The sequence below is a fragment of the Protopterus annectens genome, chromosome 4.part1, assembly GCF_019279795.1.
Source record: "Protopterus annectens isolate FY-2018-M chromosome 4.part1, PAN1.0, whole genome shotgun sequence".
NCBI lineage: Eukaryota > Metazoa > Chordata > Ceratodontiformes > Protopteridae > Protopterus > Protopterus annectens.
In genome coordinates, this window is record NC_056734.1 from 78694326 (window position 1) to 78766414 (window position 72089).

Here is a 72089-nt window from a genome sequence, read left to right on the forward strand (position 1 = left end):
CAAGCTGCACATCAGTTGAAAATAAAGCTTTGGGTATGAATCACATGTGACAGTGAAAGTGATAACAGTCATACTGCTCTACCCATTTCACAGCATTACATCAGTTGTAGATCATATGCCTATATGTTTGTCAGTGGAAATGTGTGGGTGAGGGTCCTGACAGCATATATAGACACATCTCTACTGAGGTGGATGTGGTTCATGCAGAACAGTTAATGACCCCAATTCTGATAGTCACACAATGATCTGGGAAACATCTATATAATCCATGTGAATAGCAACACAGTAGTGCATACAATGAATTTACCAAGGTTGCAAGTGAATCTGAAAATGTCATATGCTTGTGTATATAACAGCAATACAGCCTGTTGATGAAACCAGACATATGTGCCCATGTAATCACTATGACGTAATATTACTGCAAGTAAGATAACATTTCCAGATATTATGTATACACATGCACACCTGTGTGATACTGCAGCTGTCACTGTGATGGTTGAATGAGAACTGTGTAGAATGTGGATATACTCCACTATCAGAAGACATGCCTTAGTAAGGTAACAATATACATAGCATCATCCCATGTCCCCAGTCCTCAGGAGTCATATTACTGCAGCAGTTATAAAAGGAATGGTAGCAGCAGCCATAAATACAGTAGCGCAACTCCCAGGTTGGAATACATTGTTGTAGGTCTACTGCACACCTCAAAATATCACTTGTGGGTGACAACATTATTGACATGTACAATTTTCATAGGGTCATAGGACATTAATAGGCTAACACCAAAGAGCCCATACAATCCTAGCCGTTATTATCCCATTTAAACCCAAATCACAATCTCTAGGTATGGGATGATAGTAGTGGTGTGCATGTATGTGTTTAATTTTATTACAGACTGCCTCTATCAATATGGGACATAGGTACCATCCGATGAGTGAATGACCGATTTGTGGAGTAACATAGTACAAAATCACCTTCAGGCTATCTGAAGGAAGACACAACCACCCAAGCTGACTGCTGTGAGAATAGAACCTCTATCTATCTAGTTACACAAGCTAAAAGCACAATACTTAATGCTAGCACACCACAGAAGTCTGATTGCAGTATTCAGTATATACCGAGAAGAGGATGTTAGGAGGGCTGCATGAAATCACTGTGGAGTCATGTAACAGTGCAAAAGTATGTTCTGAATGCTACCTGAGCGAGGAATGCAAGAACTGGAATTCTTCTCATTTGAATACACACAGACCCACTCAGACACACACACACACACACACACACACACACACACACACATACACACACACACACACGCACACACACACACACACACACACACACACACACACACACACACACACACACGATGACTGTTGTAAGATTATATACCATACGTGTCTAATAATGCAAGTTAGAGAACACATTACTTAATGCTTACACCAAAATAGAAATCTGACTTTAATAGTATCACAGTACACTTAATAGATGATGGCATCGTCATAGTATTGCAGATAGTATAATTTGTTAGGAAACTTGGGTGCAAAGACTGGATGTATTATATGATTGTGTGAGTGCAATTTGCAAAAGCACTTATAAATAATCCTGGAAACATAGGTGAAATCATCTCCCATTAATGCATTTTGCAGAAGTGAGAGACATGTACCTGTTTTTCAGGATGTTGTGTAGATAAAACACAAACACACACACACACACACACACACACACACACACACACACACACACACACACACACACACACCCCTGGAAAATGTCAGTAGTGCAATGATAGTTATGTTTCTTCATATTTGGATGAAGGTATGTCCACATTAATACAACTTTCTGACAGTATGAATGGGATATGATCATACGTTCAGTAAAGCACACGTCACTGCCCTTCTCTTGTGTTTATGAATGTATTTCCATGTATTGAAGGATTACAGCCCAGTACCTAGATGGGGCAGTAATTGACCTGACTGGGGTTAACTGGAAAATGCACCTGTTTGTTATTAATGTTTCAGGTGTCAAGTTTGCAAAATATGTTATAGGAGAAATTGTTGGCAGCTAGTATGATGTGCATGCTGTAGTCTGTCATTGAAATCTTGGGGCCAAAGTCTTATTACATAAATAACTGTTGTCCTTGAATTCCCCATTTAAGCACTGAGCAAATGTGGTACTCTGCTTAAGGAAAACAGTTGTTTTGCCCTCCTCTAAACAAATGTGCTCATTGGTGATGCATATCCATCAGCACTCTGAACAGTACTGATTATGGAAAACACACTTGCTGCCTAGCTTTCTCTGTGGCATTACGTATACGAGCCGTGAGCTCCAGATTAGAGCACAGATGAGCCAGGGTTCAAATTCAAATGATTCACATTTTTTCACAAATGGTGTCAGGATGTCATTATCAAAGGAAATGTAATCAGGAATGCCAATGTGACTATTAGTGGCTACACTAAAATTTGTGTCTACCCCAAATTTTATCAGTAATGCCTATCTTAATATACTTCTGCAATTATGGCAGAGCATCAATTATCCAATCTAAATGGGTCCAAGGGTAGTTCAGATAATCAAACATATATATATATATATCTGAAATGGATAAAAAACTTCTAAAATGTTGTTTTTTCTGCATGCAGGGAATACACATTTCAACCATTCAGTGATTCAAGTGGAAAATAAATAATATTTATTACACGAGTGGGCTGCAAGATCAAAAAATACACACACGCGAATATGTATAACATTTACATATTCAGACTTTATGATATTTCCTACAGAAAAACTTTGGAAGGCTGTGTTCAGATAATTGACGTTTCGAATAATTGACTCTCTACTGTAGTAGCTGTTTTGCAGGCCTCATTGCGAATCACAAGTTAATTGTTTATTCAGTTTGCTGCCAATGACAAGGGTTGGTACAGCTTTTGAAATGGTAAGTATGACTCAGCAGATATGCTACCTATTTGTGTAGGGCCAGATATCCTGAAAGGTGTGTGCAGTATGCTTATTCATAGTAAGGACAGTTTCTACATCATATTAGATGAATATTTCATCCCTCATCCATCTAAAGTTGATACAGTATATTCTGATGAGACAGAGGAGGTGATGACAGACACAGGGCTATAGAGAACGTAAGATGTACTTTACTGGCACATTCATGAACATTCTAATAGTGTGTTGGTATGACATGTCTTCTCAATCAGAATATGTCCTGCTTTGTAGCATGAATTGCATGAGATAAGGACAGAGAAGACATAAGGTAACAATAATTAATGCATTCATATATATCTGTTTGAAGAAGATGTGGGACATCTGAAATATAATGGTGCCATATGTGAATTGTTTGTGATAGTTATATCAATTATGGCCCAACATACAATTTAGTTGACAGGCAGAAGTATCATACTTATGTAGGACAAGGGGTAAGCAGATGGATAGGCAACAGATACACTCAAAAGAGAACTCTGAAAACAGAACTTAAGAGCATCCCCAGTACTGGGGTATAAGCATTGACAAGATGCAAACATACGTTTATACATCTGATCATCACCTGAACTTATTGAATCAAGGTAACATGTAGGTATTATCCATCAGAAGACTAATGACAGCATGCACAAACCATGAGATGATCTTTACATCCATCAGCCTCATAGATACCCACAAATAGGAATGAGAGTGAATGGGTAAATATGAGGAGAGATGGACATACCCATTGAAATGTTTTGTGTAAGGGAACATTCCTGGACATTTTTTGGTATGTTCTCATTATTAACATGCCATGCTCAGCATCAAGAAGATACTGAAATAGGGGTAAAGAAGGCTTAAAAGAGGGCAGCAGGTTTATGACAAGCAGAATAAGGTTGGATAAATATTTCATAGTTGTGTGGATGGATGTGAGTCATAGCCGTGGCTAGTGTTAAGATATGGGTGATTAAACATATCATACACACATAACATTACACTAAGAAATAATGTGAGATGCACTTGCCTTGATGCTATGGGTAAACACAAGTATCCAGTCAAGTGATTTATGTCAACATTCCACACAGGAAGTTGCACTTTTTTACATCCAGCAGTTTAAGAAATGTCAAAGTAACTGTTTCAATTACTCTGCTTTAACTCTGTGTTCCTCTAGAACAGCAAGATTAACTCATTCTCTCTAATAGAGCTTTGTAAGTTTGAACTGTGACTTTCAATGACTGAGCCAAAGCATTTTGATAGAATCAAATTAGGTCCTAACATTTCAAACAAATGTTCATATCTCTCGAACACTAGAGTTTAATAAAGCAGCAACAATGGCAAACCCTTCAGCGCAAACAGTTTTTTATATTGGTAGAATTCTCTTGGTTCTAGATCTTAAACTGAGTTTTATAAGACACAGTAAACACAATGGTGGAGATTAGAATAAAGACTACACGGTGCACTAAAACCATGTGCACATCGCAGTGTGATGCAAACTTGATAGCACACTGATTTGTTTTCAGTAAGTGGCTCTACATAGTGTGTGGAGCTCCAAATAAATGGTAAATATTGTGGCATGGTAATTACAACATAAGCAGCTGAATTGTATGCTAATCAACCAATCCAAGATGGAGGAGCTATTCAACAAGCTATAAAGCAACAGTGTAGACTCAGTGCTGGTTTTCCCTGTGAATTCTAAAACCTATTGGAATACAACCACAGAAACTAGGCTACACGGAGAGGATGTTAGGGGCTGCTGTTGTTCTCAGTAATGTGTATGTGCAGCAGGCCCAAGTCTATGCTGCTGCTAATAGACCATGGGCAGGAAGGAGAAGGGTGTTTAGACCATGTTTAACTTTTCACAATCTGCATGAGTTGGAAATTGTAGAGCACTTCAGGGTGGATAGAAACACTACAGGAATTGTGCAACCTCTGTTTTCCTCATCTGACAGCAAGGGCAAAACAAGGTGAACCAATGCCAGTGGAGGCTAAGGTATGTGCAGTACATAGAATACTAGCCACAGGAACCTTCTAGAGACCAACAGGGGACATGCTGGGGGTGTCAAAGGCATCAGTATCCAGGATCCTACATAAATTCCTGAATGTTATGCTACAAAATGTCAGTGACTACATATATTTTCCCCCATACACCTGAGGACAGAGCCACAGCTATGCAGGAGTTTTACGCTGTAGCACACTACCTTGAAGTCCTGGGTGACATAGATTGTACAAATGCAGAAATCAAAGCACAACCTGGAGAACAGGGAAGGGTGTACATAAATAGAAAGGACTTCCACTCCATTAACTGCCAGGTTGTGTGTAATACTAAGGGAAACATCATAAATGTGTGTGCTGGCAAAGCAGGCAATTACCATGGTTCACATATCTTGCACAACTCTCAACTGTATGAGATGTTTTTTAGTGGGGATATCTCACAGGGTCATTTATTGGGGATGCAGGTTATGCACTGGAACAGTGGCTGATGGTACCCTTCAGAAATGCACACACACCAAACAAGGAATGCTATAATGAGGCACATGCTCAAGCAAGAAATAATGTAGAGTTTGTGTTTGGGTTGCTGAAGTTGTGGTTCCAGTGCCAATAAACATCTGGGGGAGCCCTGAAGTACAGTCTCCATACACATGCTGAAATCTTCACTGTCTGTGACATACTTCACAACATTATCCTGAGAAAACAGCTTCAGTGGGAACACCAAGGGGAAGGGCCTCACATGCCACTACCACTGGCAAGGTCACCAGAGCCACATGCAGGTGAGGAGTCAGAGGGGGAACTGGCAGCTGCTGTGGTTGTAGGCAGACATAGGCGTGCACAATATGCCTTTGCACTGGCCAAGAGACAAATGATAACACACACACTGGCCACCTAAGGGGCTAAAACCTTCATCCTATGCACATACTTACAGTAATATTGATGTCAGGCAATGCTCATAACCTTTACTTACCCGTGTAATGGCTGTGTACTGCTAGCATCACACAGAGTCAACCCTGAGCTAAAAGTCCTGCAGCTGCCAGATTTCCAAGGTAAGTGCTGAACCTGGAATAGAAAAATAAATGTCTAACAATACACATAAATGGCATAGCCTTAAATACTGTTACTTGGTAATGCAAGTAAGTAAAAGGTGGTTAATTTTAAAGCAACGACTTCAAGATGTGACTGCAGTGAGTTATATGAATACTTGTGTCCTTTATCAAGTAAAAGGCCTCAGGCATCAAAGATTCACACATTCATACCTCTCAAAAGTACAGAATTTTACAGAATGTTCCCAGTTTGACCTAATACTTTTGTACTGGCAGATCATTAAAGAGTGCGGTTAGAAAATAAAGACACACATTTCAGTTTCAGACTTCATATCTTTCAGCAAAATCATGAAACTAGTAATACAAAATTGTTATTTCTATCAACTGTCTAAGTTTGTAAAACTAAAATATTGAAAATGTTTCCCTGTTGCTTGGCCTTTGTCACATTGTATTTATGACTTGGTCCAGCTTTGTTGATGTAAGAAGTTGGGAGGGATGTACACATTACAGAAACCTGTAAAAAAGCAGTATAATTTGCAGGACAGCATCACAAACACATACATGCTAAGCCCTAAGTCAGCTGTGCATCTTAAGAATTAGACAAAACACTTCTGAATCCCTGAATCCAAAAGACAGAAAACAAGGATATGACACAGTTATCATCATTTGTAAAGGGAGTTGTTGGGGGTGGGGGGGCAGGAAGCCTAAGCTGGCACAAAAAGGTAGTAAGTGCATCTGATTAAAAACAGAAACAGGAAGACATTTGGATAAAGTATCAAATGACCACTGAGACAGAGTGAACTGTAAGCTTCACTACTGCCACCTGTAACTGTTATGTGCCGGTGTGTGTATGTGCACTCTAGGTGAAATTGGTGTGTGAGTGTCTGCAAGAACTCAACCAAGCTTTGTGATAGTTCCACAATCTAGTATGTTGGACAGGTATGAGCCATGCATGGTAGAAGTGACAGTTCATCAGCGTCATCCCGACTGCAAGAACTAGCTCTGCCAGGAGTTGCACTGGCACATGCATGCCCATGGTCAGATGCACTGTTGCTACCTGAATGTGACTACTGTCTGCTGGATGAGTTCTCATCACGAGTACACCCAGGACTATGACCCTATGGCCTACCATGTCTGGGTGTGGACACCTCAACTACTGATGGAGCAGAAGTAGTGCCACTACAGGAGCATGAACTGGCATAGCCACATCGGTTAACATCAGATGATGTGGCTGACCTACATCCATGTGGATGCCATCCCCCTCCCAGAAAAAGTTCCATCACGGACACTGCCTGTTCCAATGTGTTATTCATCTGATCCATTGAATCCGCAACATGATGGAGGCAATCATGCATGTCAACCTGTGGCACATCTACAACCCTATTGGAACATGTCTTTGCCTCCATGATGGCCCTAAACATATGCTGAGTGGCACAGAAAGACAAACCAGGATCAGGTGGAGGAAGGATAGCAAGCCTTCTCCAAGCACCCCTAATAACCCTGCTGTGTGGCACCTCACCCACACTTTGGCTACAGCCAGAGTTAACAGACACTGAAGCCACAATAACCAAACTACCCTGATTAAGTGTCTCACCCTCCACTTGTCCAGCTTTGGAGGGCTCACTGGAATATGTTTGTGTAGGCCTACTGGCTGTGTCCAATAGAAATACAGGGGATGGCTGAATGTCAACATCCATGTCAGCTTCAATCTCTGCACCTGCCAACTATACCTGTGTTTGGCCACCATCATTATCAGAAAATGCCAATGTTCTAACATTAGGTGGTTAAGAGTCCTACACTTCCATATTCAGGATCACCTGTGATAATAAGCAACAAACCCAGGAAAGAAATTATTACCTATGCTGTGACAGTTTAATATATGCTAACAAACTAACACTGATGCTACTATCATAGATGGTACGGCAATACACACACAGTTCTGACGCCCACCTCACACATATGGATAAATGCATAGTTCTGTCAAATGCTCATCATTATTGAAATAGTAATGTTTGGCTTACCATGTGCAGATGACTCAGCACTCACTAGGGAGGGTGATCCTGGAAGAAGTTAAGCAGAATATAAGAATACAATCATCACAATAACAATAACACAGGGGGAACAATTTATTGCCTTTATAGGTCCATTAACAATACTTTTAACTGTAACTTGACTGACACGTCCACCCCAAGTTCATGTGTAATGAACCAGAATGTCTTGTTAACTGTATTAATGTATAAATAGCCCCCCCAAAAATATGAAACTTAAATAATTGGTTTCAATATTTTACTATACAAAAAGTTGTTAAGAAAATGATATACGTAAGCTTACCTGGAAGCTCCTCCTGGGGCATACTTTTCCTATCTGAAAGAGCAGCACCAACATCAATCACATGCTCCCGTGCACTTTCCACTGAGCTCCCTGGATCCATGACAGTGGACAGGAACTCTTCATTTGGTCTCAGTGGTGGATATGTAGCAGGTCACCCCAGTACCTACTGTCCATGAGCCACTGCAGCTGTTCTCCTCAGGGCAGAAGAAATCATATCAGTGGTACTATGACTCATCGGATCATATGTTCTGCTGTGCCCTCCAATGGCACTGCCATTGTTCACTATCTGGTTCCAAACCTGTATTCTGGCACATACTCTCTCAAGCAGAAAGGCACCATTTCGCCAAAAGGCTCAGATAATAACATCATTCTCAGAGTCACTGAAGAGGGGTTTGCAGGGATTGGGATACTTGGGTGCCATAGCTTAGCTGACATGAAGCACAAAAGAAGGACAGTACACATAAATATCACATAAATAAAAGTCCTTTTTAGATATAACACATATTCGTTTTTCAATATTACCCACTGGAGAAACACAAAACTTCAGTAATTAAAATATAGGTGATGTGGTTATAACATATTACAATCACACACACATACCAAGGATTGATGCAAAACAAGAGCTAACAAGAGCAAATTTCTGTAAAAAAAATGTGGTTGTGGCAATACACAAATGGAACTAGCTCCCAATTTCCAAAAACAACAGGTAAATGACAGTTCATACCAAACAAAGAATAACATATCAGTCAATTGTTATAAGCACTTTCAAACAAACTCTCACAAAATGTGTACACATTTACCACAGCAAATTCATTTTTATGCAATTGTCAGTCACCTGTACCTGTGCCCAGCACTCCCCTAGAGGTGTCTATGGGCCATCCTTAAAGGCCAACATCCCTATGTCATTGACAATATAGGACATTTACATTTCATTTAAATAACATAGAAGAATGTAAGAGAAACAGTTGTAATAGTAACACTTGTAATGAAAGTTAAAAACTCTGTGTATCTGAGAAAGTAAAATGCCCTGGCAAAAATTTTTATCCTACCAGTAAACTTCTAAGAAGTGCATACAGATAAAAGTGCATTTGCTAATATATTTACACACACACATACTGATATATATATATATATATATATATATATATATATATATATATATATATATATATATAATTTTCCTAGTAACATGTGAGCAAATCTAGTAATTGAAAAATTCAATTATACCTTATCAAGATCTGTACTCTTGTGCACAGATAAATTCAAAGTAATAGCAATCTTCTTCTGTGTTATCCACATACGCAACTCTCCGCACATTCAGGTTCCCTTACTACACGGTTACCTTTTTATAGTGTAGATTCAGGCCTGTGAGCATGATGAAGATGCAAAAGAGGTATGAACTGATTAGAATTGCTGAATCCCAAAATCTTGGCTCTGTGTAATAGGTGTAAATATAGTGCAGGCACTCACTCAGTGATTACTGGTACGGAGAAGGAAAACACAACTGCAGTTCAGACACCCTTACCTGCAGTGGGTGTTTCACCCTGGTTTTACTTAGAAAGTGTAGATGTAATTGTATCAAGGTTTTAAATTTAAGAAAGCAGCATGCTTTTCTCAGTTTCTGTACACTAATATCCAAACTTCCCTGTTGAAAACTGTATATTATTGCCATTTAATATTCTCATAAATTTTAAGGACAATAATACAAAATGTTTTACAGACTGGATGTCTCAGATTACTGCTCAGATAAGAGAAAAATGAACACCATTCAAAGAGAAGACAACATTGCTGCAAACAATAGTCATAAATGGTTTTGTGATCAGTTATTGCACTAAATATGTAATTAACACATTTACAAACAACTGAGAGCATACAAGGGTCATACGTCTTGTTAATACTTTGGATGAACTTGGACTTGCTTGTATGCACAATGATTTGCATTCCTGCTGTAAAGCTGTTTCTGTGGCAAAGAGGAATAAGACACCTTTACTGCGTTTTGTAGGTTCATTGGTGTGACAATTCAAATCCAGACTTTTGTAAACATTTTTAATCTGTACTAACATTTCCTTTGTTATGTTTTTTTTAACATGGTGAAATGGATATATCAAATACATTTCATGTAATGTACTTCTATGACAAAGACTACCTAAACTACATCTGTGAAATATGTGTGGGTATAGCACACCTACCTAACATGATGAATCAGATAGTATATACTATCTGTAGATCATGGTTCAAATCCCAGATTTGTCTTTTAAGGATGAAGCCTAATGACCACTATTCACAAGGATAAAACAAGGTGAGATTCACCTATCATGTTTGCATGTCACTTAACGTCATGAAATAATGGCCTAATGGCTCACACAAGAAGCAGACAGAACATCTGCAGACAGGAAGTAGACAGCAGTCAATTTCAGAAAGGATACACTGTTGCATTTTTTCTTGCCATCCAACAAACTGACTAAACAGCAATGCGCTGTGGTCAACAACCTTCCCCAACACCTGCAGGTCCAGAGTACCTGTAGACAAGAAGCAGATGGTAGACCATTTCAAAATGGAAACATTGTATCCTGCATGTTTTTTCACTATGCAGACACACTAAGCAGTATTGCAAAGCAGTAAGCATGCATAATTAAAAATGAATATGAAAACATAGAGCTGTTCCTTATTTGCTCCTGTGGCAGCAGGTGTAAGTGTAGGGCTGCAATATAGGTAAGCCTGGGTTCTAATCTAGCACACTCCCAAATGTATTAATATTTGTCCACTTAGTTTTAAAAAACAAAGAAAAAACATGTAAACACAATTATAAATAGCAACAGCTATGTGTAAAGTTGGAGCTCATATGAATTATATGTGTGACAGAGGGCATACTGAATATTATGATTTTGTAATTGTAATTGTCTTCTCTGGCCTTGGATGGCCTTCAGACCACAGGGGTACTCCATTGTGTCATGTCATATAATTATACCCCCAATACATATATGAAAAGTTAAATCAACCAGCGTGCATACCTCTCAACTATCCAAAGTTTTGTAGAATGTCCAGCTTTTTTTCCTCCTATTTTTATTCATTTTCTGGATTTTGTGGTAAATCAATGAGGACTGAATAGACTAAGGAATGACAGACATTTGAGTTTCAGATCTCATATATTTCAGTAAATGCATGGCAACACAAGGCCTTTTATTCTAGCAAATGTCTAAGTTAATAAGAGTAATATTTAAAATGTAAAGACAGCTTGGAAACACCAAAGCAAATTCTCTCTCATTTTAATTTTCTCTCAGTTTAATTAAACTGAGAGAGAATTAAACTGAGAGAGAATTTTGTGTTTCAAGCTATCTTTTTTTGCTAGCTTGTCTTACTTTGGTTCCTGTCTGTTAATATTTAAAATGTGTCCCTATTTGTGGGGCTTTGTCCCCCATTATTTTTGGCTTTGTCCAGATTTTTTGTGCTTAAAGGTTGAGAGCCCACAGAGCTATGCCAGCATCCAAACCAAAACCTAATGCCAATTGTCACGTTACCCTTCTTAGTTCATAAACTGCTTTCATCTCTGTTTGGCACTGCTGCTCTCCACTTAACATTGTGCAAACTTGGTTGGCATGGCTGTTTGGGTTTGCTCACAACTAGTGAATGAATTGGTGGGAAGGTAATATTAACTATTGCTGTTTTGCCTAATCTGACATTTTTGGAGGTAGAAGTGAAGGTACCCAATTTAACACTCAAAGGTGGGGTGTTGAGGAGTCCAGAATTTTTACTGGACTCCTTATAAAGACTCTTGCAGGAGGACTCTATCAGCTCCCAGTACAAGTCTGAGGCATGGAATAGTCTGGCCAAGGCTGTCTCCAGTGTGACTGGCTTTCAATGCACTGGAAAATAGTGCAAGCACCATTTTAATGACCTCAAAAAGCAAAATCAGGATACACTGCACCAGTGGCTGACTGAGTTTAAGACTGCTGATATCCCATAGTTGTGTAAGTATACAGATAAAAAGAATTTAAAATAGATAGACAGCTACATATAGGAAAGATGGGTATGCATAATGCTCTTCTTTTTTTTATTCCACAGCAAACCAGGAGATAATGGTGAATAGGAAGGCCCATGCTGAGCATTTAAAAAGACTGAAGGAAGCAAGGTGCATGTATGCAGCACAACATAACCTCTATTTTTACTCTCTATTCTCACTGCAGTCAACTGTGTGTCCAGTCAGCAATCACTATGGTGACAATTTTAGAGCGGTATATCAGTCCACAGCTATGTCAGACCCTACTCCAAACATCTCATTGTAGCAAACCATAATGATGTTATCCTGTACAACATGCACTTTGACAGTATTCAAGACAAATCTGTGCTGCAGCAGTGACATTAACTTTAATTACTGTGTTTGGAAGCAACTACCTACACATATAGACATTCAAATTTGTCAGCAGGAAACTTGCGTGTCTATACATGCACTTATAACTTTTGAGACAATATTACACTAGGATGTGACTCCATATCCATGTCCTACACTACTTCCAACATGTTCTACTCAGCATACAATGATGCTATCATACTCAGTAAAGTGCATCGTCACAGTGTTACACACAGACATATGTGGCATTGCTAGTGTGACATTACATGGCATTCATCTTCTATACATACACATGTGTAAGATTGAAATTAGGCCCAGTCTACTGCTGTGTGTGTGCATTCAGTGGTACATTATGGTCATTGTATGATCTTTGGAATAACTCTTCATTTTACTACCACTGGGGGAACTTTTCACATAGCACCATGCATCCACAATCCTCCTTTTCCCTCTGGCTACATGGCATTCTTCCTGCAAAAGAGTGGAGGATGTCCTCATGTCAAATATGCATACACCCATCTCATGAAGCAGAGTTCTTACATGTGCCTCTGCAAGCCATCTCCATATCACTGCATGTGTGATTGCTAATTCTGTCATAGTGTAATGCACATGTCCCATATGGACAGTAGCAGGATATAATGAAATCCAACAAATATTCACATATGCACAATAGTGCTATCTTCTACCATGTAAATATAGAATTTTTTTTCATGGTATAATAATGGCTAGGATTTCATGTGATGTTGGCCATTAGCCTTATAATGTTGTCTGAACCTATGAATAGTTGAAATACCAATGTTGCTGTCATTGACATGCTCTATTGAGGTGTGGATGGACAGTATGGCTACAAGAGGGTCTTACAATCTGTGATGCAAGTTAATGTATTGATGGCCATTGCTGCCATTGCAGTACATGCTCCCTATATAACAGATGTAGTAATATGCCTCCCAAGAACTGTTGACGTGGTTTGATACACTTTTATGTATATTTTGGCATGTTAGGACATGTGTTGTTATAATGGAGCAAATCAACCATCTACACAGTTAACATTCCACCATCACAGTGATACCTGCAGTATGGCACAGATGTGCATGTGTCTACATATGTCTACGTACCATCATTACATGATCTGTGACACACATCAATATATATTCATATTGATTACATAGTCACACAAGATTTGTCTTATACACATGTTGTTATGCTGTGATATACACAACCAATGTATGACAAGTTTTGTTGCAATCGCAACCTTGTGGAATTCATTGTATGTGCAGTTGTATTGCTATATCCAAGGGTTATTGAGGTCGTCAGCAGTACCATTATGTAACTCTTAGCATTTGTGGCAGGAAATGTTCTGCAAGAGCCACAAACAACTGATCTGTAATGTGTCCTGATACAACACTGGGCTGCTCAAACAGCTATTGCCCATGAAACACATATAAGAATATGTTGTGCAAGAGATGTAAATTCATGGCATTGGTACAATTGTACGACTGTGTGCATAGCAACAGTGTGTGGAATATGATGAATGACAAAGGTTGCATTTGAAGGTCTTTTCACAAATCATTTATTCCAATACATATGAAATTTTAAGTGGAATATGCAACTAAGCACAGATCTCTTTGTGGATGCCACCAGACATTCCCAACCAGAGGTAATAGACAATCTGCTAGTAACAGATTGTCAAACATCACCCCCTCTCATCACTGGCCAACAGATATAGTATACATGCAAACATTACTCAGTTTTTATTCACAGGAGGGCATCTCTTCTGTGCATTCTCTATGGCTAATAACTCAGAATCAATGGGCCCTGACAACATCACAGGCTGCCTATAGCATAACTTAAAACCTGACCTTCCAGACACAGTTTGATCCATATTTCAACACAGCCTCTGGACAGCCTGTGTTCCCATAGAAGGATGTACAGCAACATACATCCTGCTGACGGGGGGGGGGGGACCATTAGGCATGGAGTTATAGACTCATCCTGACTCTCTTCATCTGTGAGGTAAGTCAAGAAATCATCATGAGCCTTCTCTAAAAGGGCAAAGGTAATATCTCAACTGTGTACTAAATCCATGTTTGATTTGTTAGGCTACATCGTGTCTGTTACATCTGTTTATTGTCTTCAAGAATATTACCAAGGGCATGCATGATGACAACACTGTCATCCTGTGTTTCTTGACCAGGCCAAGGAATTTGACACAAGTCCACAGTCAGGTATTACAGAGAAATTGTCTCAAGTGGCCATAAGCATCCACATCACTAAGTGGATAGTCAACTAAATCACATATCTGACAGATAAATATATTGCATTGTGTGAAGTCACCTCTATTTAGAGTACAGTGACAAGATCCTTACCTCAGTGCTCTGTGCTAGGCACTTTCTTGTCCATTATTTAAGTCTCAGATATCAAAACTAACTTACACATCCTTTCTCCAACCAGCTTCATGGAGGTCTGCATACTGTGGGCAATCATTGAATCCATTTGTGCTATTGGTATAATGTATACAGTATCAACACACACAAAGAATTGCTGCCACAGCCATGGGGACATAGCAGATGAAGAATAATCATGGGGGCATTAGTTCCACTATGGAAGCAAATACACAAGATAATTACAATGCAGGCAGCACACCCCTATAAGAAGACGAAGTTGTATCTGACCTGTATACTCGGGTAGATGGTATGAAGAATGTCCACCAGCATGTGCCTACAGTGATGATTACTCCCTTGTATGTAGCACAACTCCTGAGTATGTGTGGGGCATCCAAATCAAAGGGCATTATAGTTCCAGTGTTCTCAGTCCTCATCACACCAATAATTGTGTATAATGCACCCTGTTGCATATACCTCCCAACACATATTCCAGAGATGAGTTACTCAAGTATACCACTTTTGCTACAGTGTGCTTCCACACATCATATTGGCCATGCCTATATATTCTGTTTGGTGCAGAAACTCCTTCAAGTGTTATAAAGGATCCATATGTGATATTTGTTTCTGTGTATAAATACATAGCTGACAGACAATATTGATGGCATGGGTTACTTTTTTTTTTAAAGTGTGGATTGTGTGATATATGGCATGCACACCTGTCAACTAGCCAGGATTGCTCATAATTTCAAATACAGGTGTAACAGTGTCCCTCCTAACACTTTTGGCAGATGTTACATTTTATGGAAGATGTGCTTGAGTCCCCTCAGGGATTGCTGACAAATCATAATAGTTCTACAAGTGTGTTCTTGCAGAGACATCTATGATCACTCACAATCACATATGTTGTGTCAAAGGCATAATACTGGTGGTATTATTCTGATATTGTCCATTATTGTGCATGCTTCTGTCTGCTGTTGTCTATGTGCTGGTTACTATGTGTCCCACTTGGTTAAGACCTATGTTGACATTACATTCATATTCAGGCAACTCATTTTGCACAGCTTCACGATATGCACCTAACCCTTATTGTATATACCATCCCTGATATATGTCCTCTCCATTGTTTTGTCAGGATGCTTATAACACAAAGAATCTTCTCCATTGATATGTCACCTTGCGTCACAGTCACATAATATACAATAAGTGTGTAGTCCATACTGTATCATGGCGATATGTGATTAGAGTTCATGATATAACTGTTTTCACTGACACACCCTCATCTGATGCACATTGCCATGTTTACCTGTCTTCTTCCCCTGTGTTCATTCCTACAATTCATCTGTGTGTTCCCTTTCAATGCACACACTTCCCCTGACTATATTTAATGCAGTCTATGTACCATTATTGATAATTTACACAACTTTTTTTCATAACTGCTGGAAAAGGTTTCCAGAATACTCTACACTGTATACACATTCATGTAATGTGTTAGAACTATATACATTGCTTCATTAATAACCCTGGTAATCATTGTGGCTTTCTGCGCAGTCCCGCAGACTTATTTTGCCCGTAGGTAAATACAATTAGCACTGCTGCTCAGAGTGAAAAAAATGGAAACTATTTGTAGACCTCATGCTAAGCCTACATGGAGGCTATTGAATCCCCAGGAACAGATATTGCATTTAAATGTTTTGTAAATAACTTAAAATATCACAGCAACTACTCAAGTTACACACATACTGACATCATCATTTTATTCATCCAGCTGAGAGCTTTCAAATGAGGCTAAGCAGTACTATCTGTTTTATTTGCTGTTGAGATTTTTGCAAAAACATAAAATTAATATATATATCTATATCTATATCTATATATATCTATCTATCTATCTATATATATATATATATATATATATATATATATATATATATATATAAATATTATTTGAACAACAATTAATATTTCTTTACCTGCACTCAACAAAGGTCAGCTATCAATACAGCTGAGTCTGATGTTGTGTAAGCTTTAAGATGAAATCATTTAATACCTTGCATGGTTTGGGAATTATTGATGCAAATAAACGAACAGTCAGTATTTGATGTCTACAGGCATCACTAGGATGTAACTGCAGAAACACCTGCAGACATCACTCTGCAGTAATGAGTTAAGTAGTATTGCATAGAGATAACTGCACTAGTGCATCCAATGACAAAAACTCACAAAGTTCTCCATAGGAAGTGAACAGCCATTCTCTGCCACTCAGCATTGTTGCATGATGCTAAACTTCATGCAAATGCAGAGGACAAAAAGTGAAAGGTTTTCTATGTGCCATTTCTGACCACATGTGTTATGCGTGATTCTATTTTTTGACCAGATTAAATGTGTGAAAATGAGGTTGATTGGAAAGTGCTGAAATAGGAATGTATGCAGACGGAGGAACAAACGGGAAGCAATACAGGCATTTGCAGGGAGGAATTAGGAAAGTGCCATTGATACCTACTTCTTTACAACAGTATTGTGCACATATGGACAAAATTTGATGAATTCTGACTGCCACCACAACACAGATGGGTGGCAACAATGCAATCATGTTGTACAGCTTATTGGAACAAATCTAGTGTGTCATGAAGACATGTATGCAAATTGGAGGGCTATGTATTTGCTATATATACATATATATATATATATATATTTTTTTTTTTTTTGTGGGGCAGGTGACCATTTGTTTTTGTTGTTTTAAAAAGAGAGGAATGTTAGCGAAGGGACATTGGGATGTGAGGGTCAGGTAGACATGGTAAATGAGGAAGTAGGTGCAGACAAACAAGACATACAAGAAGACACAGGGATGGTGATGGACACAAAAAGGTTGAGGGACACCATGATTGTGGATAGGCAGGGGACTTTTGTGGCACATGCCTGTCACGTATGGGAACAGTGATAATCTAGTCCTCACCCTCAGAACTATCATCGCTGTCCCATTCCCCAGTTGCATGTGAGACTACTTGACATGGGAGTCTCTTTTTGATTTTTAGGAGCAACTTCTCCAGTCAGCTGATGCAGGCACCAAGGCCACTTTTTATTAGATCGCACACCATTCAACTCTTGGTGGGTGACATAAACACCTCCTCTACTACTACTCCTGGAGGGTATCACTGCACCACCAGCCAGGGCACTGCTACATGATGATGATGGATCAGGTAGGTTAGGAACTGTGGAGGCAGTGCTGCCTGGTTGCATCCCAGAGGTGCTGGGTGTTGGTGCATCAACCACTGGTGGGTTGGCAGGCCAAGCTGCAGTGGTTGGCCCACCTCCATGTGCTGATATGCATTTGGTTTGTTTGCAGAAACATATGATATCAGAAGCTTCTGATTCCAGGTAACTCACATAAAACAAACAACAAAAAAAAAACAAGGTGTCTACTGAGAAAAAAAAAGAGATGATTAGAACCACGATATGTCACAGTCATTCCTTATTACAATAAATATCCTTTTAGTATTATACTAGCTATAGAACTTTCAGTTTCAAAAATGGTTGTGAATTGTTATAAGTAATTCTTAAAATATGCACATATTCCATATATGCTTTTAAAGACATTACAGATTAAGTTAACAACATCACAGTAAAGCCAATATTGCTGCATTTCAAATTTAAAAATGATACTTGTTGAATGTGAATCTATAGGTTACTTGCAGGAATTGAACACACATAATCTGAATACATTATTACACTTGCCTAATATAATTACCAACAGCTACAGAAGAAAGAATATATGCTTGCTTTTACATTTAAGATATGCATGCTGAAGTTGATACTGATCTATGGAATGACAAAATGTTTACTGCAATCGGATCATTTGAGTTGCAGACATAATCCAATCTCTCAGCATGTGCCTCCCTGTTCACTGGGATTTCCACTGCAGCTGTAAAGTAAAGAAGGACAAAAGAAGAGACATGAAAGCATTATATATACCAGTCTTGGCTATCTACATTTAAGTTGCCTGGTATTTATACTTACAGAACTGAGGAGTGTTAGCAGTTTGAAACTCATTCAGCCACTGGTCGAGTTGTTTCCACTTGTTCCTCTTTTAGTAACTATAATGGTGCCTACCCTGCTCCCCAGTGCTGGTATGCCAGTTGCACTAGAGACACCCTTGGCTAAGGTGCTCCAAGCCTCAGCCTTGTATTGAGACCCAGTATAGACCCCCTGCAGCAGCCTCCGGCTGTAGGGCATCATGAGGATTGCAACCTCTGTGCCTTGAATTTGGCGCCATCCTTCCCATCTCTTTGCCATATCTGCAAAGGTCCTCCAACAACAGTAGAAATGGTTTCACACCAAATTGTGATATTGTGTTTTGTGAACAGTGTGTAAACATGGACAACCATGCTAACCACATTTGTGCAATAGTAAGCAAAGAAACAATGGCAAACAAAGAGGAAAGGAGTTTACGAAATAGAAATGATGATGTGAAATTTGGTATTAATTTTTAGCATGTGTGCTTTTATACCTGGAGACACTCTGTCCATTGCATTGCTCAGCAATGAAATGCTAAATGGCTTAGACTTGTCATTGGAGGGATCAAAGGGATGATCTGGCACATATGTTGTTGGGAGCAACACACTGTTAAAAGTAATTTGTACAAGGTGGGATTCAAACGTATGTAAAACAGAATGCATACATTTCCACACAGGTATTTATTTCTCATTGCTACATAAAAAAAATGTGTCATCCATGGTCATTAACGATATACAGCTTAAAGAGTGACTTGTGCTATGCTTCCATTAGGTCTCATGTGTATGGCATTTAAAGGTTCTGGATCTTGCATTCTCAGCTGTGATGCAGGAGTAATGTCTGACAGTGTGTTAGAAATGGATAGATTTGCATGACTTTAGTAATACAGTTTGGAGTTATGATATATACCTCAGAATGCATTATGTTTTACAGTTCTAATTATGTTATTGAAGTGGTCTAGATGATTGTCAGTAAACTTCTGTATCCATGAGAGATATGCAACTGTATTTTTATTACATAATCCTTATTGATGCTAAACCAGTTGCACACATAATCAACTGGGGTTCATATGTCGAACAAGTAGAAAGAGCTCTGTCAACACTGCTAAAGGGTTCATATGTCAGTCATTAATGAGCTATGATACCTACAAAAGTATGCATATGCAAGCAGTAATGAAACCTTTCTGTCACTCAACCTGCTATACATAGCTATTGTTATGCAGTATCACCTCTATAATCAAAGTTTTGTGAGAAATGACAGTGGGACACCCTTACTAAAAAAATGACAGTTTGTTGGATTTAGTGTTGCCACCTTTTCAAATCTCCAAAAAGAGACATTTTTTTTTTTGTGGAAACATGAGATTTTTGGAGGACAAAACATAACCACATCCAGTGCAAAGGACAGAGTTTCACTTTTTTGCAAAACTAAAAGCTGTTTTATGTAGCTAATAAAGAAAATGTATGAAATATTTTACTCTAGAACTTCAGAATATTTGCCATTTTTCAGTTTTTTTTTCACAAGAGACAACTGCTCAAACAGGGGCTATTCCTCACAAAGAGAGACAGGTGGTAATCTTAGCTGAATTTAAACTCTGGCTCACCTGTTTTCTAACCATTAACTCACCGCTCTTTCACCTTGTGCCACATGGAAAGCTGGGCAATAGGTGTATTTTCCACACTGTCTAGAGTGCTGACAGTCATGTATCACCTCTGAGCATATATATGTACACAGAGGAAGGTGAAACTAATTATTTTTTTACTATTTTCCTTAAGCAGTATATTGCATTTGTGCACAGGTAGGCAGTGTGCATACAGAAAAGACAGCAGGGAACACATAATTACTTGTTATGACTCTTCACTATAAAGATATTTACCTGGGACTTAAGCCCTGTTTTATCTGTGTTCTTTCCTTTTTAGGCCACAGTATTTATACTTTGTGCCATAGAGACAGTCACATAACGTGGAATTTTTGCAATCATTACCATCCATACTGCTAATCACTGTGTAATGCCACTAAGTGTGCATGTGCTTAGAAAGGCAACTGAAATTAACATTTTCACATTTTCCTTAAGCAGAAAACCATGTGCCATGTACATGTTAAAGGAAAAAAATAAAGAATAAAAAAGATAAAAAAAGAGAAACAAAGTTTAAAAAATTAGCTCTGCATTTGAATCGTTAAGACTATTGCACATACTCAACACAGTTGTAGTATGTTATCTCTTTGCCATAGACACAGCTTTGCTATAGCAATCAAATCTTATGGATACGAGCAATTTGCATTTCATATCCAGTGTTAAACAGTCCATACAGTTGGACACTCTCAGTTGGTTGTATATATATAGATAACATACAGTATTTATTGGAATGAGTGATCACACGATATTTATGAATGTGTTTGCAAAACTGCAGCACTACCATCTCTTTCTGTTCTGGGAATCCTTCCCTTACCTCTGGTTGTCTATCACACATGCAATGTATATGCTCTCATTTTTCTTTCAAGGTATGATACAAATACATGACAGTCAACAACAGTTTTCAGCAAAGTCAGGAAACTGTGCTATTATACCAAGGAAATATACATGCTGGGCATTTTGTTTTGTTTCAAAGCTCACTGCATTTACTTCCAAACTTCATAAGTGTATCCTGATTGAGACACCCATTTGAATGAAAGGTATGTTTGCATTACTGTGTTTTGGTTCAGTCAGAGTAATCATTTACAGTTGCAAGCCATTAACACCTAACAATGTTGTAGAGGCTACACTACATTTACATCTGTTACAAGAAGTCAAATGTTTGGGATTCAGCAATTGTAATGAGTCCATACCTCATTTGCAGGTTCAGAGTGCTCAGGGGACTGAATCTACACTAAAAGATAACCATGTAGCTAGGGAATGTGATGGTGAGGATACTGCAGTCATGCTTATTACTCTACTTGTGAGACTGTAGGGATAAGTAGACTTTTTGCACTGCTTTGTCTATAATTGGTATTTCAATTGCATGAGGCAGATTATTTGTTGAACTGTAAGTATATATTACAGATTCCAGTCATGTCAGACATTGATGGCATTGCTATGCAACTCACAATCATTACACAAGTACATTTGCAAGTACCAGTTATGCAGGTATCTGCCATTTATTTATGTTCTTTCTCATGTATTTTACTATTAGAGGCTCCACGCTTACATTGGCAGTCCTGCAAATACAAATGTTGTCATTCAGGGGTGACTCTGTCTGATACTAGCAGTACACAGCCATTACATGGGAAAATATAGGTTGTAGGTGTTGCCAGGCATCAATTCCACTCTATGTATGTGCCTAGGATAAAAGGTGTACCCCTTAGGTGGTCAGCATTTGGGCTATCTGTTGCCTGTTGACCAGGGTGAGAGCATACTGTGCATGCCTACATCTACCTACACTCACAGCAGCCGGGAGTTCCCCCTTGGATTCTTCACTTGGATGTGGTGTCCCAAACAGTGGTGATAGAATATGTGCACCTACCCCTTCATACTCCTGCTGTAGCTGTTTTCTCAGAATGATATTGTGTAGGATAGCACAGAGTGCAATAATTTTGGCACAAGTATTGTGATCATACTGTCTGGTCCCCTGATGTATCTAGGCACTGAAACCATAACTTCAGCAGCCCAAACCCATGTTCTGTGATGATTCTTGTTTGAGCATGTGCCTCATTATTGCATTCCTCTGTGTGTGTGTGTGCATTTCTGATGGGTGTCATTGGCCATGGTTCCTATGCACACCCTGCATCTCCAAGTTAATGGCCTTGTGGGACATCACTCCTGGAAAACCTCAGGTAGAGATGTGAGGAGTGCCAGATATGGGAGTTGTGGTAAGTGGAGTGTTTGCCAGTGCACACGTTCAGGATGATTCCCCTAGCAGTACACATGACCTAGCAATTAAGGGAGTCAAACCCCTTTCTATCAATATAGACCCTTCCCTACTGCCTGAGTAGTGATTTGATTTCAATATGGGTGCAGTGTATTGCACGCAAGACTTCAGGGAAGTGTACTATGGAGTAAGACTCCTGCATATTTCTAGCTCTCTCCTTGGCATATGGGGGGAAATATATATAATCACTGCCATGCTGTAACACAGCAATAAGGAATTGGTGTAAAGTCCTGGATGCCAATGCCTTTGACACCTGTCCCCTGTGGGTCTCTTATAGGTTCCTGTAAGTGCTACACATACCTTGGTCTCCACCGGTATGAGTTCCCCTTGGTTTGCCTTTCATCTTATATGAGGACACACTGGTTGCAGAGTTCTTAGAGTGGGTGTCTATCCACCCAGTAGTGCTCTACTATTTCCACTTCATGCAGACCATGAAAAGTTAAACAGGGTCTAAATACCTTCATCTTCCTTGCCTGTAGTCTGTCAGCAGCAGCAGACGTAGCAGCATAGAGTTAAGCCTGTTGTACATGCACATGCAGGACAGCAGCAGCAGCTCCTAACAATTTTTCTTTCCTGTGTAGTTTCTGTGGCTGTAAAGGTTTTGGAGTACAGGGCAGATGGCTGCACAGAAAGTACCTGATTCCTTTATAGCTAGCTGAATAGTTCCATCATCTTGGATTGGTTAATTAACATATAAATCAGCGGTGTATGTACTAATTAGAATGCCATGATATTTACCTGGTTTGCACAGCTCTGCACATCATATAGAGCCATTTGAATATGAATTGTCTTGCTATCATGTGCATGTCGCCTCACAACACGAACACGACTTGAACAAATCATGTAGAGTTTATTGAATTCAGTCCATTGTTTATAATGCTATACTCATCAATAGTAGTAATGGTTTTGCTTCTTAACACCATTTTTTCTGGAGATCCTGACCTTCTGCTCCTGTCAAACACCTCTTTTTGTTGTGTACACTGTTTCTTGTTCCTTAGCTTACAACACTTGCATGTGTTTTTTTGTTACCTACAGAACCCAGTTGCAGAGACATATTCTTAAAATGGATTACTCCATCAGCCAAGCATGCCTCTGTGCTTTGAGCCCCTGCTATCTTCTTCTTTACCACGTTACAAGCTTCATTATCTGACTACTCCTATAAGACTTAAATCATCACAGCAATTCAGCTTGCCTCCTGTCCTTCATCTGGTTCTCCCTACTTCATTAAATTCTGCAGTACCTTTGTATCCAGGCTTCCAGTCTCCATTCCTGTAACTAGGACTGCATCTCTCTCTCCCTATATATATATATATATATATATATATATATATATATATATATATATATATATATATATATATATATATATATGGAATTCTACAAGTAGTACTAAGCAATAATAAGAGCCCTTGAGCAACACCTAGTGCTTAAAAAAATATAGGAAGTTCCCTGGTGCCCTCACTACATCGCTCCTAGTCTGTATGAATTACCACTTCATGTTTATCCTGAAAAGTGGACTAGCTTGGTCAATAAAGTGTAAATAAAAAAAATGTGTCGTGGGACCTTGGGCTTACCACATATTTGAAAAGCTACTGTAGGAATCTTTCAAATTCCTCTTCAAGGATTTTTTAATTTTTTTTCTTCTTATTAAGATCTTATAACATCTTGAGTATGTTTCCATTAATTGTTTTCCAGTTTCTCCCTTAAATTTTATAAGCATTTAATATCTGAGTGTGTTTGTAACAACTGGTGTGGAGGTTATCTTCATAGTCTGATATCCTGTACTCTGCATATTGCACATCTATATATCTATATATATATCTATATATCTATCTATCTATATATATATATATATATATATATATATATATATATATATATATATTTTTTTTACACACACACACACACACACACACACACACACACACACACACACACACACACACACACACACACACACATACATTTATACATATATGCTGTATTCCTCTTTTGCTGTGGCTAGTTCTCTTATGTGTTATGTTTTTCATTTAAACTAGTGGAAGCATGATGCTTCATTACATATGCTTTTGGAACACTACATATATAATTACCTCATAGTATAGTTATTATCATATACAAAAGTCCACATTAATCTTACAAAAAGGAAGATGTCAAGATGTTTTTATTAAATCTGTCTTTAAGGGAAATGGGAGTAGGACAAACCCAGAGTGATGCAGGCCCTTATGTCTACTTTCATGTTGTGAAAAAATAATGGAGAAGGTAATATTAGATAAATTATAGTCAGAACTGGAAAGGATGGGACTTGAAACCATATATCAGCATACATATGTTAAAATAGATCTATTACCACCTGTAACTTGATGTTTTATAAAAATATTATAGCTACAAATGAAAAATTGTGCTGTGATGTAATTTATAGATCAGCATTTGACAGGTCATAAACAAAGCACTGATCACTGAATTAGAACAACTAGGTATTGTTGTACTCTTGATAAGATGGATAGCTGCATGGCTTACAAATAGCACATGTCAAATATACAGCAATTGGACAGGTAAAATTCTTGGTTGCAGTCAGGGTGTCCCACAGGGCTCTGTCCTAGGCCCATACTTGTTTAGATTGTATCTTTCAGACCTATCTTTTTCATATGGGGTGTTCTACAATCTGTATGCAGATGACTTGAAATTGGGTAAACGGATTACATGTGGTACAGATAGGGCATGTCTACAAAAGAACTTAACTAAATTAACCATTTGGTCACAGGAGAATAATACGCTGGTAAATACATAAAAAATAAGCATATGAGATTTGGGAGACATAAATTGAAAGGTGAATATTTAATACAGCACACAGTGATTGAAAGTGTAGATTAATTTAAGGACCTGGGTGTATGGGTAGATCCTGCATTTTTCTATTCATATTAGTCAGATTAATAATAATAGCTGTACAACTATAGGTGCCATAAAAAGATTTATAAAGTGTAGGAAATCAGAAATGATGAAGTCATTGTTTGTTAGCTACATTAGACCACAACTTGACTATGGAATAACAATGTGGAAACCTTGTAAGAAAGCAAGCATGAATAAACTGGAAAGATTACAGCAGAAATATACCAAGGGAATCCATGGATGTGAAAATTTAACTTGATTATGAAAGACTAAAAATATCTGAACTTGCAAAGTGCCTGTATAGATACTTTAAGAGGAGATCTTATTCAGGTATATATGGCATTTTGAGACAACTATCTCTGAGAATGTCTGGGATTATCAAAAAGTAGTAGAGAGTCACCTGACAACTTATGTAGAAGATTCTATAGGAGCGAGAAGTGTACTAATTGGTTCTCTGAGAGAGCAGCTGATGCATGGAGCAGACTACCAAAGTATATTAAAGCAAGCACTAGTTTAGATATTTTAAGAACAGCCTGAACACTTATTATGTGAAGCAGTGTTTTGGTATATTGGCAAACTAGAAGGGCATTAATGTCCATGCTTGAAATATTTTTATGTATGTTTGTATGTATGCAAAGTGCATAGTATAGCTTTAAAAATATGTAACCTTACAGGGACTGCATGTGCTGGTGCAGCGGTTAGTGTTGTTGCCTCACAGCAAGAGGTTCTCTGGTTTGATTTTCAGCCGGAGCACCTTCTTTGTGGAGACTTCATGTCCTCCCCGTGGTAAAGTGACGTGTAAAGACATGCAGGTAGGTGTGTATGTGAATGGTTCTGCCTTCGTTGAAGGTTGGGTGTCAGGCTGGCAACTCAGCACCATAAAAATCCACTGGTAATCATTAGTGGACCAGAGGTCTGCTGTGGCGACCCCTAACTGGGAAAAGCCAAAAGACATCACTTTTACAGGGACTGCATGCCATTTGGTACTGTCTCCATATTATGCTATTACAACAAAGAAATGAAGCAGACAGTCACCATGCCTGTGTTTTGTACTTGGCTATCATGACAATTATATAAACAGACATTACCAGTTTATAAGTACCACTAGTCACAGTTCAGTGGGTGTATATGTGATGAATGGACTTCAGATTCTAATTAGGAACTCTCTCAAGACTTTGCTTTCAGGTCTCTTCTGAAAAGGGACTGTGTGTCCAGTGGGCTTACCTAGTTAACAAATGGGTATATATTAATAGGACATGCAGTTATTTTAATATTGAGTATGATATGTTTAAATTTATCAGACATGTTGCACATTATGCACAGCAATTTTACTATGCACTCAGTATCTATATATGATTTCCACGATTTACACTGAAAACCTTGAAACTGCATCGGTCAACTGGCATATGTTCGACTTGCAGTTTTCAAGTCGGTAGAATGTCGAACCCAAATCGATCGGCTACACTACAGGAAACAGGTAGTATAATCTGAGCATTTGTGTTTGACATTTTGCAGGGGGATCGCAGTTCAGTGAGGAACAGGGAATTAGCCCATTTCCTCAATGAAGTGCGATATCGGAGTTGGTATATTTAATGTGCAGGGGGTGTGGGGGGTGCAGGGGGCATAGCCCCCTGGAAAACAGTAGAATTAACAGACCGTTGACTATACAGTTTAACAATATGTTAATATGTATAGCAGGAGGTGAGTGATGTCACCTCCTGCTATGTCAAATACATAGAACCATGGTTCTTGATATATTCATTTTCTCTTTGGTTTACTTTTTGGCATTCCGAATTCCACATTTAGAGTTGACATTTTAAAAGGTTGACCGAAGCAGATTCAAAACGCCAGTAGTAAACCAATTTCCACATATGTACAGAATGTATATATGGTTTTCACAATAAGGACCTGTATATGAGATCAACACAATTTTGCAGTACAGCATCACATCTAGCATTATTAGGCATCAGCTTGAAAAGTGAAATGGCATGTTTATTCTGACATGTTTGTCAGACGGAGTCATATTACTACCTAAAACAACAAGTGATAAAGGTTAGTTATTTAATGATCAGTAATCATGGGAAGTAGATAAAAGAATTCTTCTTCTTCTGGCTTTTTCCCGGTTAGGGGTTGCCACAGCGGATCACCTTGTCCACACATTGAATGGCAGTGGAGTTTTACGGTGTTGAGTTACCAGTCCAGCACCCAACCTTCCACAGAAGGCACACTCACACACACACCTAGGGCCAATTTAGAGTGTCCAATCCACCTGCAGCATGTCTTTGGGATGTGGGAGGAAACCGGAGCACCTGGAGGAAACCCACGTGACCACAGGGAGGACATGCAGACTCCGCACAGAAGGCACCCCAGCCGAGGATCGAACCAGAGAACCTCTTGCTGTGAGGTGGCAATGCTAACCACTGCACCACCGTGGCCAACCTCGAAGTAGATAAAAGAATACCAACAGGATATTTAAGATTTCACTTAGGGAAACAGCAAACACAGAAGATGTATAATTTCAATGCATCAGACAGACAAATGGAATAATTTAAGTTGTGGATTGGTTGTGTAAGTGCAATGAGAGCAGTAGAAAAGGTAAAAATGTGTGTGTGTGTGTGTGTGTGTGTGTGTGTGTGTGTGTGTGTGTGTGTGTGTGTGTGTGTGTGTATCTATATATATATATATATATATATATATATATATATATATATATATATATATATATTTATTTATTTATTTCCAGTTTGATTACCGGGGAAGTCCACTGGGCAGAAAAGCTCCAAGATGCACAATACAGTACAGATTCAAAAGGTACAAAAGTAAAAAGATACATTCTATAGAACAGTTTACAGATATGTACATTCACTGTCATGCATAGTCAACAAGGGTTGTTGTGGTTGATGCTGAGGGTTATACAGATTCATTTGTGCAAACATTCTTATGTAGTAGGTGTAGAGACACTTGACATATACGCTTTTGAGGTGTGTGTGGAAACATTTTACATACACATTAAAAGTAAGATGCTATTTACAATATTTACTCAGTTGAATCATTTACACAGTTAAGTAGCAATAGGGGTTGCAGGAAGTTTAGATGCACTCGAAGGAAAATAGCTTTGGGGTTTTAGAGAGCTTAGGAACCGGGCAGAAATCTCCTGGAGGTATAAGCTTAGATAGATTTAGGTAGGGTGAAGGCAGTTACATTTCCATTTTGTAGACAAGTGTTTGAAAAGCTGGGTTTTGAAGTTTACTGAGTTAGGTATAGTTCATAGAGTGGAAGGGAGGCAATTCCATTTCTTGCCTAGTGAGAAAGAGAGTAGACATTGGAGAGCAGGACGTTTGGGCTTCTGGATAGCAATTAAGTTTTGATGTTCAGATCTGAGAGTTCTGTTAGGGGTGTAAGGGGGAAGGATATTTGTTAGAGCTGGACATTTTGTAGGGTGAAATACAAGTCTGTATGCAGTGGTGAGACGGAGGTAATCTAGGTAGTTTGGAAGTTCTAGCCAATTCAGAGATTGTAGGGTACGGCAATGATGGGTAGAATTTTGGGATTTGGTGGCAAATTTGGAGATTTTATTGTAGCAGTTTTCTAGTTTGGAGGTGAGAGAGGAGGACAGGTTGGTTAGGAGGGGGGCTCAGTATAATAAGGAAGGGAGAAGATAAGTAGTGGCCAGAGTATGCCTAGTAGAGTTGGAGAGAAAGTGATTGTTTCTGAATAGCATTCTTAGCTTTTGGTGGGTTTTCTTAATATTTTGTTGAATATGGATATCAAACTTGAGGTGTTCGTTAATTGCAATGCCAAGTAGTTTAGCGGAGGGAACCTCTTAATATAGGTGAATTGGATTGACGGAGGACTTTGAAAGCATTTTTGTCATAGGAGTAAGTCTTTGAGGGGGGGAATAGTAGAATTTTTGATTTATTTGCATTGAGAGAGAGGTGATTTTGGCGCATCCAATTTTCGTAGCTGAAAAAGTACTTTGGGTTATGGTCAGCAATTCAGAGAGGTTTGGGGCAAAGCAGACTAAGGTTGAATCATCAGCGTATTGCATGATTTTGGCATCAGGAATAGCAATGTGAAAGTTATTGATGAAGATGTTAAAAAGAATAGGCCCAAGGATGGATCCCTGGGGTACGCCATGTATATATATATATATATATATATATATATATATATATATGTATGTGGATCTAGGACTGTTGCACGAAACTTCAACAGTCCGAATCCACTATCACCGAACACACTTTAACAAAAGCACTTTCACCGAAAAAGCGCTTTCACTAAAGTGTGTTAAAAAAAATTAAATCTACTTTTACACAGGTGGACAAGCCCCCCTGCACCCCCATGTGGGGGGCTGCACCCCCCCACACACACCCCTACTTTAATATTCTCACTCCAAGATTGCACTACAGTGGGGAAAACAGGATTTTCCCTTATCCGCACAGTAGTACGACCAGCACAACAGGCATACATACGCGAAAATGCTGCTTCGGTGAAAAGCATTTTCATGTAAGTATGCCTGCCTATTAGGTATTCGATGAAAAGTGCATTCGTGCAAGAGTCCTAAACCCATGTATGTGTATATATATATATATATATCACTTACCCGAACTGCAAGATGTTGAATGGCTGATGTGCGAACTCACGGTTCCTAAGGGGCAGAAAATTGAATGACAAGCTGTCGAATGAGGTTAGTCGAGAGTTAAGTGGTTAGTTGGAAAAGTGACATACAGAGAGAGAGACTGTGGAGGGAGGTTGGGCTTCAGTGAGGAACAGGGAAGTAGCCCATTTCTTCACTGTAGTGCAATCTTGGAGTTGGTATATTTAAGTATGGGGATGTGTAGGGCAGAACCCCCCACGTGGGGGGTGCAGGGAGGCATAGCCCCCCTGAAAAATAGTAGAGGTGAGCTAACTGCTGTGTCTGGAAGAGGGGAATTTTGACATTATGGAATACACTTTATCATGCAAACTATTTTCAATATTCCTCTCTTTTGATGTTTTAGGTTTAGATGTTATTTTTCGGTCGAATGCACATTTGCTGTTAGTGCATTCGACGCCTTATCATGGTAAACCATATATATATTTATATATATATCTATATATATATCTATATATATATATATATATATATATATATATATATCTATATATAGATATATATATCTATATATATCTATATATATATATATATATATATATATATATATATATATATATATATATATATATATACATATATATATATATATATATATATATATATACATATATATATATACGCATGGGGGAACCAACTCAAAACCCCCTCTGTGAAAAACCTCACCAATCTAAAAACTCATGGCTCGCAGGAAAAAATAGCAGTATCCTTGTTGAAGTACCATATTCTTCATAGCAATATAATTGTGAAATGATCCTTTGCAGTATCGCAAAACAGAAATGTGGTTAGAAACGAAGGTAGGACTCTCATTGCTACTTCTTGTCTGAAGACATCTATTTATTTGTAAATACTACTTTACAGACAGATCTGGGAATACATTTATTTACTGAGGAAGTGATTTAAATAAACTTCTTCCCACTGTAGGCTTTTAAGTCTTTTCTGCATATTTTACAAGGACACCTGGCTGTTTTCTATGTATTCATTAGCTTCATGGTTGTCCATGCCACCTTCACCAAATTCTTTATAGCTATCAGTTTATAGTCTTGTAATGATATACCGTAGTCTAAGAGAATGGTGATGCTAACAGAAAGTGCAGAATATAGAATCTGACTTATTCTATGCACTTTTTTGATCACCAGTAAACTGCTTTGGTTATGTGCTGACATCTGGAGAGATGTGCAAGTTATTGCCTATTTGCACAGAGTGAAGATTATCATGGGTAGGTGTAGTTTTTTAACTGTTTAATCGCTGGATTACCTAATTGAGTAGTTCAGAAATATTCATTTCAAATGAGAATCATTACCTAACATTACCTAAGACTGCTCAGAAAAAAAGAAAAAAAAATCTGTAATGGAAGTCAGCTGTCATCCATGGTGATTTCCACCTGCACATTCATTTGCAAATGATGGAAGTATATTGTAGCCTGCACACTCTACATGTTCCCAGCTTCTATGTGTTATGGCCTCTGTCACTTTTGGAAATGCTAATGGCAATCCAGCCTTACACTGTTCTACTTGCATTGTTGTTTGGTAATGTCTTAGGCACTGCATGAATAATGTTCTGCACTCCACAGTCTGCACAAGTTTCACTGTGTAAACTTCTATACGTAGACATCATTTCAGACAATGTAGGTCTATTAATTTTGTATTTTTGTGATACATAAGATGGTACAAAATACTAATTCTTGATATCCATAAAGGTGGTGTTGTCCATCTCTGTGGTGTCTCAGATCACTGCTGCCTTTGTCAGTTCGAACCAAAGTGGGACATGGTGCTGGTAGCCAAGGTGAAAGATATCTTGGCCTAAAACGCCTGCTTCCTGACAATCATGTGCAGCACATCAAAGTCAACAAAGGTTTTGCTAACATTGTTAGGTGTGTACAGATGAGAAGCTTCTATGGTATCAAAGCATCTTATGAATTCATAATCATTGTCACTTTCCTAACCACATGTAGTAGGAAGTGTGATGGTGGTAGAAAGCTAAGCAAGGTAAGGCACACATCATTATCCCTAACGACCATCTCTGACTCATCCTTTGAGATACTCAGGCATTCCCAAGAAAGCTGAGAAATGCAACTCCTCCAATGTGTCCTGGGTGACACTCTGGACATCCCTTTCATTTGCCTGTGGAAGGCACATAAAAAGTAACCTCACAAGGTTCCCAAACGTATCCTGGCAGTTAACTCTGATGATTAATGCTCTAAGTTATTACCGAGCTACTTATTGTAGCCTGGGGTACTTTGTTTGATTCATCTCACCTCCATTTCCCTACAGTGTCACTCAGTGTAAGTCATCTAACCAGACTCTGCAGTATGGTCACCCCTGAAAAGAAATACTCATGTCCATTTAGGATACTTTGTTAACAAATGTATAAAATGCCTGCAGTACTGCTGCCACTGCACCAGCTACCCTGTTAATCTCTTGAATCCTTGTTTCTCAGTTGTGAACAATGTGTTTTCCTTTGTAGTGATGTGGGGTTTGAGAGATACTGGGATCCCAGGGCTTCGGATAGTTATCTCAGGAGAGACATTTACCCTAAATTTATTTGCTAGTATATTTGCAAGGTCCCCAGGGTCTCATTAAGTTTTGCTCTTTAGTATCAGTTCTGTGCATTGTTGAATGTTGTGTCTTAGTTTTCTAACATAACTAAAAATAATTTGTAATTGTCTGTGGCTTGAGATGACATCTTGTGTTTATATGCTGCTTTATGTTACCTAATAGTCTTTTTTAAATTCCTAATATTTTCCTTGACTTGTGGGTTTGATAACAATTAATCCTTACTGGTTAAAGCTTAAAATGTAAAATTCAAATATGCCTACAAAAAAGGCTTTCGAGGAAGCATGTACAGAGAATGAAGGTATACTTGATTTAATGCAAGTGTTACTCTCGTCAGATGCAATAAAGCAAGGAGTACATTAAGACATCAGTGTATTCCTACAGTAACTGAACAGAGAGGCAAAATCACAGATTGTTTATGTATTGTGATGTAACAAAATAAAACATAGCTAAATTATATAAACTATTCAACTCCTACCAGTTTACAGGTAGAAAATAAAAGACTACTTGAAGCAATTTAATGGCATTAAAATTTAACAGAATATCAGGATATGGTGAATGATATTTCTCAAGATTTGTTAGTGATCTTGACCAATGGCTTCACTTCCATCACCCATTTGACACATTAGATCCTTTCTCTGGGGAGAAAGGCACCACCAGCCCAGTTGAGAGCCATTCAATCCATTCATTCCCTGGCTGGGGGCCTAACTGTCCAATTCATTCTGTCAGAGAGGCTACAGACAGGTGGCAGTGAGTGCTCCAATCTGATGGCTCTAGCTGTCTTTCTCCTCCCCTATGAGCTCCTATTCTCTGGGGCATCTCACTACACCTCAACTAGTGTTACTGACCATGAACAGCATGCATGAACCCACCCCCATACTCAGCCTGAACCACTGGCAGCATGTGGTCTGCAGGTTTGAACTCTGTGAATTCTACATTTTAAGCTCGCTTTAGGTGCCACCAAACGTATGAGCCAGATCCACTCCCCCCTCCACTACCTCCCCAGGATTGGTGAGCTGACAATGGCTAACCAATACCATCCTCCCTGCCCTCTCAATCCAGGTACTTTAACCAACTGTTGAACATAGACTGCCTCGGGGGCAGGTGCTTACCCTTTAGTTTAATACAGAAGTTGTGATATATTTCCCCAGCACTAAACAGAATTATACAGAATTTCTACAGCTAGAGTCATATGATTTCCTTTTCTTTAATAAATGCAGAAATGCCTAATTCTTCCATTCACAAACACATGCAGTGTTTCTGTAAGACTTGTGTGTCTGTGCATGTATGTGCCTATGTATGCATGTTGCATGCTATGTTTTAGTGTGCTGATATGAGCAGGGGGGATTTCTGGATTTGTAGGCATGACTCATATAAACAAGTAATTTAGTAAGAAGTACTACTGCTTTCTTTTTTGGCAAGATTATATATATTCTGTCATTTCTAAAAGTATTTTTTATCGTTTTTTTTTTGACAGAATTACTTTTTTTTTTCTAAACAAATTAGTACATGCTGAGGAGTGGATGATAAAAATGCATACATGGGTACAACAGCACCTCATGTTTTACAATGCACCACTGTTTTCTTATCTATCAGCATAGCCAAAACTTTGCTGTGTTAGTTGCTGCATATTCCACAAATGATGTAAGTCATGGGAATTATTATACTATTCCACAACTTTACCTTGCTATACCAGACCATTAACAGCACTAAGCAGTTAATTTGGAGTTGAAGTGTGCAGTAGTAGTCAGTGCTGAAAGAGACAAAGGATAGTCATGATCAGGATTGTTGTGTAAGTACTCCCTAGCTGTCCAATTAAGGACAATTTTACATTGGCTAAATCCAAATTATATTGCCCTTTTAAACAGATAATCTTGATTAATACAGCAAATTATCTAACTCATTTTCTTGTGCTGCTGCTGCTGCTAGCCAAACCATATATTTTCCTTATTTCTTCTGGGAGATTTCCTGCCAAAAAGCAATATGTGCTTCAATTATCTTAGTTTATATTCTGAAATTGGTTCTTTAGAACACTGGATTGACATCTGTAAATAAATACCACCACATCCAGCAAATGTGCTTGAAGCAATGGTGTAAAATATTGGTAGCATTTTTTTATTCCCTTAGAAAATTGTGATTTAAACTTCATTAGAAACAGGACCATCCCAGCTTCTCACAGCTTTAGATATCTACAAATAAGCACTTTTCTAATTTTGTAAAGAACTTTTCTGTATAGCAATTACATGTTATTTGCCTGGTAGCAGAAGAGAACTAATAAGCCCTATGTAGTTTGCCCGTTAAGTGTATTTCACATTCTACCTACCCTTCCATCCCTACCTTCTGCGTAACACTTATTCCATCTCTCCCATGACATCTTGAGTGTCTCTGTGTATTTACTGTATTTGGTAGTTCACAACTCTCTCTGTAAGAAGTACTTTTGGAACTTTAAGGAACAGTTAGTCCTATAATCTGCTTTCTGTACCTTTTATCTCCTCCCTGTCCTTCTTGCCCAGACTGACCTTGGCACATCACTCTGATATAAACTTTATGTTCTCATACTGTATCTGTTTGCCTTTTCTGAATCATAGAAGTGTATCCCATATACTTTTTACTAGTAAGTACATTCAGTTCCTTGATAAACATATCATTACTTTGGAGTGCAAAGTTGCCATTCACAAATTAAAACATTAGACAGCAAATGTTCCCCAGGAAAGGCTGACACAGACAAGCAACTGTTGTCAGAGCCATGGACTAAAACTAAATGCCAAGAAATGCATAATAGCATCATTCATGAAGTCATCCAACCCTGCTAACTATCATATTGACAACACACCCCTTACAGTTGGCCCAGTAGTCTGAGACTGAGCGACACACATAGACAGTAATCTAGTCTTTGAACATCATGTGTTTACAGTAGTGAGGAAATCATTATATGTTGTGCAACTTATAAACAAAGGTATAGCATCTAAGTCCAAGGAAGTCATTGTTCCACTATATTTGGCATTCATCAGACCTATCATTGAGTATAATGCCCCCTTTGGTATGTACCTAACCAGGCATATCCAACAATTAAAATGTCCACAGAGGTTCCTCACTAAAAGAATACAGGGTTTAAATAAAATGTCCTGTGCAGACTACCGGAAGGCCCTATCCATGTATTCTGTCTCCTACAGGCTTTTGAAGGGAGATTTATGCCTGGCATGCAGGGCATTGTCAGATGCAACTCTGATGGACCTCCTGCATATCCACAAAACAAACAGCAACAGAATTACCCAGCTAAAGACTTAAACTTTACCTGTGATATAAATAGGACCTGTTGGAGATTACAGGTATATATCCCAGAGATGACCCTGTCTCTGGAACAGGCTCCCTCTCCTTGCGAAGCAGAGTTCCTCGCTAACCCAATTCAGGTTCAACTTGGACAACTAGATGGAAAACCAGTAATTCATCCCTGGTTTGGCACATATGTCTCTAATGGACACAGGAAACCTGTAAATGGTTCATCTCCCAGGCCCATGATTACACTTATCAAGGGTATCAGAACTTGTCAGAGATTTAGGATGCATAGCTAGGCTTAAAAAGGCCCCTGTGGTCATTATAAGTTCATAGGTTCATAGGTTGATACTAGGCTATCCGCCCTAGGGCATTTACAAGCCTAGCCAGAGTGTGTTTGGCTTTCGCCAACCTTCTTAGATTAGTCGACTGTGCCTCTGTATAGTAGGTCACAGAAGATAGCCCATTTAAGGTTAGTTTACCGAGCCTCTGTCTAGCAGTGACACAGAAGAGATCCCAGGGGTAAATTTACGATCTCCCATCCAAACGTCAAGATTCTTCTTGAAGAGGGTCATTGAGGGGCTCTGTCTGACATGGACTGGGATTTTGTTCCAGAGTGAGGGGGAGCCTATAGGATATGAATCTGTCATTCCAGCATGTTCTATTTATTTCTGTGCTGAGGTTTAAGTCACTGGAGTGTGTAGTTCTGATGGATTTGGATTTCTTGAGGTGGAGCATGTCCATTAATTCTGAGTTGGACATGGCTTTATACGTCAGGCACAGATCACCTCTGAGTAGGTGGTAAGCAACTGAGTAGAGCTGGAGTTTCTTTAGCCTAACTGCGTAGGGCATCTGTTTGAGTCCCTTGATCCTCTTGGTGAGGTACTTTTGGGGTCTTTCTAGTTGTAACAGGTGTCGGGTAAGGTACATCCCAAATGGGGCATTGTATTCAATTATGGGCCTGATGAGTGATGAGTAGAGGGGCACAATGACCTCTCTTGATCTAGATGTGAACCCCTTCGTGGTAAGGTGGGCTATATAGAATATCTTTCTAACCACTTTGGCAATGTGATTGTCAAAGGAGAGATTGCAATCTACTTGGGTCCCCAAATCCCTAATTACTTCTTCCGTACTTAATGGATTACCACCTATGTGGTAATTTGTGGGCACTTTGTTTTTCCCAAAGGGGATGACTATGCACTTTTTGGCATTTAGCTTTAGGCCATGGCTCTGGCACCAGGTATCCGTCTCTGTGAGACCTATTTGGCAGATGCTTGTGTCAGCCGGTGAGTCAATTATGGCCCCCAGTCTGCAGTCATCTGCAAACTTTGTCAGCCATAGTCCTCTTGTGTTAGCCTGTACCTCAGAGAAATATATACCGAACAAGAGAGGTCCCAGGACTGAGCCTTGTGGGACGCCACTTGTAACTGGTTTAGACTCTGACATGGCACCTGCAATTCTGACCATGTGGGTTCTATCCCTAAACCAGTTTGCAACCCATCTTGTGACATAGGGGTTGATATTTAAGCTGGTGAGCTTATTTATGATGCCCGAGTGGGGTATTGTGTCGAAGGCTTTTGCAAGGTCAAGGTAGGCTGTGTGGACTACCTTCACTTCGTCTATGGCCTTGGTGACTGTTTCAAAGAAATTTACCAGGTTCAATATGCAAGATCTGCCCTTAATAAAAGCCGAATTGGGTAGGATCCAGTGTTTGGAGGTTCCCAATGTCTTTGTTTATGAGTTCCATGATGATACGCTCCATAGCTTTGCAGACCAGGCTAGTTAGGCTTATACGGCAATAGTTTCCGGGGTCCGTTGTGGCAACACCTTTATGGAGTGGGACTACTGTTGCTGTATGCCATTCTTTGGGTACATATCCTGTTGTAAGGATGAAACTGAACAGTGATTTTAAGTGAGGGTTCAGTTCTTCTCGGAGCTCATGTAAAACGCAGCCCAGGACACTGTCTGGTCCCATTGATACTGTGTTTTTTTGCTTTGGAGAGGGCAGCTCTCACCTGTGCATCTGTGATGTCAGGGAAGCTACACTCTGTTGGGATAGTCATTTGCTCATTTGGGGGGGTGGGGGGAGACGTTTGCACTGAACCTGTCTGCCAGGATGTTGGCAATGTCTGTGGGTTCAGTGTATTTTTTGTCATTTTGCACTAACTCAGAGCATATCTGGGAGTTTCCACCCAGGTTTCTGACATAACTAAAGAAAGCCTTGTGATTATCTTTAGCATCTTGTGCAATTTTTCTTTCAAAGCTAGCCTTAGATGATTTTATAAGGGATCGTAGTTTCTTACTAGTACTGATCAGAGTTGCCTTACCTTTCAGGGATTTTGCTCTATCATGTAGTAGCTTCCTCCTTCTGTTGTACAGCTTATTTATGGCTGGGATCCACCAGACAGGTCTCCTGCCTTTGGAGGAGTGTGTCTTGGTTTTATTTGGGATAGCACGATCCATGCATTCCTGTAGGTATCCATAGAATGTGTTTGTAAAGGATTCTGCGGTCTGGGACGTATTTTCCACTGGCCCTGGGGCTTTGAAGGATTCCACCTCGGTTTTGAGAAGTGGGAAGTTTGCTTTTGAGATGTTTTCGACTGTAGTTTCCTTTGCAGGGGGTGGGGATGAGATATGGATGTCCATAGTGATTAATTTATGGTCAGAGCTTACCAATGAGGGGTATACCTCTGGTATGGAACATAGAGTCACCATGTTGGTGATGATCAGGTCAAATATGTTTTCCCCTCTTGTGGGAGTGGTGACCAGTTGTTCCATAGCATTTGAGTTTATAGATTCTAGAAACCATTGGGCTAGGGTGTTGGGGCTTGAGTACTGCTCGCAGTCTATGTTTGGGTAGTTAAAGTCACCCAATATAATGGTGTTTGGAGAGATCTTCATATTCTCCAGTGTCTTCAGGAAAGCTGAGTGGGGTTCCAGAGTTTGGGAGGGTGGTCTGTAGCAGACTACAAACTGGAAGGCAGTTTTGCCCACTGTTAGTTGCACATGGATGGTCTCAGATGCTTCATGCAGTGCCACTAGCCTGGAGGTATGGGTATCTTTGATGAATATGGATACTTCCCCTCTTCTTGTGGTTCGGTCTGAGTTTTGGGGCCGAAAAGCATGGTATGAGGTATAGCCTGGTAGTGCTGGGGTGCTCTTGGGAGCCTTGAACCAGGTTTCTGTTACTGCACAGATATCGATATTCTCCATAATGAGGAGAGTCTTGAGTGCATGCATCTTGAGGTTTAGACTTCTGGCATTGAGCAGCATTACCCTTAGTTTCTTTTTCTTTGTGTTGTCTAAGGAGGTGGGTTTGTCTTTTGAGCCTTGCCTAAAAAAGGCACTATGGGGGTGGCAAGAGCCTTGGCCAGTATTTGAAAACCCAGGGGTGACAGGTGCAAGCCATCCCTAGTGAAGCAATGTGGCTTGTCAAGCATGTCATCTCAGGCTGACAGACACTGGATCCCCTTTGAGTGACACTAATACTTTAGCCAATTGTTGAAATTGATAATTTTGTCTTTATACTGTGGTATCATTCTTGGTGAGGGTAAGATGCTACTCAAGGTCAGGGTCATACCGGCCTGGGCCACATGATCAGAGAGCTCCTCTATGTCTCTTTTCATGTAATCCAGGGAGGTACATCACAGGTCATTCACACCAGCATGGACAATGACAGAATCATATTTATACTTGCTTTGGAGTGACCTGAGTGCTTGTGTTATGTGGCGGAACCTGGCACCCAACAGATAGCTTACAGTGACCTTCTCCTTGTTCAGCCTGGTGAGAGGGACGTCAGTGTGTCTGACAATAGAGTCACCTATTACAAGTGTATTAGGTGTGTTGTTTAGCCTTAAGGGCTGTGACTGTGTGGCACACTGACTTTGTGAACTATGTGATACGTGGGTATTGTAGTGGGGTAGCTGTTGCTTAGATGTCTGCTTTGGAGGTCTCTGTTGCTTGGGCAGATTTTTATTTAGAGCCTCCGAGTATGTTTTTGTGTGTTTATGTGTTTGGTTTGCTGTTGCGATAGGTCTATGTGAGACTGGATTTGTGGTGTGTGATTACCTTCTCCTCCAGACTGACCATGCCAGTACTATGTTGAGAGAGCTCAGCCTCCAGTTTGGCTATATAGTTGCATTTCTCACATATATTTGAGCTTGTTGGGAAGAGGAGAGGGTAGTCTGTGTACATAAGGCAGTTGTAACATTGCCTCAAGATTCCCATATTCACCAGCTGGACTGGAGAGTAAACCTGAAACTGACTTTTGGACATGCCAGGTATAAGGAATTACTTTTTGACTTGATGAAAAAGGACCATTAGGGAGCCAAGTACTTAAAGGGAGTATAAGAGGGTGTAGTACTTTCGTTTATTAGTGCTTACTTATAAGACACTTATCCTAGCTACTGTTGGGTTTTAGAAGGAAAATAGAGTGCTTACTTTGAGATTTGGAACAGGTCTAAGGGAAAAAGTGAAGAGCAGACTTTGTGGAGCCGGGAATAGTTTAAACCTGATTAAGCGGTGCTGCCAGATGCTGCGCTATGCGCAAAAACACGCAAAAGAGGGTTTTAAGAGAGGGGGATCAAGGAGTTTGGAATTGATGAAAAATGGCCAATAAAACTACAGTTTCTAGGCAGTAACCACTCCCACAGGGGCAGGCAGGCTGCTCAGTGTTTACCACTGCCACTGATGAACACAGAGACTTCCCTTTAGCCCAAGCAAGCAATGGCCTCCAAGAAACTTACAAACAGTTCAGAACAGGAAATCTGTAACTGAACTTTTTTTTAAATTTCAGAAAGTGGGAAAAAAGCAAGATTTTTTTTTTTTTTTTTTGTTTAAAGATAGCAGAGATACAGAAGTAGCAACAAGTTAGAACAGTGCAATAAATGACCCCACACTTCAGTGCTAGGCCAGAGACAGGTAAAATGCAAGCCTAGTAAATTAGCCTAGTAAATACCTATGAACCTATGAACTTGGAAAAGGACCTAAAAAACAAACTGTGTTTACTGTCACAAAGAACTTTCTTTGGAATTTAAGAAGATATATTTGATCCCAAGGCATGCCCCCAGATTCAGCAAGCCCTGCACGGTGTGCAGGACAAGTGCAGGAACTCCAGCAGGCAATATTTCTGCTGTGCGATCCAGGAATAAGCTGTAGGGATGTGCACGAGTGCTCCTGCACTAGTCCTGCACAGATTCAGCCCCTGTATGTAAATTACCCCATTTGCAGGAGAAATCCATGCAAATTAGGTGAATTTGCAATCCAGAAAGCTGGAAACCGGCTGTGCAGGATTAGTGTAATCTGCAGAAATGTACTCCACCAGTAACGGAGTACATTTCTGCAAGCTACAAAACGGAGGCATGACAGCTCCAAATAAAGGGTGGATATTATGTAGAAAGCATGACAATGGTCAAATATAAGGCCATTGGCATGAAAACCAGTTGCAAAAAAAAAAACTACTTTTTTTCTTTAGCCAATCTCGGCTATTTAAGCATAGGGCAGTGGCACGCAAATGGGATCGGGTGAAACATAAGAAAATAAACCTAAAATAAGAATTCTAACCAAAATTACTATTTTGCCATTATACCCAATGGCAGGCAAAAGACAACATGGCCAGTGAATAGTGGTTGCTAAACGGGGAGGCTCAGTGTGGGACCTGTAGCTATGCATCAGCAGGCAATCCTATGCAAATGAGGGGAATGATACTGAATCCCAGATTTCCCCTGCATGCTAGTCAGCACCCACCAGTGTTAAGAGCAGGAATAGCTTGGTGTAAGCCTAGGAGTTAGCTGACATCATGGGGGAGGGGGGTGTCAGGCATACTGTAAGCAGATTGGACCAGGGGGGCATGGGTTTGCCCTTAGATTAGCAGAGCTAAGCAAGGCGGTGTGTCTGAGGCTGTCTAGCACTCTTTGCATTGCCTAAGCAGATGGGCATGCCGCACACTGGGTTTTAAACCTAAAAAAAGTAAACCAGGAAATAGCAGCTCTGTGCACATTTCAGCACTGCGCTTGCATGGTGCATCCCTGGCCTTAAACAGGAAGGCAATTGGAAGGGAAAACAGCAGTAGGAAGGTAATCTAGGAGAACTAGCATAGGTGGCAGGTGAAATGTATCAGAATCAGCCAATTACACAGGCAGCAGACCAGCCCAGCCCAGAACATAACTATAAACTATACAGACACCTATCCCTCTGTTTTTTCCCACATACTCTACACCACTGGTGTATACAAGTGGGGCACTTTTAACAAACAAAAGCAACAAAATGATAGGAGCTGCAATAGCTATCATACAACAACATGTGGAAGAGGCTGAGGGTGGTGAGGATGTGAATGCTGTCGACCAACCCACAGTGAGGAGACGGAGAAGAGTGTACAGACCCAGGGTAACCTACCAGGGGTTACGTGAGCTGGAGATAATGGAGAGCTATAGGGTGGACAGGGACCTCCTACAGCAAATTGTTCAGCTGTGCCGGCCTGACACACAGAACTAACAAAGGGGAACCCATCCCAGTGAATACCAAGGTATGTGTAGCCTAAGAATACTAGCTACAGGTACCTTTCAAAGGCCAACTGAAGATATCATGGGGATCTCACAGGCATCAGCATCCGGGGTACTCCACCAGTTCCTGAATGCCATGTCAGCACATGCCAGTGAGTACGTATGTTTCCCCAACACCCATGAGGCATTGGCTAGAAATATGCGTCTCTTCCACCAAATAGCAGAATACCCTGAGGTATTGGGTGCTTTAAACCCCATGCACATACACATCAAATCAACACCCGGTGAGCGGGGTAGGGTCTACATCAACCGCAAGGGCTTCCCCTTCATCAACTGCCAGGTCGTGTGTGATGCCCAGGGCATAATAATGAATGTGTGTGTTCACTGCCATAGAAGCTATCACAATTCCCACATCTGGCATCTGACTCAGCTGTACCAAAGATTTGCCAATGGGGATATCCCTTATGGTCACCTAGAGGGGATGCTGGTTACGCACTGGAGCCATGGCTGATGACACCCATCAGAAATGCACACACACCCAAACAAGAACTCCATAATGAGGCACACGCATGGACCAGAATCATAACAGAGCATGTGTTTTGGTTCCAGTGCATGGATAGATCTGGTGGAGCCTTGCAGTACTCAACAGCTACATGTACTCAAATTGTCATCATATGTGCCATGCTACACAATATAATCCTGCCGAAACAGCTGCAGCAGCAACAGCACAGGGCAGGGCCACACAGCCCCCCACCATTGCCAAGGCCTGCACAGGCACAGAGTGACTCAGAGGAGGAACAACCTGAGCTGGCCCCAGTAGGGAGAAGGAGGCATGCCCAGTATGCCCTGGCCTTGGCAAAGAGGCAATGCATAGCAGATACACTGACACAGGAGGGACCCAGGGAATGACACCTCTCTCTGACTCACACCTACAGTAAATGGGATGCCAAACATGACACTACCTGTGCTCAACTATGTGTAGGGAGTGTACTATGTGCATCCAGCATAGGCAGCCCTCCAGCACCACCCTCAATACTGGCACACCAACAAGGTAAGTCACTCAACTTACCAATTGCCGAATGTAGTAGTATGTGTTGTTACCTGTATCTATGGTATGGATGTGAGCATGCAAGGGAATCGTGTGGTTGAATGGGATGCCAGCAGATAGTAGACACCTAGAGTGGCAGCATGAGATCTGTAACAAATACTGGTGTCACCATAGTAGCCAGTACTACACATGGCGACAAAACCTACTGCAGGAAATGTGCTGGGCCACATGTGTGTCCATATGACACACACATGCCAGTCAGGGAGGTTCACATACCCAACAACAGTCACAGCCAGCAGGACAGGTGTAGACAAAAACAATCAAAGGCTGTGCTAAGGCCTCTGAATGATGCCTATGGATAACCCCCCCAGGCCTACACAGACAGACTACATCAGGGCAGGCAGTGGGATATTAGTTCTGAAGTGTAGGGAGTAAGAAACTAATATGTAGGTCAATCAAACCTAAGACCTGTAGTACACTGATATGCCTCTAGTCAGCATCATAGGTTAGGTAACAGAATGAAAGGGAGTACCTGACATACCAGTACAGTCATAGCAAATGTGTACAAGTGTCAGGTGCGCCCGCCCCCCAATCCTGTGTAGCAATGTAGAAACAGTCAGGTGTGCCCCCCCATATCCTATGTAAACATGTAGTAACAGTCAGGTGTGCCCCCCCAGTCCTATGTAGAAATGTAGTAATAGTCAGGTGTGTGTCCCCAATCTTGTGTAGCAATGTAGAAACAGTCAGGTGTGCCCCTCCCATCCTATGTAGAAATGTAGCAACATGAATGTGTAGGTATAATACTACTGGAGCACAGATGCCCAGAGGTTGCAAAGGTAGCAGGATAGATTGTAGCATTTGTACAATATGCAGGTATGTGTATTTTAGGTTGGTGTGTGTTTCATATTGCGTGAGAGTGGTCAGTATGTATGCATGTTGAGGTATGACCTGGTGGCCATTGCCCACTACTGCTGATGACAGGGCCAAGTCCTCACAACTGCAGTGCCAAAGACAATACTCACCAGTATAACACATGTTAGCGGTAGGCCATTGTAAATGTATGGTGGTAATATGTGTCACCATCTGAAAGATTGACATGACATGGCTGTTGGATTAGATATACAAGCAGTGCACAGGCAAAATTACCCCAGACATACAGTATATAATGTGTAACTGTGAAATGGACACACCCTTGGAATTGTACATACAGGTATGCCTCACATTATCTGGGCCTGTAGTAACAAATACTGGTGTCGTCTGCCCAAACACTTGCAGATCACAAAGATGGTAGGACTGATGTATTGGGAAACAGCTTATGTACCTGCACATGCCAGCATAAATGGAATGCCCCATGCATATCCATGCATCAGATGCAAGTAGTGTCCATAACCCAGGCACTGGGGATGCACAAGCCAGTGCATTTCTTTGTGCCGGTCCCAAGCCTGGATAAATGGGGAGGGTTGCATCAGGAAGGGCATCCAGTGTAAAACCTCTGCCAAATTACTGATGCGGAGAACATTTCATATTTACATACCGGATCGGTCGAGGCCCGGGTTAACAATGACCGCCACCAGTACTGTTAGCCAGCAGGGTGCTGGTGGAAATTGGGCTGCTGTTGGCCGAAGAAGAAGAGGAGGGGGAAGGCATGCCCGAAGGCAGGAAGAGAGGAGGAAGGTTAGGAGTGTAGTACTGAGGGTAGGAACTTTGAATGTTGGCAGTATGACTGGTATAGAGAGAGAGCTAGCTGATATGATGGAGAGAAGGAAAGTTGATATATTGTGCGTGCAAGAGACCAGATGGAAGGGAAGTAAGGCCAAGTGTATAGGAGGCAGTTTCAAATTGTTCTATCATGGTGTGGATGGGAGAAGAAATGGGGTAGGGTTTATCCTAATGGAACAGTATGCCAAGAGTGTTTTGGAGGTGAAGAGAGTGTCTGATAGAGTGATGTTTATGAAGCTTGAAATTGATGGTGTAATGATTAATGTTGTTAGTGCATATGCTCCACAAGTTGGGTGTGCGATGGATGAGAAAGAAAAATTTTGGAGTGAGTTGGATGAAGTGGTGGTGAGTGTACCCAAGGGTGAGAGACTAGTGATAGGAGCGGACTTCAATGGGCATGTTGGTGAAATGAACAGAGGGGATGAGGAAGTGATGGGTAGGTATGGTGTTAAGGAGAGGAATGCAGAAGGTCAGATGATTGTGGATTTTGCGAAAAGGATGGACATGGCTGTGGTGAATATGTATTTTAAGAAGAGGGAGGAGCATAGGGTGACATACAAGAGTGGAGGAAGATGCACACAGGTGGATTATATCCTATGTAGGAGGGCCAGTCTGAAGGAGATTGGAGACTGTAAAGTGGTGACTGAGGAAAGTGTAGTTAAGCAGCATAGAATGGTGGTCTGTGGGATGACGTTGGGGATCAAGAAGAGGAGGAGGAGTGTGAAAGCAGTGCCAAGGATTAAATGGTGGAAGTTAAAAAAAGGGTGACTGTGAGGTGGAGTTCAGGGAAGAGTTAAGGAATAGCTGGGTAACTACAGCAGAGCTAGTAAGGGAGACTGCTAGGAAGGTGCTTGTTGTGACATCTGGATAGAGGAAGAAGGACAAGGAGACATGGTGGTGGAATGAGGAAGTACAGGAGAGTATACAAAGGAAGAGGCTGGTGAAGAAGAAGTGGGATTGTCAAAGAGATGAAGAAAGTAGACATGAGTATAAGGAGATGAGGCGCATGGCAAAGAGAGAGGTGGCGAAGACTAAGGATAAGGCATATGGAGAGTTGTATGAGAGATTGGACACTAAAGAGGGATAAAAGGACGTGTACCAATTGGCTAGACAGAGGGACAGAGCTGGGAAAGATGTGCAGCAGGTAAGGGTGATAAAGAACAGTAAGGGAAACATACTCACAAGTGAGGAGAGTGTGTTGAGTAGATGGAAAGAGTACTTTGAAGGGCTGATGAATGAAGATAATGAGAGGGAGAGAAGGTTGGATGATGTGGGGATAGTGAATCAGGAAGTGAAGCAGATTAGCAAGGAGGAAGTAAGGACAGCTATGAAGAGGATGAAGAATGGAAAGGTTGTTGGCCCAGATGACATACCAGTGGAAGCATGGAGGTGCTTAGGAGAAATGGCAGTGGAATTTTTAACCAGATTGTTTAATGACATTTTGGAAAGTCAGAGGATGCCTGAGGAGTGGAAAAAAAGTGTTTTGGTACCTATCTTTAAGAATAAGGGTGATGTGTAGAGCTGCAGTAACTACAGAGGGATAAAATTGATCAGTCACAGCTTGAAGTTATGGGAAAGAGTAGTGGAAGCTAGGTTAAGAAGGGAGGTGATGATTAGTGATCAGCAGTATGGTTTCATGCCAGGAAAGAGCATTACAGATGCAATATTTGCTCTGAGAGTGTTGTTAGAGAAATACAATGAAGGTCAGAAGGAGTTGCATTGTGTCTTTGTGGACTTAGAGAAAGCATATGACAGGGTGCCTAGAGAGGAGTTGTGGTATTGTACGAGGAAGTCGGGAGTGACAGAGAAGTATGTAAGAGTGGTACAGGATATGTACAAGGGTAATGTGACATTGGTGAGGACTGCGGTGGGAGTGACAGATACGTTTATGGTGGAGTTGGGATTACATCAAGGATCAGCTCTGTGCCCTTTCTTATTTGCAGTGGTGATGGACAGGTTGACAGATGAGATTAGGCAGGAGGCCCCATGGACTATGATGTTTACAGATGACATTGTGATATGTAGTGAGAGTAGGGACCAGGTTGAGGAGACCCTGGAGAGGTGGAGGTATGCTTTAGAGAGGAGAGGAATGAAGGTCAGCAGGGCTAAAACAGAATATATGTGTGTTAATGAGAGGGAGGGTAGAGGAATGCTGAGGATGCAGGGAGGAGAGTTGGTAAAGGTGAATGAGTTTAAGTACTTGGGATCAACAGTTCAGAGTAATGGTGAGTGTAGAAGAGAGGTGAAGAAGAGCGTACAGGCAGGGTGGAATGGGTGGAGAAGAGTGTTAGGAGTGATTTGTGACAGACGGGTACCAGTAAGAGTGAAAGGGAAGGTTTACAAGAGGGTAGTGAGACCAGCTATGTTATATGGGTTGGAGACAGTGGCATTGACGAAAAGGCAGGAGTCAGAGATGGATGTGGCAGAGTTAAAGATGTTAAGATTTGCACTGGGTGTGACTAGGATGGACTGGATTAGGAATCAGTATATTAGAGGGTTAGCTCAGGTTGGACAGTTTGGAGACAAAGCAAGAGAGGTGAGATTGCGTTGGTTTGGACATGTGCTGAAGAGGGATGCTGGGTATATTGGGAAAAGGATGCTAAGGATGGAGCTGCCAGGTAAGGGGAAAAGCGGAAGGCCTAAGATAAGGTTTATGGATGTGGTGAGAGAGGACATGAAGGCGGTTGGTGTGAAAGAGCATGATGCAGAGAACAGGAAGAAATGGAAACAGATGATCTGCTGTGGCGACCCCTAACGGGAACAGCCGAAAGAAGATGATGATGAGATGCAAGTAGTGTCCATAGCCAGTGGCGTAACTATGAGAGGCAAAGTGAGGCAATTGCCTCTGGGCGCCAAGCGGCAGGGGGCACTTTGGGCTGTGCTGGTAAACTCAGAACTGACAGCATTGCATACTAATTACTAAGAAAATACGTGCATCCTTGAGAATAATGCAAGCCGTATGCAATGGAGTCTAGGAAAGGAGAAGTTTTGTTAATGTCACAATTATTGTCTATTTATTTATTTTTGGTTCTTTTCAGATACAGTTCTAGAAAGACTGTGTCATTTTTTTTTGTAAATGAGAGTGGCCAGGAATGTGCTTTCAGAAATGTGATAATTGGCATTTTAAATGTTGCATGATGCTCTCGCGGGTCTTTTTCAGTGCGTGGGCTTCGGCTTTAGGTAGGTGTTTGGATTGTGGGCTTGCTTGCTGTTTTTCAGTTGCTTTGTGGATCGGTCTGCTTGTTCGGGTGTGCGGATCAGTCTGTAGCTTGCTTGCTGTTTGGTCTGTCGCTTGGTCTCACGGATCAGTCTGTGGCTTGCTGTTGGGTTGGTCGCTGGGCTAGGTAGGTGAAGAGCTGTGTGTTGATCTGTAGTATTCTGGTTTTAACACTGTGCTGGGAGATGTTAGGAATGTGCGTATTTTCGTTGAACTGGAGTTATCAGAGCTGGACAGTTCTGTGGTTACTCGTGCTCATCGTTGTACAGGTACTGAATATATTTGCGTTTAAGTACAACTTATTGTTCACTATTTTATGTGCCTTGTTAAGCTGAACAAATGGTATGGGATTCTTAAAGAAGGCTCTCGAAGAAAGAATTTTAGGGGTTAGAAGAACAATGATTACTGCCTTTCTCTGTTATGTGGGATAGGTATGTATGTATCGCACACAGAGGCGGATTGGGCACTCTAAATTGACCGTAAGTGTGAGAGAGTGCATGCGAGTCTGTTGTGTGGAAGAGGTATTGCTGCAGGGCTAAACACCCAGCGGTGTAAATAAGTGGTCTTACTTAAGTTACTTGAGCAGGTGGAAGAATTGTTTTCTACACTGTTATACTTAACTTCTGATGTGGTTCCAGCAGACTGGAAAACTGGTATAACAGCAGTCTGGATTTATAAGGTCTGGTCTGGAGACTCTCAAGGTTGATGAGTCTTTAATAAAGGATTTTTCTGTATTTAACTTGAGCTTCTGTCCTTTTGGCATGCTTTAGTACTGCTTTGCTTATTTGGTGTTTTTTACTTGTTCAGCTTGCTTGCCATCCTTTTTGCTTATCAGGTTGTTAATTCCACACTAATGCTTCTTTGGTAAATTTGAAACAGTTAAATGAGTTTGGTGGGTTGTATTTGTATTGCATGTTATAAAACCATAAGTACCTAAGCTAAGGGTATGCAGTCTAAATGATTAGATTCAACTGTCAATTTACATGTGCACTTTAACATGCTGTCACATCTCTGCAGTGCAACTCCATGTAGGCCGCATGTCTTTACTACAATACAGTATTGCTGTTTTCTTCTTTTTCTTTATTATACATTACAAAGGTAGTGGTTTGCTGGGGCGGGTGACATTAGAGTGGGAGTTGCAAGGGCATAGCCAGCATGTTTTTAGGTGAGCTTTTAGTAAAGTTTTGAAGTGGGTGCATGATGGTATGGAGGTAATTGTGGGTGGGAGGGAGTTCCATAATTTGGCTATGGTGCAAGAGAATAGTGCTTCACCAGCAGAGTTATTCTGTCATAGATGGTCCCACGCAAAGCACTGGCTTGCCACACCCGCCCTGCTTCCTTCTACTGTGCTTGTAGCTTGCTGATATCATTGTGCATGTTGGTCTACCCTACTTGCTTTCTCTTCATTATTGTCTGTTACTGCCTGCTTTCTTGCATTTTCTCTCCCGATGACACTGTATTTATATACCATGTTTTCTTTGATTCCTGTCCTATGCTTTCACAACTATTAAACCCAAATCCCCAGATTTCCCATGCATTCCAAAACATCCTAGGACAGTGGGACAGGAAGGCAAGAGTTATGGACTGCTTCCATCATCAACTGGGGATTAGATTTTCCACATAATCATAACATCTCCTGCTGGCCAGAATGCACTGTACAATGCAATGTTTCTGGCTGTAGTAAAACAGCATGCTTCTACAGTCAATAATTGCAGCAAGAGTGCAGGTATACACCTCAGTGAGCTTGTATCTCCAGAGTCTGTAGGCATGCAACTCTGAGACTTTTCCAAGGGCAGCTGTTGAGAAGACACTCAAACTACACCCTTTCGTGGGATGGGTAAGCCAACATCAGCTACTCACTGTCATTCCTCCCCAGTTGACTCTTTCATTATCTGAGCAGGTAATTGAACTCAGGTTATCTGAAGTAAAGGCAGGGCCAAAAGCTCAGCATCATGAAGCTGGCATCTCTCTGCCCTGTGTACCAACATGTTTTCTTTTTTGAATGATTTAAAAAATACTTTTCATTGCTTCATGCTTTACTACTGCACATTTTATTTTTGTATTGCATTACTCTAGTTGTTATCACAGAACTGCAGTTTGCTCTAGTGTTCTGTTTTGAACAACTGAACTTTGTTGTTTGGCATATGTTGTCGTTTGAATTTATTTCTCATTGGGTTATTTACATTTATCTAAGTCAATATTTTTGGCATAGTTGCTGTACTGTAGTTTCCTGCATTTTAAAAACTCAACTCTGTATATTTGCTACTTCAAATTCTGTGCATATATAGTGTGTGTGTGTGTGTGTGTGTGTGTGTGTGTGTGTGTGTGTGTGTGTGTGTGTGTGTGCGTGTGTGTGTGTGTGTGTGTGTGTGTGTGTGTGTGTGCGTGTGTGTGTGTGTGTGCATGCGTGCGCGCACACGTGCACGCGCGTGAGCATATATGCATGGTCGTACATGCGTATATGATCTGTCTTACATTTTTTTTCTGGAATAATAAAAGTACATGCACATTTTTGTTTCTAGAATAATCAGAATTTCATCTCGATGGCTTGGGTTCCCGGGGGGGGGGGTGTTGGGGCGCCTAGGAAAAGTTTGCCTCAGGGCACTTCTAACGTAGTTACGCCACTGTCCATAGCACACATGCACCCAGCTCATCCAAACATCACCCACAGGTACCTCTCTGGTCGTATCCCTGCTGTTGGGAATAGGCAAAATGTGACCCTCACCTGTATATGGCAATAGCGAAAGAATGCAGCATGCAGTGCAGGTGTCCCATGCAGGTGTGTCCCTAGCTGTAAGTAGCACCCTGACAACATTCACACCACCTGATCAATACCAATAGAAAGTATTGGCATGAGCACCTAGCACACCTACCCTGTCACCCCAGGGGAATATACTGTATGGCAGTCTGGGACTGTAGGGCTGACAGAATGCAATGGCCTCCCACAGCTGGCCTGTATCACCACCAAATAGCCTACAGATGTCTGCCAAAGGCCTGTGTCTCACACATACTGCCAATGCATGTTATGTCATGGACACCCAAATAACAACATAGCACACTCCACATAAGCCATATGCAAGGCCATGTGGATAATCCACAGTAACATGTCCACCATGTCCCACTGCATGAACTGTGGACCAACACCAAAACACAGCTGTGATGAGGTGATAACCTTAGGGAAAGTATCAGAGAATGTATGCATAATGTATGGAAGAGGATAGAATAATAGAGGGGGGGTTGGGAGCATGGGCAGCATGGAATATGCAAGGTCCGACACACAGCTGTGTGCACACACTATCCCTGGCTGCAAACACATAAATGGGTGGCTACAAACCTGCCCATACACCACAATATGGGTAATGTCCTGACTTATGACCCTGCCTCTGGATAACCTGTGTGAATCTATACAGCTGTGAGGTATTGCCACAGCAAGATAAGGCCATAATATCATATCGATGGATGTACAAGTATGGAATCCTTGGCCAGCACTGCACCAAGGTCCTGAACTGGATACACAGACCCAGCAGCAAGTGTCTGCAGCTCCCCCTCTAGAATGGCATAACTTTCCATGAGCATGTACACGTTTGCCCACAATACCGGACACAACTGCATTCACCCTTGTTCCCCAGGACATTACTGTAAGTAAGAATGTCCACCTGACAGTACTTAAGGACATAAAACATCACAGTATATAATAGTACACGTCTGAATATCTCTGCTAACACCAGTACAATGCAGCAGAAGCAGCACAGACACAATCACCTACAGTACACACTATCCCTTGCACAGTTTGAACCCATATTGCCAAATGATCTATGGATACCCTGCAGAAACAGTTTACTACCTGTAGGTGTACAACACAAAGGTCTGCTCTGGAGTACAAACTACCTGGAATGGATCCACACATTCAATACAGAAGGGCATACTGGGCGTACTCACACACTTAGAGAAATTAAGGCAATGTCAGACAACAACATACTAAAAGTTCATACTGGGCATGCTCATGCACTTAAACAAATGATGTCTGCAAACAACAGTGGACCATACATATCTGACGGTTGCAGATGTTAGTGCTTACACTCCTCAATATGCAACAGTCATGCTTTCACACACATTGGATAGGAATACAGACATATATCCAAGGACAGCACACTATAATATGACAAAAGTAGACATACATAGATGTATGGAAGAGAGTGACTGTGACAAAGAGCCATACATCATGAGGCCTGTCCCACCCAGCACACAGCCAAATGGCTACAACCAAATAATGTGCACATGTCACTCACTATAGATATTAACCCCTGGTATCCATCAGCATTATAGACTATGTGGTGAAAGTGATAGCTGTGCAACATGATTGTACAAGGCATAGTCATCTAGCAGCTGTATACATGTACCTGTGGAATATAACCCTGCGTGTGCAAGCATTTGGTGTGTCAACCTCTAGATGAATGGGTTATGGCCCATGCACACACACTGCCCTCCCCATAGCCCTACTATGACAAGCTTGATGATGTCATCCACTTTGAAATACAACTTTGGGAATAAAGTAGCCCAGTAATCTCTGTAGCTTGTCCTAAAACTGCATAATGCTGTAGTGTGATAAACTAGTTAGGTAGGAGTTCTAATCCCAGACATGGCAACTGTGTTTGCGTGTTTCTGTCTGTGTAGGGAGCAATGTGTTTTAGGGTAGTCACACTCGCTACAATTCAAATGCCCTACTTTGGCAAGGCTGCTGATGTCTTTCTCTGTGAAATACACCTTTGGGAAAAATGTAGCCCAGAAATCTCTGTGGTGCATCCTATAACTGTGTAATGATGTAGTGTGCAAAACTAGTCAGGTAGGAGTTTTAATCCCAGACATAGCAAATGTGTGTTTGTGTGTGTGTGTCTCTGTCTGTGTAGGGAACAATGCTTTTATGCTAGTCACACTCACTACAATTCAAGTGCCCTACTTTGGCAAGGCTGCTGATGTCATTCACTGTGAAATACACCTTTGGGAAAGGTGTAGCCCAGTAATATCCATGGCATGTCCTATAACTGCGTAATGCTGTAGTGTGCTAAAGTAGTCAGGTAGGAGTTCTAATCCCAGACATGGCAAGTGTGTGTGTGTGTGTGTGTGTGTGTGTGTGTGTGTGTGTGTGTGTGTGTGTGTGTGTGTGTGTGTGTGTGTGAGTGTGTGTGTGTGTGTGTGTGTGTGTGTGTGTGTGTGTGTGTGTGTGTGTGTGTGTGTGTGTCTGCGTATGGAGCATTGCATTTTAGGGTAGTCACACTCACTGCAATTCAAATGGCCTAGTTTGGCAAGGCTGCTGATATTATTCACTGTGAAATACACCTTCGGGAAAGGTATAGCCCAGTAATATCCATGGCACATCCTATAATTGTGTAATTCTGTAGTGTGCTAAACTAGTTAGGTAGGAGTTCTAATCGCCAACATGGCAACTGTGTGTCTCTGTCTGTGTAAGGAGCAATACTTTTTAGGCTAGTCACACTCATTACAATTCAAATTCCCTACTTTGGCAAGGCTGCTGATGTCATTTACTGTGAAATACACCTTTGGGAAAGGTGTAGCTCAGTACTCTCTGTGGTGCATCCTACAACTGCATAATGCTGTAGTGTGCTAAACATGTTAGGTAGAAGCTCTAATCCCAGACACGGCAACTGTGGGCTTTTGCATGTCCGTGTCTCTGTCTATGTAGGGAGCAATGCTTTTTAGACTAGTCATACTCACTATGATTCAAATGCCATACTTTGACAAGGCTGCTGATGTCATTCACTGTGAAATACTCCTTTGGGAAACATGTAGCACAGTAATCTCCATGGCGCGTCCTATAACTGCTTAATGCTGTAGTCTGCTAAACTAGTTAGATAGGAGTTCTAATCCCAGACATGGTGACTCTGTGTGTGTGTGTGTGTGTGTGTGTGTGTGTGTGTGTGTGTGTGTGTGTGTGTGTGTGTGTGTGTGTGTGTGTGTGTGTGTGTGTGTGTGTGCGCATGTGTGTGTGTGCCTGTATGTGCATGTGTGTGCATGTGTGTGTGTGTGTTGGGAGGAATGCTTTTTAGGCTAGTCACACTCACTACAATTCAAATGCCCCACTTTGGTAAGGCTGCTAATGTCATTCACTGTGTAATACACCTTTGAGAAAGGTATAGCTCAGTAATCTCCATGTCGCTTCCTATAACTGTGTAATGCTGTAGTGTGCTAAACTTGTTAGGTAGGAGTTTTAATTCCAGACATGGCAACTGTGGGTGTTTGTGTGTGTGTGTTTCTGTCTATGTAGGGAGCAATGCTTTTTAGTCTAGTCACACTCACTACAATTAAAATGCACTACTTTGGCAAGGCTGCTGATGTCATTCACTGTGAAATACACCTTTGAGAAATGTGTAGCACAGTAATCTCCATGGCGCGTCCTATAACTGCTTAATGCTGTAATATGCTAAACTAGTTAGATAGAATTTCTAATCCCAGATCTGCCAACGGTGTGTGTTTGTCTCTGTCTGTGTAGGGAGCAATACTTTTTAGGCTAGTCACACTCACTACAATACAAATGTCTTACTTTGGCAAGGCTGCTGATGTCATTCACTATGAAATGCACCTTTGGGAAAAGTGTAACCCATTAATCTCCATGGCACATCCTATAATTGTGTAATGATGTAGTGTGCTAAACTAGTTAGGTAGGAGTCCTAATCCCAGACATGGCAACTGTGTGTGTGTTTGAGTGTGTGTGCATCTCTGTCTGTGTAAGGAGTAATGCAGTTCAGGCTACCCACACTCACTAGAATTGAAATGCCCTATTTTGGCAAGGCTGCTGATGTCATTCACTGTGAAATACACCTTTGGGAAAGGTGTAGCCCAGTAATCTCCATGGAGCATTATATGACTGTGTAATGCTGTAGTGGGCTAAACTAGTTAGGTAGGAGTTCTAATCCCAGGCATGGCAACTGTGTGTGTGTGTCTGTGTGTGTGTGTGTGTGTGTGTGTGTGTGTGTGTGTGTGTGTGTGTGTGTGTGTGTTTCTCTCTGTCTGTGTAAGGAGCAATGCTTTTTAGGCTAGTCACACTCACTACAATTCAAATGCCCTACTTTGGCAAGGCTGCTGATGTCATTCACTGTGAAATACACCTTTGGGAAAGGTGTAGCCCAGTAATTTCTGTGGTGCGTCCTATAACAGTGTAATGCTGTAATGTCATATAATACTTTGGTAGGGATTTTAGTCCCACACATGGCAAGTGTTGATGTTTGTGTGTGTTTCTGTGTAGGGAGCAATGCTTTTTAGGTTAGACACACTCACGACAATTCAAATGCCCTACTTTGGCAAGTCTGTTGACATCATTCACTGTGAAATACACCTTTGGGGAAGGGGTACTCCAGTAATCTCCATGGTGCATCCTATAACTGCATAATGCTGTAGTGTAAAATACTAGCTAGGTAGGGGTTCTAATCCAAGACATGGCAGGTGTGCGTCTCTGTTTGTCATTCATATCCTGTGTGGAGATGGTTGTGAGTGTGTAACAACTGGACTCATTGGGGAGCAGGTTTTGTACATTTCTTATAAGTGTGGCCCTATTATATGTCACAATGTCCACCTTACAAGGATAACAGATGTGAAATAGCGAAGAGGCTGAGGTGGTAATCCATACCCCTACATGTGACATCAAGGCCTGGTGAACAAAGTTAGCAACCCTTGTATTACACAGAGAACACTCTCAACCCATGTCTCTTACACAAACACACTTGCGTAGGCAACAACTGGTATGTTGGTAGTACACTACATATTGCCCACAGATAGTAAGCATGGTGTGATTGCAGTGGATAAGAGAGGGCATGGCATCCTGTCCATCAGTAAAATATGCACGTACATGGAGACAGTCTGCCTTCACTATGCTCCCCACTAGATGCCTGCAACACCTGTGGCACCATCAAATATGACCCACAAAGGACATACCATGCCTTATATACATGCCCTGTATGGACAGATGCCACTGACACCAGGGAATACCTGTATCATGCTATCAGTGTAGGTGCAGAGTCAACCTGCTGTCCATTACCTGTTTTCAGCACATGAGGCAAGGACAGGCACATCTAATTATAACAATCTGTGTACACAACATGGGCCAGACACCCCAGGTACAGTTCCACATGTCACTGTACATGCATGTGGGATGTGTGCACATCCCAGACAGTGAACATGTCATGGACTAAAGAACACATACATGGCAAGCACTGAACAGCAATGGCCACACACAATAGTTACCCAGGTGACCGGATGGTGAATACAATACCCACCTGTGTGGGTCAATCCAGATACTACACCCCTGAGCCACACTGCAGACTATTGTCATGTGGCTTGATGCCAAGGTATACCCTTCACCTAGCCTTGTATAGACTTCTGGCACAGTCAACCACTACGCACCTGTGAAGCAATGCACCCATGCATGTCAGTACTGGCACCCTGTGTCTGTGTGTGTGGCGTATCATGCTTTTGACCACATTCACACTCACTACAATCCCCATTGGCATACTGAAGCATGCTGTCTGATGTCAGACACCTCCACATACCCTTTGCCTATATAATCTCTGGATAACCCATGTAGTGCATGTGATACCTGCACAGTACTGTATTGTGGCAAACTAACTAGTCAGAAAGTGTATTCCTGACCCTGCCAGTGTATCAATGTGTGTGATGTGTGTGGGTCCCTGAGAGAGTTTGGCTGTGTTGACGCTGACACCTGTTCGTGTGGACAGGCATGTGTACTACACCTACCGTATCGCTACCATATCACTGTTGCAGATGTCACTCACCATCACATATACGTTTGGAGAGCTCCTCAACATGTAAGCTATGTGATGCATCCAATAACTGCATAGACATTGATAACAATACATAGTCAGTCAGGGGTTTCATACCTTGTACTGGTAGGTGTGTGACACAAACAGGCTTAGGTTTTACTCTCCCATCCCATCCCTGACATATCTTTGCCTCTGTCTGCCTATCTCACTCCCTCTGTGGTGGATGTGTAGAACTACACCTGCTTTGCTTAGGCAGCAGCATGTGTTTTGTAAGTGACGCTCATGATCAGCTGACGACCTCTGCATGAATTGCAACCCTCCTCTAGCTGATTGCATGTGGAACAGCTGTGATAACATTCCCATAGCCAACTGCATGGAAATATACTTCAATATCTAGGAACATCATGTTGGTGTCGGGCTTTTTCAGTCACTGTGAGCAGGACCTAGATCTGGTGTTTGGCAAACAGCATCACAGACGGATTGGTGATTTACCTCTAACAACAAACGCTGTGGAAACAAGCCAACACACAGGAGGGGGATGTGCCTGACATGACTACAGAATGTAAATGTTGCTATTCTGCATTTAGAGTAATGTTGGTTTAACAGGGTGTGTGTGGATATGGCTGGTCTACATGTTTTAATACCTGACAGGGCTATGTTTCTGAGGAAAGCCCCATCTGTAGGGTCATCTGCAGACTGGGCAGTGTATGTGGTGCCTTTTGTTACTTGTGTTACTGACAGAGCACCTATCTGTGAACTGCAGATGCATAGTGTGAAGATTGCAGCCAGTACATGGTGACAGCCATGAGCGTTACTGACTTCATATCCCTCATAGGACATATGTTACAACAAACCCTGTTACAACAGTAAATGTATGAGGTTATCACAGCAACAAGTCAATACTGGCCCTGTGTTTGTCCCTTCAACCACAACTCTGTCAACCTTTGTACATATGCCATGCAGTAAGAGGTGCATATGTTCTTTACACCATAATTTATTGACATCATATCTGATAACAAGCCAGTGAGATATCAGACTGCTACACACGTTATGTATAGTAGGGTTATATTTGAGGACATAACCTGGGCATTCTGTGCTTGTGTGCACAGTATTGAGGTCTGTGTACTTATGGTGATTGTCAACAGTGTGTGTATTGTGAATATGTACTTTGGCCTGTGTACAGACTGTGGTAGATGTCATTGTTCTTGGCCCTGTTCTTCTGATGGTACATGCTGCTCCCCTGTATGTTACCTTATCAGCTTACATGTTTGTAGGGCCAAACACACTCATGTCTCGTTCCACAGACAGACATCAGACTGCACTGTGTAGTGGCCCAGTATATATAGGGTTAGTGTGTGAGTGGCACATATGAGGATGGTGTTGATCAGAAAGTCCTTATACTGTAATATTATGCTAGTGTACCATATGTGGCTGTGTTCACATTGGTTGTGGTTATGCACTTTCACACAGCTGTCTGTTACTCTGTGCTGTGACATGCCTGTAGAGCCTGCTATATATGCCGGTACATGTGTATTCCCCCATAAGAAATGTAGGTCAGTTTTGGTGGCAGTCTGCCTGTAGCCTGCACAGCACCTTGTTACATCCCTAGCAGCTTAGTGTACTTACCCATTGTGATGTTATGTCCAGATACTTGCCAAATGTACTGCTGACAGGCCACCATAACAGTCATGTATGTCAGACAAAGCAGTGGGATGCTGTACAGATGTATGTCACTAACTAGTGGGTAGTATGTGGCCATGGCACCTCTGTACCAGTGGTTATTATGTGTCAGGACACACAGGGGTGTGGGAATGCATAAACTATGGGGGCAAATGTTTGCTGGTATTTGCATGATATACCCATCTACATGGCTGTTAACATCCATATAGTCAGGCTTGGTCTACATGTCTTGCACAAAGGGGTTCTATGAACACCTCTGGATGGACCAGAGTGTGTCAGACTGTCCACATTTATTGGCCATATCTCTGCAGTAGTCCAGAGGATCATTACTGTGCTAGCAATGGTACTGTATTATGATGTTTTTAGGATGTCTATCAGTAGCCAATGATGCACGTGTTAAAAGCAGATGTGGCCTCCCACACACAACATGTCTGTGAAGACAACCCCTATTACAGCAGCAATCATCTACATATATACTTGCAATACATACCTGACATCACCTTGCACAAAGAGGTTGGGACTACTGAGGTTGAGGTAGGGCTCCACTCCATGTTCAGGACATATGGTGAACATATATGTATATATAATTATCCATATATCTATATAGATATATACACATTTACATATCAACATACATATCAACATACATAGCTGGATATGTAACACTCAGATATATACATACACATAGCAATATATGTCTACACATATACAGCTAGAGATACATATGCACATATACTTATGGATATCTACATATATATTGACAGTAATAGGTATATCAGAATAGATATGTATGTACATACTGTTATAGATATCTACATATATATCTACATAAATAGACATATCTGTACACATAGGATGTGCATGCATATATAGCTATATATACATATATCTACATATACATATATATATATATATATATATATATATATATATATATATATATATGTATATCTATCTATATATATATATATATATATATATATATATATATATATATATATATGTGTGTGTGTGTGTGTTACATACAGGGGTAGTAGCCCAGGGTATGTGCTGTCACACTGGGATGTAGTGGATCATCACAGTATTACTGTTGACAGTGCTTACCCAGGCAAGAGTAGAGTGCTAAATGTAGTACTGACAACAGGCAAATATGCAGGCATAGTTGGACTCTGAGGCCTCCCTGTTGTATCCCTGGTGTGTGAGCTGTGTCACAGTATATAACCCACACTGGGTAATGATCTGACATGTGGAATGTAACTGTAGACTACCGTCTGTACAGCACATGTTAGTGAGGGGCTTCTGACATGTAGTTATGGTATACATATTGTCAAACATTTATCTGTCAACACATACATCCTACTGCATAGCTACTTGCCAAGCTGACTGTCGGTCCCTGTACAGATGTGCAGATGGTAGGTATCCAGCTGGGATATGTACAGGCAACCTAAGCTTGATTGACACTGACATGTCTGCCCAGCTGTGTAAGAACTGGCACATATAGGAGATAACATCCTGTACACACCACATGCCACGCATTCCTCCACTACACTATCACAGTCAACAGAACATGCTTGGGTACAGGTCTCCATCACAGACACTAACCATGTGTTGTAATGCATGTTGAATACATGTCAACTTGATCACTTCAGTGACCATGTGCAGTAGGCACCTGGAGGATTGACTGATGCATGTCACTCTCACTCTGAGGGGCACCTCAGTAGTGTCTGTTGATAGATTGCCTGCTGCCACATGGCAGGTGGCAGGATACCACTGTACACACAACCCCTACACAACCCATCTCTCCTTGGACAATAGCTAGGTATGCAGCTATGACCACCTGCAATCAATGCACCCCAGTACTGACACATGTGTACATGTGCATGACTGAGTATAGCAGTGTCTGTGTGTTAGCACACCTGTACTTGGGAATTCCATGAGGGCCTTCACAACCACCGCAACACCCATTGCCATAGTCATTTGTGGCTGCTGCTGTATGGGACATTACATATTCCCTGTTAAGCTCCTCTCCATACCGGCTACATGAGCCTTGCAGTACCAGCACAACAGTGTTGTACAAATGGGTTAAAAGGAATGGGATACCCACTGTGTTCTTGCAAGTGTGTGTATGTATGCACGTCCGTATATCTGTAGGGTACAGCATTCCTAGGCCACATACTCCTATTACAATACCCATTGCCACACATTAGTACAAATAGTGTTGTCGCTGCCCATATGTAAAGCATGACAATGCAACACCCTACTATGCATGTGGCATGTGCATTATATGCATATCCCTATAGTACCACTGTTGGGATATACAATGGGTTGTATTGCAGTTGAGGTCAAAGTGTGATGGTAGGTATGTCAGAGTGTCATCATGGGTTTCAGGGAGTATAACATCCACTGGGGGATGTGGGTGCTGTGTACACTGTCATTACACCAAGGTACACCCGGTATATGTCCCATGTACCTCATTATGGTTACCACTGTCACCATCAACCATACAGGTTACTGATACCACAATCCAGGCCAGGTATGCATGTGCTGTGTGCAGCCTATCTGTAAGACATTGGACACACAATCAAGTTAGTTAGCAGCAGTAGGCCCAGGTCTCTCGGACGTGTGTCTGCCTGGTATATGTCTGTTAATGTGCATATGAATGTATGTCACACTATGTATCGTCCATATACACCCATTACACCCCTCATTAGCATACTGTACTTGTCTGGGGATGTTCTGCATGTAATATGTCACCTGGAACACACCTCACCCTAAGCACTGAGTGGTGTGTGCAAAGAAAACCACACACTTCAGTATCACTATATACCTAGGTAGGGGTCTAATCCCAGTGTTGCCAAGTAAGAGTGTGTGTGTATGTGGATGGGTCTACATCAGGTTGCAGAGTATACATGTCCCAGAGGGTCACATGTTCTTGTGGCACAGGCAATAACTGTATACAAACCTGTGACATGTGTTCAACTGTACCCCAGATATGTCACAGCCATGGTGTCACCACAGTGCCATACCCCATTCTGGAATAGGACTGCAGACCATCCTTGTGCTGACACATGTACACCTATAACACAAATGGATAACATTATAGAGACCACAATCAACCAGTGTTACTAACAGCTATAATGCATCATTGCTGGACGGCTACACTATCTGACATGTATGCATTACACTTTACTCCTTACAACGTGTTACACTGCAGTACTGTGGTACACTGTAGTGTGCATCAGAGCCATATTAACCTGTCCCTGCATTGATGGTATGGATGACAGGGATGTGGCACAGGTATCATCATATTTACAGGGTGTGCTGTTGGTTTGTCAGAGGCCAAGAGTAGGACATACATTTGACACCATGTGTGTGGGTGAGGGGTGTAATGAGGTGAACTGGGCATGGTGATGTGGTTTGTATAGGTATGGAGTTGCCCTAGGTGTGTTTGTATAGTGTGTGGATATGCATGTACACAGTTCTGCCATGTGGCTACCCTACACAGGTGTTTATGAACAGCTGCAAACCATACCTGGCAGGGTGTGCAGTTCAATGCCTCTGGCCACGGACATGTGGACTGTGCTTGCCAAGGGTTCCATGGGCATGTACAGGGCTCAATGTGCTACTCTCACCTGATGATGACAAATGTCTACTGGAACCAGGTCTCTCCTGAGACTTGCTAGGAACACGTGCTCATGGCCTGCTGTGGTGTGGTGTGGACAGCACCCCCCACAGTGCTGGGGCTAGTACTGCCACTATGGGAGCCCCTTGGTGGCCTAGCACATTCACGTTGACTGCCAGCTGTTGGCATTGCTGGCCTATATCCACGTGGCCATCACCACACCCCCACCACACATTCAAGCATGGACAGACCATGGTCGATGAGGGCCATCATCTCACCAGGCCGTCTATCCATGAAGTTAATGCATGGATGGCACCAGACAGTTCACGGGAGTTGTCACTTGCAGAAGTGAGACAAGCCCTCACTCTGAGATTGCATTACAGTGGGGAAAAGGGAATATTCCCCTATCCCCACTGTACTGTGATTTAGCAACAGCCATTCTGTCATGTTTTTTTTTTTTTGAGTTCACTTTAGCGAAAGTGCATTTTTGGTGAAAACGCGCTTTTGCGAAATTGTGCTCGCCCGTTTTGGTTTTGGTGAAATGAGCTTTCGCTCAACATTCCTAGACCCAATTTGGTACAGTCAGTATTCTTTGTTTCTTGAAGCTTGGTAGCAGTGAACTTTAGTAAAACATTATTATTATTATGATTATTATTATTATTATTAGCCTAAAGTCAACTTTGATACATTTTTTTGTGTTGATTAGCATTAGAAGCAGGAAAAGCAGAAATGGCAAGAGGTAGAAATTGTAACAGTAATACTAACATTAATAATAATAATGATAATAATAATAATAAGTGAATAAATCTTATTTTATTTATTTATTTATTTATTTTACATTTGTTGACCGGGCTAGTCTAACTGGATATATGTCCATTTTCAGTAGAGGCCTGGGGAGAAAAGCTCCAAGACATATGCAAAAATACAATGTAAAAAGAAGTACAGTAAAGATACATACAAACTAAAATATAGAAAGTAGTAGCAGTTAGGAAATAAAACAGAAAAGAAAAACTTTTTTTTTTTTTGTAATAGCAATAGATAAACATTCTTATAACAATACTAACTTCAATACTAGCAACAGATAAACATTCTTATAACAATACAAACTTCAATACTACAACTGCGCTTCGCAAGGACCGTAAGGAGGTATGCATACATAAAGATGAATGATTGTTATTAATGAGACATAGGAAAGTTAGTCTGGATTAGTACAGGAACATAACCAGTGTGTACTGAGATATAATTTGAGTTTCTTTTTAAATAGTTTAAGAGAAGACAGAGAAGTGAGATCAGTAGGTAGTAAATTCCATATTCCTAAACCTAATTCCTAGAAATCTACTAAGCATGTGGGCATATTACCTGGAGAGACAAGACTACAGGGAAATTAATTGATTTGCATTGAATTAGAAAGTATGCAAGTGCAGACTATGGGTTTATGGGAATCTTAAAGTCTTCAGGATCTTTCTCACTCAGAGGGTTGTACCCTAGCTACTAAGTCATAATCTTATAATAAACATTCATACAACTAACACTTTACAATATGAAACATAATCTGGGAGTATTATACTTATCACTGTTTGCACACAAATTACGTGGTTGCTTGTTTTCGTAAACTACTCAGGATATGTAGATCTGTGTTATGCATGAATAAGACTCGCATTCCATTTTCAAGCCTAATAGATCAGTAAGAAGATAAACTCATCCCAAAGAACTCATTTTAGAAAATGTACTGATGCAAGGAGTTTAGAACTGTGATTTGAACACTGAACTGAAAAGTAAATGCAGCTGGATAAATGCATACACCTATTGTACATTTGAAAACACTGTCATTATCTTTTAAGTACTAATCTTTAGTACTGGTTAAGAATGAGTCTGTACCACAGTTCATTGCAAATGCTGTCTCAGTAACAATAAATGTTACCTGTCTGCTGAAAGTAATGCTGATTACTGGCATTACCAATGAAGTAAATATGTATAAGACATAGTGACTTTTGGCATGGTGTTAAAATTTTAATTTCCTCAATGAACTGATAAATGTCTTCACAGGTTTTTAAATCATGCAGCACCATGTCAAGTGATTCAAAACACTTAGCATTAAATGCCTTTACTATAAAATTGAGGTTTTGCTTCATAAAGGCCTTGGTTTACTGAAGTGAAAATGCTTAGCCCAGTAATACCAAATTTGTTCTGCTACGAAGTTTAATCCACCAGAGCTGTTTGACTTCCCAAAACCATTTTTTCTTGCCTGCCTGCAGACAAAAATTTGCATGACTTCAAATAACAATGAACTCTGATAAATAAAATACATGCTGGAAAACACACGTTTGTATGCAGCAGGCCAAATTACTGGGAGTATGTACAGATCCTTTACATTCAGAGAGAACCACATATGAGTCCTTAATTAACAACCAAAATTAACATTTTTTGCCAAAGAGAAAGAGTAATGTAATACAGGAGTGAGCAGATTTCCACAGATGTGTACAAATAAACTGAAAATTTGTTGAAGCATTTCTAAGGAGTCTGTGTGACTGATAGAAATCTGTGGCTTTTTTGGTACTAAAGATTAACAAATAAGGGAAAGAACTGTGACTGGGTTGGCTGAAAAGATTTCAAGCCTGCATAATCTAACGCACTGCTGGAGATTCCCTGCTGTGTTTTCCCAGCCACCCTCCCCTTTGTTGACCTGATTTTTAAACCTGGTGATTTTAAGCTGCCCTCCCCTACTGTAAATTGAGATTAATATGCTCCTCCCTTTCTGCACTGTTGTTGATATCCTGAATTATTTATTTGCCTTTCCTTGTGCTTATATTGAAAAAAGTGTGTTTTGCCTCCCATTGTCTGTTCTACTTGATTTGACTTTATTATCTAGTGAGCTCTTGGTTAAAGTAGTGCATTTTTAGACTCTAGCAAACATTTGTTATTAATCAAAAGAAGTCAGTGGACTTTCCATCTAATGCACTGGGAGGCAGCATGGTCTGCTTAGGTTGGGAAAAATAACTTGAAATTTCTGAATTTAGTTTTATTTGGCTGGAGGGCTTATTAATCAGCTTATCTTGTGTTTAGTGCCTTCATAAATTCTGTGCAATTGAGTAGCTGTTGGCTCATTTATTCAAGGAGAAGTATTTAAATAAATAATGACACTTTTATAAGCTGTTTAAAGTACACTGCTGTATCCATATAGTTAAGTTTGTTTGTGGTAGCATTTTGTACCTTTTAAGTTTGTTTGTGCTAGCATTTCACTCCAGACACTCCTTTATTGTGCTTTCTCAATAGGAGGACTGGGATTATTCATTTACTCGCAGTAGGTGTTTGCCTGATCTATCTGAGCTGGGAAACACACAAAAAGGCTTTAAGTATTTTTTTGCACTTCTCTGTACTTGATTTGCACTGTTCTGATGCATAGATGGCATAGACTAGATTCAGACTTGCTGAATCTAGCCTGTTATGTTTACACTTGAGCACTAAACCAGCCATATCACATTAAGAAGGGCTCCCTGCATACTTGTGGCAGAAGAGTGAGGATCCTGCTTTGTCTGCATTAGGGCTTGCTGGAGTAAGGTTCATTGAATACTTTCCCATTGGTAGATTAGCTTAAAAGTGTTTAATTCTACCTATATTTAAACCTCACATTTGTGTGGGTTTAAACTCAATTAACCACAACTGCTCTACATTTGGAGTTCTTTGACAGAGTTCTAGAGTGTTTCTGCTTTAATCCAAGGCATTCAAGGCAAAAAAAATAAATAAAGAATAGAAGTATATTTGTTGATTCTTCTGCAGTTTGTAAACTATATTTCATCGAACTGCTGCATCATTTCTGTTCTTTAACTGTTTTACTGTGTGTGACTGCTTCATTCTCTGCACTTGATTTGCACTGTTCTGATACCAAGATAGACCTGCTGAATCTAGTTTATTATTGATACACTTGAGCACTAAACCAGAGATCTTACATTAAAAATGGCTCCCCTGCACCCTTGTGGCAGAAGAGTATGGATGCAGCCTTGTCTGAGCTGGGGATTACTGGAGGAAAGTTCATTGTGTTCTTTCCTATTCGTAGATTAGCATAAAAGTTCTTTAATTTTGCCTGTATTTAAGCCTTGCATTTGCACATTGCATTGGAATGTACAACAGTGGTCAGTGGTGCACTTTGTAGGCGCAAATGCCTTAAAACTCAAATTTTCCCTAGACATCCGTCAGTGGAACCCTCCCAAGCTTCCCTACTGCATTACAGGCAGCTCATTTTTACACTGAGCAGTGCTGCCACACATCATCCATATACTTCAATAGAATAAGCACCTTTCTTATTTCTAGTGCAAAAACTGTTTAAACTAGCCAACTCTCTTCCCTAATATTATATACAGTAAAAACCTGCTATAATGGATTGGCAGTTTCCCATCATTTCACTGGCCAGCCTGATTGACATAGGCACCCTGAGGCAATGTAGTATCTGCCTCATGTATGCTAGTAACCACCTACTCCCAAAACAAACAAATACCCTATGTGAGAGATGTAATCACACTATGGAATTGGAATCAGTTTTCCACGTAACAGAAAAATGTACATCAAACAGGTTAGCAGCATACACACTTCACCTCTCACACAAAATAAGGTCATGACACATAAACCCACATACATGAAGCTACTCATTAGAAGCCTATCAAAAGATCAGAGACCTCTCATATGTAAACCATTTGCACACATTGCTACGCAAATAGAAACAATTGCACATAATGACACACACACACCAGTGTCTCAGCAAATAAGCCCCTAAGGCAAAGCACCTCAAAACCTAATGTCTTGGTCATAGTCGACTCGATAGTAAGACGCACAGATGTCCCCCTCAACAGGTTGGACAAGGAGAACGTTACAGTCAGCTGGCTGTCAGGTTCGAAGGTCCATCAAAACACACATGGACTTAAGTCACTCAACAAAAAGTGCTGTTATGACTATCATAGTCCATGTTGGGGTGAATGACTTGAGATGTACCTCTCTGGACTACATGAAGAGAGACATGACTGATCTCTAAGATTATGTATCTCAGCCAGGTATGACCCTAGCCCTAAGCAGCACTCTACCTTCACCCAGAATCATGCCTTAATATGAACAAAAAATGATCTGCTTCAACAACTGGCTTAGCTTCTGGTGTTAGTCCAGGAGGATCCAGTATATGTCAACCTGAGAAGACATGGTCGACAGGTCAAGCTGCTTTTCCAGAGATGGGCTGCACCTGTCTTCTCTTGGGTTTCAGATACTAGCAATTGCGCTTGCCTCCCCCATAGTGCCTTTTTTAGGTGATGTCAGAATAACAACATTTTTGACATAAAATCCACTTAAGACAAACTCAAGGTTCTGCTACTTAAGGCTAGGAGTCTAAACATGAAACTGCACTGCCTGGAAGCACTCCTCAACTTGGAAGATTGTGACATCTGTGCAGTCACTGAGACATGGTCCAAGGCCACAGAAAGCACAATGGCCGTGAAAGGCTACAATTCCTTCTACATGTTCAGACCTCAAAATGAGAGTATAAGAACCAGAGATGGTGGTGTATCCATCTTTATTAAAGCCAAGTACACCTTGAGACTAGTCAAACAGTACAACTCTCTCAAACTACTCCATGTCCAATTAACTATAGGCAAAATACCCTACCACATCATTGCTAGCTATAGGTCCCCCACCATAAACCAAGAAAAACACACTGCCAGCCTGGACTTATTGAAGTCACTCACCATACAGTCCAACACCTTAGTCATGGTAGATTTCAACTATCCTTCCATTGACTTGGTGACATACATGAACACAAACATGCTCAGTCAGAGGTTACTCGACTTTTTCAATACAAATGCTCTGCAGCAGATAGTCTGCACCCCTACAAGGGGCTCAAATATCCTATACATAGTGGTCACCAACATGGGGGGGGATCACTGCATCCACCCCCCCAGTGATATCCTCTCTGATAAAGTTGGGCAGTAAATCAGTCTCATTCAAAGTAACTATTGAACCTCTCACCACCATAGTAACAAAAAAACTAAAAAATATTTTCCAAAGCAAACTATAAAATACTAAGTGATGGTATCTTCTTTTTCTTTTGGCTTTCCCTGGTTAGGGGTCACCACAGCGGATCATCTGTCCACTCATGATTGGCAGTGGAGATTTACAGTGTCAAGTTGCCAGCCTGGCACCCAACCTAACACAGAAGGCACACACATGCACACACTCACACCTAGGGCCAATTTAGCGTGTCCAGTCCACCTACTGCATGTCTTTGGGATGAAACTGGAGCACCCGGACGAAACCTATGCGACCACAGGGAGGACATGCAGACTCCATACAGAAGGCACCCTAGTCGAAAATCAAACTGGAGAACCTCTTGCTGTGAGGTGGCAATGCTAACCGCTGCACCACTGTGGCTGCCCCTACTAAGTGATGGTATAAAAAGTTTTCTATCCCCCCCCCCCCCATGCAGTCACAGACAACAAAGACTCCTATGCAGAGGTGTATAAACACTTAAGCAACAGTATAGACTCAGGTCTACCTGACTGGATTAAAACCAGGTCCTTCCAAAAAAAAAAAACAAGCCACCTTGGTGGACCTCAAATATAAACGGGTTATCTAACAAAAGGAAGACACTGATGTCTAAGAACAATAGGTAACTAACTGAGCAGAGGAAGAATTCCCTCCACAGCTTGAAAAAGCAAATCAGAAATCTTGTAATGTCCTCTAAAGCTAATTATGAAGTTAAAAAAACATCCCTAGCTAAAGATAATCATAAGGCATTCTTTAACTATGTTTGAAATCTAAAAGGGAATGTCCAGCTATGTGCTGAAGTGGTATTAGATGGTACCACTCATACTATACCATACGAAATTGCTAACCTGTCAGCTGACAGATTTGGTGCAAACTTCACCCCCTTGTCCTAAGCAACTATACCCCAAAGTATACCTGACACCAGTCTTCTGCCTAATATCTCTAGAGATCCGGTCATATCTGAGCTCTCTCCAAGACCAAAATCATGGCCTCAATGGGACTAGATAACATCCCAGGTTGCTTATTAAGGGATATAAAAGAGGACCTAGTGGAGCCACTTGGCATTTTCTTTAACCATTGCCTCAAAACTGACTTTGTTCCAGCAGAGTGGAGAACAGCAACTGTAATCCTCTTGTACAAAGGGAGGCCATCAACTGACCCTGGGAATTATATACCCATATGTCTAACCAGCCTCATCTGCAAGGCCATGGAAAGAATCATCATGAACTTTATCAACAAGGACATTGTTGACCTTCAAACTCTAGATCCAACCCAGTTTGGCTTTGTTAAGGGTAGATCATGCTCATTAGACCTAGTAGGCTTCTTCGAGAAAGTCACCAAAGTCCTGGATGAAGGTAAGACAGTGCATATTGCCTATCTTGACCTAGCCAATGCTTTTGACACAATCCTACCACTTAGGTCTCATTGAGAAATTGTCCCAGCTGGGGATCAACCCTTATGTCACTAGATGGGTAGCTAATTGACTCACCAACATAGCACATACTGTCAAATTTGGTGACTCCTCTTTTATCAGTAGACCCAACACCACTGGCATACCACATGGATCCGTGCTGGGCCCTTTACTTTTTGGAATCTATTTCTCTAAACTCCAGGATAAAGTAGATGGCCTTTGGCTTACCAAGTTCACATATGATTTCAGATTGGATGCAATCACTGAGTCCCCCATTGAGGCTAACACAAACAAATGACTAGTGCCTAAGCCACGGTCTAAAACTAAACACAAAAAATTGCATTATCATCCTCTTTGGCAAAGCCAAATTCCCTGCTAATTACAATATTGGCAGCATCTCCCTAAGTTCAATCCCAGTGGTGTGAGATCTAGGAACACAGGTAGATAACAATCTAAACTTTGACCACCAAGTTTCTACAGTGGTAAGGAAAGCCTGCTACATTTTGCATTTCATAAGTAAGGGCATTGCATCCATGTTTAAGGATGTTATAACTCCACTGTACTTGACCCTCATTAGACCATTAATAGAGTACAAAGCTACCTTCTGCATGTACCTCACCAAACACCTGCAGCTGCTGAGGGACCTATCTCACCAAAAAAATACAGGGCCTCTAAACCATAGATTACATGGATAGACTGAAAGCCCTGTTACTGTATTTTGCATTGTATAGGCTGCTGAGGGGCAACTTGTGACTGGCCTACAGGGTAGTCTGTGACCCTGTCCTTATGGAAATGTTGCACATCCACAAGTCAAATAACACAAGAGTCACTCGCTCTAGGGATCTTAACCTAGGCTGTGACTTTAATAGAACATGCTGGAGAGTCAGATATATCTTCCAGAGATTGCATCTGCTCTGGAATAATCTTCCAATTCACATAAAACAGAGCTCCTCAGTGACCCTGTTCAAGTTCAACTTGGACAAATGGATGGGAGACCACAAATTCACCCCATGGGTGGCACCCATGTCCCTCATGGACTGGGGTAGTGTTGATCATAGACTCGCTCTGCAAATTATGTCCATCTAACCAAGGAGAAATGAGGCAACTCAGGATTAACAAGGCTAGGCTTGTAAGGGCTCTAGAGACTCTAGCCTAGTAATCTCCTATGAACCTATGATGTGGATGTGTCTTAAAAGTTATAGTTTGAGGCTAACCTGACTTTAGAAAAAACATTACAATTCACCAGAGAGGCAGAAACAGTAACAAGGTAGAATGTTAATTTAAAAATGGCAAATGTGTGTGACAAAAAATGCAAAATTAATGGTGTTTCATAAAAAGCAAAGTTTTAGCCTGACTGTGTGAATTTTCGAGAAGCAGAGTTAGAGTAAGCCTAGCAAATTTGCAAAGTATGACCATTGCCAGAATGAGTCAGAGCAATGTGCTGCACATAGCAAGAGGTATAACAGATGCAAGAGACTGTCATCATTTTTCTGTTGTTTGTAAAACTAGGCAGATTCAAATAAAGATGTTACTCATGAAAACATGAATGGAATTAAAAATAATGTGCAAAAAAGCATTTTTCCTGGGTTCAATTACAACTGTGGCAGGTGTAGAAACTGCCTGTCAAGTTAAAACTCTAAATTATAAAACAACTGTGCATTTTAAAATGGATATCGTGCCCAATGTAACTGTGATATAATATGCTAAATATAGAAGTTTTCCTGTATGTCTACAGCTGCTTAATG